Source organism: Peromyscus californicus, unplaced genomic scaffold, assembly GCF_007827085.1.
Source record: "Peromyscus californicus insignis strain IS unplaced genomic scaffold, ASM782708v3 Scaffold_23__1_contigs__length_62951481, whole genome shotgun sequence".
NCBI lineage: Eukaryota > Metazoa > Chordata > Mammalia > Rodentia > Cricetidae > Peromyscus > Peromyscus californicus.
The window spans coordinates 1,314,587-1,386,675 of record NW_026294534.1 but is presented as its reverse complement, the minus strand read 5'-3'; positions in this window follow the sequence as shown (position 1 = coordinate 1,386,675).

Below are 72,089 nucleotides of genomic sequence, written 5' to 3'. Positions count from 1 at the left end.
TTTGTATTTCTGTTTGCCCTGCTCACTCTTCTTCACTATAGACTGCATAAGCATGCTCACTCATAACCACTTAACACTGTCAAAATTAAGATGTCTTGAAATCACTTCAGCAAGAAGAATAATCTAAAACTTTTGAATTTACCCTAAGGAGACTCTTGAGACAAGGACAAAAAGACAACCATATTCTTTGCAAAAACATCACAAGAAGACTCTCTAGTCCAATTGTTAATTTTGTTTCCTTACTGTACCTTCTTGAGTTAGGCATCCATAGTCCACATTGCTCTCAGAATTATTTCTTTCCAAGTTCCCTCTAAAATGGCACATTAATCCCCCCTTTTATCATTCAAATGCTTTCTTAGTCCAAAGTCACAGTCTTTCCCATTCCTCAAAAAAAAAAAAAATTAAAAAAACTGCAACTGCAAATTCAGCCCACTCTCTGCTACTGACTCTAAGTTATTTTCTATGCTGTAAAGACACACAAAAACCAATGAAACTTATAGAAAAAAAAAGACAGGTTTATTGGGACTTAAAGTTTCAGAGAGTGAGTCTACATGACCATCATGGTTATATGGTTGTAGGCATGGCAGCTGGCAGTCAGGCATGGTGTTGGAGCAGTGTCTGGGAGCTTACATCTTATCTACAAGTAAGAGGAAGAGAGAAAGATAACTTGGAATGGCATGATCTTTTGAGACCTCAAAGTCTGATCTCAGTGACACACCTACTCCAACAAAGTCACACCTCCTAATCCTTCCCCCCAAGTTCAACCAACTGGGAAACAAGCATTCAAATATAGACGTCTATAGGAACCGTTTTCACCCAAACAACAAGATCCAATGCCCTCTGCCCTGTATGGAGACCTGAATGTACACAGTATACATAAACTCATACACACACACACACACACACACACACACACACACACACACACACACACAAATAAAAATAAAAGTCTTTTAAAAATACACACTTCAAAACAAATAGTATAGTTTAAGAATACATCCCATCCTCATCTGTTTTTAGGAGGAATGACTATAATGTAAGTCAGGTTTGTTTTCATTGAGAAAAAACAAACTGAGTGTTGTGAACTCCTTTATTTAGAAGAAGCCCATGATTTAACAGTTACTTTTTTAGGCAAGTGTCATGATTTTTTTTTTCCATTGACCATTTTCTGAAGTCAAGTAGGGCACTCATTCTATCAGCATCCAATTTGGACACCCAACAGTAAGAGTTAAACAATGTCATCCAACCAAAAGCCATGCTGGTCAGAATCAAATAACTCTATTTTTTTCAATATGAAAAATATTACACATAACTTGACCCATATAGTGCTAGATCAATAGCCTGCTGAGGTTAAGTATAATTTCAGTTTTTGATTCCACATTTAAAAAAATTAAAATACTTTATAATAAACAAGAAGTGTGTTGCTAATCAACTAATGAAAATAAATATGCTACTTTGACTTTAATTACACAAAAAATAACATGAATTAGATAATCTTTGATTTTGTAGAATGCATGCCATTTTTTCAAAATAAAAATAGAAATGAAGTTATTGTCCCTGGAAGGGTAATATTGATTTTCTCAACTTCGATGACTAACAGTAACCATCAAAGTAAACAGCAATAGTAAATATTTTAACTATAAAGTGTACTATTGTTTTGTTGAATGACATTTACAATTCTAAGTATAGTAAAATATTCTACTAGAATATTTATATCATATAATTTTTCATATTCATTGTGTGAAAAATCTTATAATTTTCATATTCATTATGTCTATTTAGTAGAAAAGATTATTTGAGAAAACATGTTCAGACATGTAAAATGAAAATTGCTCCAAACTACTGATTTATCAGCTAGATTTAGCTTCAACCACACAGTGTATAGTTATTAATGATTTCTGAGGGTTTTCTTTCAAAAGAAATTTAGTGTTTGGAAGTTTGATTGTTTAAGTCATGCCTGTGGTGTTAGAAAGTCCAGTCTCTTCTCCCCAGTTTTGTTCTTATTGAATTAGGGTCTCACTATGTATCACAGGATGTCCTCTAATTCGGGATCTTCCTTCCCACACTTTTATAGCATTGAAATAATAGTAACCACTGCTATGTCCAGATCCAGGCCTTTAACAAAAGTTTTAAAGAGAAGTCCTTCCTAGTGTGTATCTCAAAACAAATTTAATTCATAGAACTGTGATCATTTTCTTCATGATTGCACCTGAAAACTAGTTTTTCTAATGTTTAAAATACAGAACTAAAAGTTTCACTTAGTTGTGTAATCAAATGCTCTTTAAGTCTGTACATAATAAAAATTATTTTCTGAAATCTAAGATTGAACAAGTTATATGTTTACCATATAATTCTAGCCATCTCTACTGGAAAATAAAGCCATTAGAAGGAACATAAAGAAATAAATGCTACAAGAAAGTTCGGAAGATTGTGGAAGTAATTGATAGTAAGGAAAGGCAATGTCTTGATGCAAGCTCCCTCTGGCTATTTTCAAAAATAATTTTGTTTACTCGGTTTTGTGAAAAATGCAACATGAAGTAATGAATATTGACTAAACCTACAGTTAATATAAAATCTGTTTCTCAAACCCGTAACAGATGGCTTGATGCAAATTAAACCCATCACTCTGCCATTTAGAGTTCGTAGAAAAGACATATATTTGAAGGTACATTAGTTCCAAACTACTTATTTCAAAGCTATCATACATTCAGAGAAATAAACTTATTTAGCAGAATATTTGTTATCTATTAGATAAATAAGTACACAGCATTGGTAGTATCCCAAGGTAGTGAAGTACATCCCAAACATATGTGGGATCATTGCTTCAATCTCTAGTACCTTGAGAAAAATAATAAATTCTAGATGGAATCCTCTTCTATACAGAATATTTGCACATGATAGCTTTGTTCAATGTGTGTGAGAATGATATCGAGTACTGAGAAAGAGTCTCACCAAAACATTTCCATAAAATTGGAAGCCAAGTGTGAGGCACAGGTACCTGATTCTTTTAGGACATGAACAGTCAAAATTCAAAACACTTGTTGGCATTCAACTGCTCAGCTGAAAACCCTGAGCCAGCAAACATTGATTTATTAGTTTCTAAATTAGAATGTTAACTTGTGGTGCATATTTATTCAACTTTCTGTAATTATACCATTTGGCCTTAAGTTCAAAGTTTGGCTAACTATGTGGGTAGTTTCTATACTGAAAGGGGGTGATTGGCTGTTACTAGAGCATGGGTAACTTCCAAACTTCTAAAAGGAGCAGATATCCTCTCTGTAAAGGGAATATAACATGTACTCACATGTATGTATATGATTTGTATGTGTATTAGAAAAGCTATAGATCCCATTCATTATGTTGCTGTCATATTCTTGGGAGGACTCATCTTAATAATTGGAGGTCTTTGGGGAAGTATCCACTGTTGGAATGTCTTGGTTGTTTACATAAGACTCCAGCAATTTCTAAGATATTCACTCAACTAGAATTATATTTCTATTTAACTACTACCACAACTACATATTTGCTTGGTTGTCATCTGCTTTATATTGTGGGCTGATGTTTTGATATAAAGATCTAGTTCCTTTTCTCACTTAAACAATGCTGACAGTTATCAGAACTGTAAAAGTACTATAGAAAATATACAAAAAGGTTGAATGCTTGAGAAACTTTATGCTGCTCAGAAGGAAAGTCAATTATATAACTGGAGTTTTGAGAAACCATTTAATATTTTCTACACTTTAGTTATGAGAGAAAAACATCTAAACTACCAAGTGAACATATCTATGCCCTAGACAAGATTTTTCCCTTATCTATCTCAAGATATTTCTCATTGACTTTAGCTGCTAAAGATTTTTCTGTTTTTGAAGTAAGCATGTTTAAGTATTTATATATTAAATACAATGCTCAAGATTGGGTCACAAACTCTCCTTGGCCAAGATCACAAGGTAATTATCTTCAGTTTATATGAAGGGATGCATGCATTCAATATAACTATGTTCTTAGACTTATTATGCTTTAAGATCTAATATAAGATGCATATGATCAGTAGAGTGTACAGAAACCTTATAGTTGCTACATATAATCCTATTCTGCACTTCCAGCTAATGACATTCAGGCCAATACTGCTAGTCCTGATGTAGGCCCTCTAGGTTCCATGTTACTTCCCATCAGATTTCATCTCATCCTTCAGTTTTAGACCCAGGTACTGAAGGCAATTGTATACATTTCTGATTTCAATGAATACCACAACTACCCATTAATTATTCAGTTTATAAAGTTATGAATTATTTCTGTTGCCACTGATCAATATCATAAACAATCCAGAATCAGTATCTTCCATTTTAAGAAATATTCCTTCATTTTTATTTTTTGTGTATGGGTGGTTTGCTTGAATTTTATGTCTGTGCCTCAAGTGTGTGCAGGGCCCTGATAGGCCAGAAGGTGTCAGATCCCTTCAGACTGGACTTATAAATGGTGTAGTCAATGCAGTGATGCCTAATGGCATTCTGCCATGCTCATTGGTTGGTGCCTAGCCCAGTAGTCATCAGAGTGGCTTCATACAGCAACTGATGGAAACAGATGCAGCAATCCACAGTAAGACATTAAACCAAGCTCAAAGAATTCTGCTGAAGAGAGGGAGGAAGTATTGTATGAGGTCAAGGACTTCACAAGAAAACCCACAGAATCAACTAACCTGGGCTCACAGGAGCTCACAGAGACTGAACTGACAACCAGAGAGCCTGCATGGGACTGACCCAGGCCCTCTGCACAAATGTGACAGTTGTGTAGCTTGGTCTTCTTGTGGGATTCCTGTGAGAGCAGGTGATGTCTCTGACACTTCTGCTGGCTTTTGAGACTCTATTTCTCACTTGGTTGCCTTGCCCAGCCTTAATACAAGGAGAGGTGCTTAATGTTACTGAAGCTTAATATGCCATGTTTTGTGAATATCCATAGGAGATCTGCCCTTTTCTGAATAGAAACAGGAAGAGGAATGGATGGTGGGAGGCAGAGGGGAGGCTGTGGGGGAGGGGCAGGTAGGAAAGCAGGGAGAGGAAACTGGGGTTGGAATGTAAAATAAATTAATCAATATTTTAGAAAAGAAAAAAATAATAACACGACAGAAAAAAATGGATACTCTATAAGACCAGCCAGTGCTCTTAAACACTGAGACATCTCCCCAGTCCCACTTTACCATCTTTCCCTAAATTTGAGAATTTCTGTCCATTTCCCAGTGTCCTTCAGAGCACTGTAGAAACTATCTATGATTCCCTTTGTGTATATTTTGTAATTATTTAGCTGTTAGTGGGATTACCTTTAAACACTGGTTCCCCCAACTAGGATTAAACTTCACAGGAACAATCAATAGGAATGTATAATTAATTTTCTGTTTTATCCCCCCAAACATTATATATTCAAAATCTATTTGAAATTAAATTAATGGTGGAAGTTAATCTTCTTTTATTTTGATAAGTGATAGAAGTGATAATTCTATCATAAATATATGCATACGTTTTTTTTCCTCCTTAAATATGTGTCACGAAAGTAGAAGTGTTAGCTTAAACACAATAATGTACCAGAACATTGTGCCCAGAAAGACTTCACATTCACCCACAGTCCCAGGCTACTTCTGTGCCTTCACAAGCATTAATTTATAAATTAGCATACAAAGTAATGTGCTTCACTATGACACCTTTACATCATATGTATTTTGTTCATAATCAATCCAAATTATCCTTTTCCCCTTCTTCCTTTCTCATTGGTTCCTGTCATTCTCCCAAAGAGGACTTTTCTCTCTCTCCTCTCTCTTACACTCATACACACACACACACAAATGCACATGTAAATTTGTATATGTATTTATGTTTTAATCTGGATACTTCATATGAAAGACAACATGCAACACTGTTTTCCTAAGTCAGGTTCATTTTGATGACCATTATGTTCTCATGTTTTCCTCTTTTCCTGCAAATAACATTATTTTGTATTTTCTTTATATATGTACAGAATTCCATTATGTTTATAAACCATGATTTCTTATGCATTAACTAGTCATTTCTCAATTATATAAGATGTTAGTTTTTCCTAACACAGTGATAAGAATTAGTTATATTAGTACAATTATTTGCTAAATATTACTATTTTATAAAAGCAATTATTTGTGTTTCATGTTAGTTGTGATATTTGGATATGACAAATATTTTACATGGTTTCTAATAGCGATAAAATGGGCTTCTTTTTTTCACCTATAAGGAAAGTTGTATCCATTCATAAAACAATTGCATTACTATTTATTTTTGAATGTTAATTTTTCCAGTGATAATTTTAAATCCATAATATTATAATATAAAGTACTGATACAAAAATAATACCCTTGCTTTATAAAATGATTATTATAGATGAAATAGGAGTATCTGAGTCTCACCCCACTGTAAGCCATGAGAAGATAAAACCATGATATTTTGTAGATGTGAGATAATTCCATAAACTGACAAAAGGGTTAAGATCTCTGATACATTGCCTAAAGACAACAAGGCAGAGAATAATTCAAAGGACTGAAGAATTGTTTATATTCTCAAATCCACAGCCTTGATGACTGTGAAAAATGAAGGGGGGGTTTAGCCAACCTGAGCCAATGTCTTACTATGGGTGGAAATGTTAATTCCTCTTGAAGAGCTGTACCTCAGAGTGATGGAAATGGTACCATTCTGAGAGAAACGGACCCGGCCTATATAAACACCTTGAAAGGGGATGTGTCCTTCATATCTCATATTTTATTAGACATTTAATAGAATTCATGTTTCAACTACAGAAAAGCAATCAAAACATATTTTATTCAGAAATAGGTTCATCATGAGGCTTTGAATGTATTTGCACACATAACTGCCACCTTTTCTATCAATTTGGGGTTACTGTATGGAAGACTCACGGGATTAAGAATTAAATTCCAGACTTAGGCTTCTGTGTTTAAATGCTGACACTTAACCAGAATAACCCATATATAAATACTGATTATTTACCTGACTGGATTAAGAAGTGCTTTGGAGGTTACTGAGGCACACCTCTGATGTTTTTGTAAGGATTCTCCAGAGACCGTCAGATCATGGGGTCTTTCACAAAGAATGGGTCTATCCCTGCGTGACTTAGTATTATGGTGGGTGTATTAATATGTCATGAATGTTAGTCAGCTGGAGGAGGCAGGACAGCAGAGATGTGCTTCTTACAACATTATTCTGCTCTGGCTTCATTCTGTCTGACCTTTACTTTGCTTCCCACCTCCATAAAGTGATCAATTCCCATCTGCCACAAGCTCTGTTCTACCCAAGTTCCTAGAGCCAAGTAACTCTGGATTGAATTATTTAAAACCATGAGTAATCATTGAAGTAAATCCTTCCTCCTGTGAATTGTTCTCTCAGGTATTTTGGTCTCAGCAACATAAAAGTTCAACCACCATATGGCAATATTCATTTTTATAATTTAAACATGTTTTGTTCTAGTCTGCCAATTGTTTCCTGCCTCTTTTCACTCATTATATTTTGATATATCCCAATTCACTCTTCAGTGTGAATTAACCAGTAATAACTTGTTGGAGGTAGGTTTGTATCTTGTAATATCATTAACATTTCTTGCTATTTCTTTCTAGTTTTGATTGACATATTTGTGTTCACGTGTTCATGTGTGTGTATACAAGCACCCGAATACCACAGCCCAAGATGGGGTTTCAGAAGACAAACACCAGCATTGATCTTCACTTCGTATCTTGTTTGAAACCGAGTCTCTTCGTTGTTTACTGTTCCATATGCTAGGCCCTCTAGTCAGCAAGAATCATGGGGTTCTGCTGTTGGATGGTCTTTCTGTATGCTGTGAATATGTGTTTATATTAAACCATTTGGTTAATAAAGAAGCTGCTCTGGCCTGTGGCAAGACAGGTTATAGCCAGGTGGTAAATCCAAGCAAAGATATGGGCAGAAGGAAGAGAGAGTCAGGGGAGACGCTGAGCACTTCTGGGGTAGCAAGATGTAATGGAATGCAGGTAAAGCCACGAGACATGTGGTGGTATATAGATTAATTGAAATGGGTTCATTTAAGATATAATAGCTAGCTAGCCTGAGGCAGAGCCCAAACAGATTGTAACTAATATTAATGCTAAGAGTGATTATTTTATAAAAATATCTATTGTTCAGGCAGGACATGGTCAGGACCGAGAAACTTCAGTGAACAGGGTTCTCCTGTCTCTGCCTCCTCTCTCGCCATAAGGCCACTAGAATTACACACATGGGTTCACAATCCCAGTCTCTTTGAGAGTTTTTTTTTTGTTATCTGAGGGGGGGGCGGAGGGGGAGGGGGGGGGCGGGGGGGGTGTCTGGGATTTTTTGCTTTACTCACTGAGCTATCCTCCCAGGCCATATCTTTTATTTTAACCTTAATCATTTCTTGTCTAGATTCTTGAGCTGGAAATTACTTTATTCATTTAATTTTAAGACATCTTATTTATAAAACATTATATTTTTAAAAAAATGTTGGTTTGTGAAATTTATCAAGATTTACTTGCCATTCATTCATGAATTAAAGATATTTATTTGATACCATCCATTTATAAAATATATTAATTTCTTGGTTTTATATGTTGTTACTTTTTACTTAATTAAACTGTTCCAAATAACTATAAATACAATAATACAAATGAGAAAAGTACCAAAATTTTTACTGAGGCCTAAAACATGGTAATTTTCACAATATTTCTCTGTTCTTGTTTATTTTTTAAATTACAGTTAAGTAAATCCATAATAATTTATATATTAATTGTCTGGCAGAGTATATCGAAATTTTAAAATATTTTGTGGCCTCTACTAAAATTCAGTTGGTATTTCTTTCTGTTTGGCTTAAAATTTTGTAATTTATACTTGTAAGAATGCCAGTCATTGGCATTTTCTTTTGAAAACTTTTTTTGTGTGTGTGTTTTCCTTGGATTTTATCATTTCTGATAGTAACACTTCTACATGACATTTTAGAATTACTTTTGTGATCTATTAACATACAGATACTTATTTTAATCACTTTAATTCATAGGTTTCAGCTTAAATTTTAGGTAAGATTCTAATCTGTCTAGATCCTTATTGTAATTATAATTCTGAATGCAATCTTCATATTATCTTTTCACCTTTGATATAATTTAAAAAATAAATGGATATTACATTGGCTTTAAAATTAAACTCGATTTCTTTCTCTTGTAATAGAGTGTACCATTCCTTTTGATTGGGTGGCTTTTCTGTTCCAAACTCTGTCTCTAGTCTCTGATATCCCATAGTCTTCTAATCCAAGGAACACCTCTGCAACAGGAAAAATAGAGAGTGGAGGAAGATCGTCCCTTGGTTTGGATTTGAAGCATGTCAGCTCATATTCATTGGAAATTTTTCACTTTTCCTGTAGCCGATGAAACACCCACTGTAGAGACTAGTGTCTTAAGTGTGATAATGTCTAATAATTGAGGAAATTTTTGAGGAAGTATTAGAACTCTCTTGGGAGAGTAACTTCAAGGACCACTGTCTCCTCTGTGACATAAAGTTTTATTCTAACTGAACTAACTCATAGTTTGCTGTTTTGTCTCATGGATTTCTCTTCCTCAGCTCTTTTGGTAACCACAAGAAGGAGAGCAATGCCTCCTAGTGAGTAGAACTCAAGGCTCCTGCTGATGGGAGCTGTTCCTGGCTTTTTAACAGGATGCTGCCAAGGAGGTTGATGGGAATCTTATGAACCTGGCATTTTTGTAAAATGGAAGAAAATTGCCTTTGTCAGTGCTACAGTTAGACAGATGAATAGAGAGATATAGTTGTATTTAATATTTAACACATTAAATTTACATTCCTTGAACTGAGTAGATATGAATACAGTAAAATAGAACCAGTCTAGATGTGAACTTTAAATATTTCTCCATTGTAAATGTATTCTGGCTTTAAATTATTCCCTTAGTTGTGGAAAGGTGGCAGCAAAAAAGATTTAGAGTTAGTATGTTATGTGTTTAATGTACCTTACATTTTAGGTACTATTTACTAAGTCTGCTATGAAAGATAAGCAATTCATTTCTATGCTTTCTTCAGTATGCTCCCCTACACAATTTATTTATTTTTCAATTTTAACATAATTAAGGGTAATAGGATTTACTAAAGAATCATAATGTAGAAGAGCTATTTTAGGCCTATATGTGTGAAATATTCATCATCAAATAATCAATGTATTTACTGTTTTCTTCTGCTTACTATTTTTTATTCAAATATTTATTTTACATCCTGGCTGCAACCTTATCCCCATCCTCCCCTCCCAGTCTGCCCCCCCCCCTTTCTCCCACCCTCTAATCCCCACCTCTTCTGTCTCCATCCAGGAAAGGACAGGTCTCCCATGAGTATCTATAAAACATGGCATATCAAGTTTCAGTAAGACTAAGTGCCTCCCCAATTCTTCAAGGTGAACGTATATGAGGAGTAGGATCCAAAAATCCAGTAAAACAACTGGAGACAGCCCCTGTTCCCATTGTTAGAAATCCCATCGGGGTCATAGGGGCTCACAGAGACTGAACGGACAACCAGAGAGCCTGCATGGAACTGACCTAGACACTGTACATATATGTTACAGTTCTACTTACTTTTTTGAGATATATGGTTATGAGACTCCAATTCAAATCATTTATCTAGCATCTATAGGCTATTAACACTTTAAATTATTAATATGCTTGTAAATGCTAATCCCTTGCACTGGATTTTATTGTGTTCCTTTTCAGTTGAGATGGCTCAACACATGCTATAGACTCTTTGCCCTTTTTCCTTCATGAGTGCTGGCTTGATGACTCCTCTGGTTTCGGTCTCTAATCCTCTTCCAGGTCTATTCATCTATTATATACATTTTCATGAACCTGGACTTTCAATTTAAATCAGCTGATACAAAATGTGTATTCCAGCTATTTTAATGAGCATCCCTGTTCTCAAGACCATTTGAGTATGAGTATATAGATAGGCAGAAACATTTTTGGAGGTACATTCAGAAGACAAGTTTCTTAGTCTTTCCTAGAGGAGACAGCATACAGAATAAGGTAATATATCTGGAAGGTCTCAATCAGTTTCTAAAGCAGTGTTTCTCTCTTGGGTACCTGGACACAAAGCAAGTGCAACTGCATGGAAAAATAATGGTGAAATGGTTCCTGATTTTGTAGACAAGTATTCAGAAGTTGTTATCAATGAGTTATTCGGAGCCAAAGAGTGAGGAGTTGGAGCCCTAAGTGTAACAGTGGCCTAAATATGGGCTCCTAGTTTGCCTGAAACACTAATCTTATAGGAATGGAAGCTAAAGTAACCCAAGTGCTAGCACATAAAAAATTACAGCATATTTAATATACAAACTTTCTTTGTCTTAATTTACATGATAAGATATCAAATAATATAATCATGTATAATTAATTCATAACTATATGCAACCATATTATATAGTAACATAATATCCTAATATAATAAAGAATTCATCACCACCTAGTAGCCAGTATACATAATCTATAATTGAATATTCCTAGTCTGAGTATTTAGATTCCTCTCGAAAGGAATATTAGTCCTCAGAGGATGAATTTTGAATGGTCGCTGCTCTGAAGGTGACAGGCACTGGCATTAGAGATCAGGACAACACTTGGAGCTTGATTGAGTTCCAAGAGGACAACAGGGGATTTCTGTAATATCTGTTACACTTGGACTTAATAAGTCTGTATTCATGCTTACTGGCTATACATATTTGGGTAAGTCACTATTTTCTAAATATGGTTTTGAATTCCTGCCTTACTGGGATGGTGAAGCTGCCTCAGCAGAGATAAAATAAAGTAGCTAAATTATATAACAATACAATACAAAAGTGAGTTCTACAGCATATGCATTCTCTTATAAGGATCCTAGAAGTAATTTAGCATAATTGGGATAATAAGTGTAGATTGTAAGAAAAGTCTGTATTATTTCATGTAAAGGACATACACAGGAAATTGCAGAATTTCTAACCAAAGATGGTTCCAAAAGCACCTCCTACCATGAATTCCTAGAGGCGACTATATATTTCATTGTATTTTTTTCCTGTTATTTTTTTCTTGTTTTATATCATAGTGCATTATTAGCTTCACTTTTATTTCTATTTACAGAAATCTATATATTTTTATTTCTATTGTGTTACAGAATCAGATTATTGAAACAAGTAAATGAAATCTGCTTGAATTGCATAGTTTTTAGCATAAAGTGATCAATTTTAGAAGGTGTTTCTGTGCAAAAATAAAATTTTTATTATGTATAAAAAGAATGGAAACTAGAGGAACTATTAGAATATATTTTGTTGTTGTTGAATGGAAAGAGTATCTGAAACAGGTTTGAAATAGCATTTTTCTATGGTATATATTTTCTTGGGCAGGCTTCAGTTCCCCCAGGGTAACTCATGATTGTAAAGACATCATGGAGTAGGAAGAAAATTAGAAAGGCCATTTAAAATGGAGCAACATTCCAGGTCAATTTCAAGATGTGTAATGATGTGAGAAATGAAGAAAAGTAGAAAAATCCAGTTCTGTACCCCAACACTATGTCAAATGAGACTGAGTTAGGAGTCAATCAGATACCTCCATGGAGCCTGTGATTTATTTGCACTTTAGCAATTAATTGTCTCATATTTTTACAGTTGATGAATTTCTTATCTCCACTAAATTGCATTGTTCTTGCTACTGTGTATTGTTTATACTTTATCATACTCATTATCATCCTTTTGAAAAAAATATGCTTACTTCCTAGCACATAATAAATTGTGTCCATTAAGTTGAAATCAACAAAAACAAAGTCTACTAGGAAACCGTACTAAGAAACACCACTGCGATGGACTTTATGGGTGGATATTAGTGAAACTTATGGGAGTTGCAAAAGAACAAAACAACTGATTATTGTGGATGTGACAGATCTGTGGACACCAACAGCTTGCATAGGGAGAGTGATTCTCAGAGATCTAGTTTGGGTCATGGTCTGTCTTGGGCAAAATTCATCAGGAACAATGAAAAATTGGACTGGTACCGCTGGGGTCTGGAAACTCTACTGAGAAATGACTAATCACTCTATGTAATAATTCTTTATTTGGCAAGAAAATAAAAGAGAAAGGTAAGGGGAAAAAAAACTATTGTAGAAGAGTCAATATTTCAAAAACTTTCTGTATCTTAACTTATGAATTGAAATTGATGTTAACATTAAAATAATTAGTTATACACTTTTAACAAAAAGTACAAAAATGTTTTAACTATTTAAATATTTAAAATTTTAAATATTTTAAAATATTTAAAGAACACAGATTTCTAATTTTGTACAATATTTCCTTCCTTGTTATATATATATATATATATATATATATATATGTATATGTATATATATATATACATATATATATATTTTGAAGATATCAAGGTGGCATGAAACACATATTATGGTACAATTATTTTCAAAAGTATATCCTACTCCCTCATTAAAACAAGTCTTTAAAAATCTGACAAAATATAGATATGCTTCATTCTTGTTGAACTTTTTATTGATTGTAGTATTTCAGTCACTGTAATGTCATTTTATTGGCCTATGTGATTTTATTTTCTTTTTATTTATTTCTCATGCTGAAACTTAGGTCCTTATATACTATATACAAGTATACACAAGGTCAGGACCTGCCTAACTGCTGCACTATGCTCTGGTGGTTTAGTGATGTTATGAATGGAAATTCTAGGAAGAGTTGTGATTAAAAGTAAGCATATTTAAATCTTCAAATATTTAACAAATTTGTCAACCTAATTAGAAGAATGAGAAATCTGCTTTTATTTAATTTATAATTTTATTTTATTTTTTGAGAGAATTTTGATTCTTAAGTTTGAACATATAACTCAATTTTAAATCCATATAATATTCATATAAAACTTTTGTTCTGTCTCAGTTTTTTTACAAGGTAGAATAGTTATTGGGAAAACTATTCATAACCAAATTCAAGACAAGTTGTATCAAGACTGTAAAAGGGGCTAGGTGGCAGTGGAACACTTCTTTAATCCCAGCACTTGGGAGGCAGAGCCAGGCCAATCTCTGTGAGTTTGAGGCCAGCCTGGTCTATAGAGTGAGATACAGGACAGGCACCAAAACAGCACAGAGAAACCCTGTCTCAAAAAAAACAAAGCAACAAAAAAAAAGTCTAAGCTTTACCCTTGTAAACATGACTGATGTGCCTGCCATATATTTATGAAGGTCATCAGAAAACATCCAATTCCTGATCAGAAAAAGAGTTTGGCTTATTACTCACAACAGTGACAGTAGACAAGGGACATCATTTTCTAGTTTTCTGAGCTCCAGTTCCCAAGCAATACAACTCCATGGATATGGAAGTACTAGAACCCCTAAAGACCCCAGTCTTTCATGACAAGCAGTAAATGTGCAAACAAAGCCTTTGCCAAAGTGGAAAATATCTCCAAACTCCAGACTGCCACTTCACTGTCTCTTGGTCATGACAGATTTGGTCCAGGACAAAACCATGATCCAAAATAGTAAAAATACCACTCCAGAGAGACTGTAGCACAGGATGGCAAGCTCCTTAGGACATACACAAATGAGATAGATCATGAAGGATCATTTTCTCCATTACTTACTAAAATCCTTTGTAGCAGGAATCTTAACAGGTCTTATTAATAAAAACAAACCCAGGGTCAGGTGTTGGGGTGAATGCTGGAAAATCAGAGAAGCAAAACAAGCCACAGCTACCTTACCTTGCCAGTGCCTCAGCTGATCCTGTTTCCTCAGACTGGAAGCCTCTGAGTCCTTTTCCAGAACGGGTCTCAGCTGAACTGCTGCTCAAAAGCCTAAAAGCTTAACCAGCTCTAATTCCTTGTCCTCATAACTTATATACCTTTCTGCTTTCTGGGATTAATGGTGTGAGTCACCATGCCTGGCTGTTTCCAGTGTGGCTTTAAACTCACAGAGATCCGGATGGATCTCTGCCTCCCAAGTGATAGGATTAAAGGTGTGTGTGCCACCATTTTCTGACCTCTATATCTAGTCGCTGTTCTATTCTCTGACCCCAGATAAGTTTATTAGAGTGCACAATATTTTGGGGAACACAATATCACCACAGTCCTTTTCCATACTTTTGATAAATGTTCATGCTAATAAGCTAATGTATGTCTGAGAATGAAAAACTCTCGATATTCTCAGTATCAAGGGGGCATGGACTGGAGATACAACATGGCATGCAGGTCTCTCAGAGACTTTTACTCTACCATGATGATCATGGAACTCTTTGCCACAGCAAAGAACTTCAGGTAAAACAAATATAAAACAGAGTTGTAATTTAAAGAGATTTTTTTTTCACATTTAAGCACAGGGGTTAAGAGAAATAGTCATTCAGGTAAAGAGGAAAATAGAGATGTTTGGTGTGGGCTTTTTAGGAGAGAGATACATTAATAATCTTCAAGATGGCCATTTAGACACTTTTGGTGGCTTCTGAAGTTGCATTTAAAGGATAAGGGAACCTTTCTCAGTAAAGGAGATCATGGACTGATCCCTATGTCAATTTGATGGCACCATAGCTGATAAGATAAAGCCTTGGGCAACAAGGGTTGCACAGAAGTTAAAATGTTTTTACTCTAAACCAAAGCTTATAGTCTTGTTTGCAAGATACTCTGAAAATAACTGGGAAAGGAGCAAGACCATACTCAAAGTTGTAAGCACATCTATTGATATTTTAACATTTCTTTTCCTGAGACAGGGTTTCTCTGTGTAGCCCTGACTATCCTGAAACAAGCTTTTTAGATCAGGCTGTCCTCGAACTCAGAGATCCTCCAATCTCTGCTTCCTGAGTGTTGGGATTAAAGGCATGAGCTACCTTGCTCAACTTATTTTAACATTCTTATTTGAAAATATCTCCACATAACATAAATATTATCTAGTTTCAAAGCAAATTTTGTTGAGATGAAATTACTGATTCTCACCTAAGAAGAGGTCACAAAAAAAACCTGAAATGAGGGTTCCTTTGTCTTCTCACATCCACACATTTCCCTTCTTTGTACCCCCCCCATTTTATTTGACTTATTAGAGGTCTTTTTTCTCTCAAATCACATTTAGCATTGCTTAATGTTTTGTGGGCTGGCTGAGAGTCAAATACGTATTTTTATAAACAGCACACTCTTCAGACCAAGAGATGCTTATAGATCCCCTGAAATGTTTGATAAAAGACTCAGCATAGCGATGGCTACATCATTTTTCATGCCTGTGTTTACCCTTTCCAGCCAATTGGTAAAAGTTAAAGCTAACAGCTTTTTGTACTTTGGGAACCAATGTTCTAATTATTTCCTCCTTTCTTTTCATAAGAACGACTTTTCAATGAACACCATCAACAACAAAAAATAAATAAATGAATAAAAAGAAGAAAAAAAGAAAGAAAAAACTGCTGTGGAATAACCCCTCTGATCACTGTGAAGATTTGTCCCTGTGATTTGGTTTAATAAACAATCTGACTGGCCAGGGGCTGAACAGAATAAGTTAAGCAGGAACGTCAAACTGAGAATGCTGGGAAGGAGAAGGGAAGAGCCGGAGAGTTGCCAGACAGACAGGAGACGAATCAGATGGACACATAAAATGGGACAGAGGTCAAAGCCAAAGCCTCTGAGCAGCACATAGATTAACAGAAATGGGTTAAGTTGTAAGAGCTAGTTAGTAACAAGCCTGAGCTATTGGCAGAGCATTTATAATTAATATTACACCTCTAAGTCATTATTTGAGAGTGGCTGCAGGGTAGGAAAACTCTGGCTACAAAAACCTTTTCTCTCAATTTATGTGCATTTTTCCTGCTGATTTGAATAACTTTAAATTCCTCTGTCTTCCAGTGGCAACTACTACTATAAAGTTTCATTTATGATGCTTTTCATATAAAAATAGGCAAGCACATCAACATACTGATCTCTTTAGCCTTGAAAGTTGATTTGAAAACATTAATTTTAGAAACATACATTGAGCTGACCTCACTGTTTTTGTTTTTCTCCTCTGGTTTTAGGAAATAGATTTGAAAGAGAAAGGTTTGACAAAAACAAAGATTTGACTGCTTTATTCCATATCACTTATCTCTTAAGAATGTGTCATGTGAGTAATATAAATGAAAAACTGAATTTTAATTTTATCCAATCCCAACCAGTGAAATTTTAAATTAAAATACTGATACTCATGTTAGTTACTCAAAAACTGTTAAGTATGCCTGGCCTAGCTAAGTTGCATGAATCTACTTTCCCAATAGTAAATTTAATGAAATCTAAGGCCAAATAACATGTTTCCAATGAAAATTGAGCATCTGAACAATATCTTCAAATAGTGAAATGCAGAGGAGGTTTTGTGGGAAAATATTTTAATATTGCACATGTGTTTCACAGTGCACCCTCAAGAAGAAAAACGTGTGGTTCAGACAGTTGGTCAGTCATTTCCATATTTTCTAATAAGATCTGTGAGTAACTATATTCAGTTACCAGAAATCTGGTCATATGTGCTAAATTACATTATTAAATTAATCATAAATATCCTTCAATTTTATTGAATATCTTTTTATGTGCCTCAGAAATCATTTTATTGCTAAATGTCTCAAAATGTAAGCAATTTAACCTAATTGGATTTGACTAACCTTTGTTTCCACCTGATAAAGATTCTTGCTAAGGCTCACTTGCCTAGACTTTCTTAGTGGTATTTAAATCTCCTTCTACATTAAATTTCACAACTTGTAACATATAAAAATTGGTAACCAGTTCAGGCCCCCTCTGGACTATTGCTAGTAGTCTAAGGTGGGGTCATCCTGACTCCCCATGGGAGACCTTGCCTTGGAGGAGTGGGGGATGGGTAGTAGGTTGGGGAGGAAGGCTGGGGACAGGAGGAGGGAGGAGAGGGGTATTGGTGGTTGGTATGTAAAATGAATAGAAAATTTCTTAATAATAAAAATAATGATAACAATGTTAAACTTTGGGGACAGTGTTATATATAGTCATAATTTTGTTTTCGTAAAGGATTTAACTTAGTCCATTGTCTATTTTTGAAATAATCAGAGGAGTATTTGAGAAAGCTAAATACCTATCCCTGGAGAAGACTCTGTACTTCTTATTCAACTGGAGAGTGCACCAAATTGAGTTTTGAGCCAACACAAATGCAGCTGCTTAGAGCTACATGGAAAATTTTGCTACATAGAAATTGTAAACTATATCTCATAATAACTGAAAGATTAAGACCCTCTAAAAGATAAGCGAGGAACAGAACTGAAGGACTAGAATTCCAGAATTCCTTTCTCCTTCCTGTTTTCCTCCTGGACTTCATTTTCTGTCATTACAATGCCAAGAGAAACCTTGAACTAAGATGTATATCAAGTAAGAAGTATCTTATTACCCTAATCTGTGTGTTTGTGTGTTTTGCAAATGCATGGAGAGGCATTAGGAAAAGTAAAAACAGAACAGCTGAAGGTCATCCACAGTGAAATCTGCTTTTCCATTCTGCATTCTACCTGATAAACTTGAAATTCCACCATTTTCTTGCTGGTAGCACTGTTTATCTCTGGTAGTGTTTACATTTTTTTTTCCCTTCTTTCCTTTTCCAGTCTGGCTACTTCATTTAGCTTTCTGCTTGCCAAACTATGTGACTTATATAGTTGTTTTAAAGTAACAACATGGACCAAATTTGAAATTGGTTTATTTTTAAATGTCTATCATGGTTTTTAAACCCACTGTTCTATGCTGTTTGTATATCAGAATCTGATTATTGCTTAGTTTTGAGGGGAAAAAAATGCAAAACTAGTCTAAATCTTCCGTCTGCTCTAATTACATAGGTTATTATAAAACAGAAGCTAACTTTGGACCTCCCTCTGATTTTCCTCTCTCTCTCTCTCTCTCTCTCTCTCTCTCTCTCTCTCTCTCACATTCTGTTTTGATGATCAAACCCAAGCCCTATATATGCCAAGCAAGTGCTCTAACAAATCAACTATATCCCTCAGCCTCTAGCATATAGGTATTAAATTTTAAATATCTCAGACTTGTAGCTGGAGTTTTCCTGCCTGGCACACGATCAGGACAGATCTCTGTCACCTGCCAGTCCTACAGCTGCTCAGACCCAACCAAGTAAACACACAGAGACTTATATTACTTACAAACTGTATGACCGTGGCAGGCTTCTTGCTAACTGTTCTTTTTCTTAAACCAACCCATTTCTATTAATCTATAAGTTGCCATGTAGCTCATGGCTTACCAGTATCTTAACATCTTCTCAGGGTGGTGGCTGGCAGCTCTCTCTGCCTCAGCCTTCCACTTCCCAGAATTCTCTTCTCTGCTTGTCCCGCCTATACTTCCTGTCTGGCTACTGGCCAATCAGTACTTTATTTATTAACCAATCAGAGCAACACATTTAACATACAGAACATCCCAAAGCACTTCCCCTTTTCTTTTTTTCCAAAAAGGAAGGTTTTAACTTTCATATAGTAAAATTACAGATAACAAAACAATGATCAAGCAAGAATTACAGTTACAATATTAAAGAAGATATCCTATCTATCTTATATTTGTGAGTCTAAGGTTTTATATCTAACTTATCTTTTATCATAACTGAGGAAATTATAACTCTAGTCTTCAACTACATCAAAGACCCCAGAAGGATATACTCCTACCTGAGAAATGGGAGAAGGATGCAAGCAACTTTTGGGAGCCTTGCAGGGTAGACAGAAACAGCTGGCAGCCTGGACAGTCACCTAATGTTCCTTTGTAAAGTTGGGGCATCTGTCTTCAGCCCACAGGCCTAGAGTCTCTCAGTCACTTTTCTCAGTGTCCTGTAGAATGTCTGGCAGTTTCCTCTGCGAAGCAGGAATCTGAAGGGCCATTTTGGCCAAGCAAAGTTCAGTGGTCACTTTCCTATGGGTCCTGCATGTCCAGTCGATCAAGCAATCCAGGCAAGAACAGTTTCTTGCCCTAATGGCTATTTTTGCCAAGAGGATAAACTCCATATAGAGTGTCTTCGATGCCCATCCTCCACTCTGAAGTAAATCAATGCTGCCAGGAGCAGACATGTCTCAAGTCCAGAAAGTATAAATTTTTTAAAACATTTTTAAATGCCATATTCTGTAGGTCTTTGAAGTGTTTGAAGATTACCCATCTAATTGAATTATATCTATGTATACCTAGAAAACATGACTATAAGTTTGACAGTCATAGAAGACTAATTGTTCCATTACAATTTAAATGAGCTGTATAAACATAATACCTTAAATAAGAGTAAAAATAAACATACAGTATAAGAAAATTAACTTTAAATTTGTATCAATAAACTAAAATCTACAGCAATGTAAAATATTTCTAAACAAGTTTCTCTTTAAAAGTAGGTTCAATAATCTATCCTTTTATTCAATCATATCTATACTATATCCCCTTTTTTTCTTTAGAAAGAGATCACATTTATAATCAACCTGATTTAAAAATATTGGTTTTTCTCTGTCCCACACCAGAAGGCTCTTCTGATATGGGACAAAAGAATCTCCTAACCTTTTTTTTTTTTTTTTTTTTTTTTTTTTTTTTTTTTTTTTAGCAATATATTTGGGTTTAGAGAAGGAGTGATCCAATTCCATCTCCAAAGCCAGCATGGTATATTTAGGAATTTGGGTGTAGCGTCTCTTACTACTTCCTGCTGAAGGGGGACACAAAGAAAATTTTAGGATTATGGAGCAGTCCATGTGGGTGTATTGTCTGAGCCAGTTGCCTTGAAACCATTCTGGATGTTGGACCATCTGGGCCATGGTGTCATCGGAGACCTTTCAGGGGGTCTTTGCTGGTCAAACCTGATGTATTTTAATCTGAAACAAATCCATAGCCTCTGGCTTTCTGTGGAAACAAAAGCAGAGCCTCCTTTCCAAAGCAACATATCCTTATATACAAATTTTGAAGTCAAGGTACCTTTAAAATATCCATATTGGCATAACTCAACAGCTTTTACTATCAAATGTTTTTCTGCAGTTAAAAATCCCAAAGACAACACAATCCAGATTCTCTGTGTAATATCCATATTTACATGGCTTATTTTTTATACTACCTTTACTGTCTCTTTAAAGACTTTATTTTTAAAAACTATATATTTCTTTATATCACTGTATATATTCCTTTTTTTTCTCTCTTCCCAGCCTACGTACATTTTTACACACATTGTAAAGCATTTAAAGTCTTGTTCCATCTGAATCTGTCTTATTGTGAATCTATTGCTTTGAACTGCAGCATTCTAAGACTGAAAGGGTGCTGTGGCTGATGGCTCCACCCCGTCAGCCTCCCAACATGGCGGTGGTACAGCTTACCACCAGCTCTGTGTCTGGAGCCATGTATACCATCAACTATCAGAAGCAGTTCTATCAAAGCAGCATGTAGCCCAGAAAACTTTTTTGTTGTTGTTGTTGTTTTTTGTTTTTTGTACTAGCAAAGGCTAAATCCACCACACAGCAGCAGCAGCATAATGTGCCGCTTGTAGACGTCTCATTCCCTCCATACTGCAGGTCAAGCACAAACACCAGGAACCCGCCATAGTTCCTGAAACCCGCAGGCTGCCACTAACTTAAGAGAGATAAATAGGAAGCTGTTTTTAACTCTGCTTTAGAATTTTGTTTCTCACGTTTTAGGTGGAAACTTTTGCCAATCCATTGGGCACCATTTGTAGCTAGAGTTTTTCTGGTCCTGCCTGGCCCATGGTCAAGACAAATCTCTCTCTCTCTCTCTCTCTCTCTCTCTCTCTCTCTCTCTCTCTCTCTCTCTCTCTCTCTCTCTCTCTCTCTCTCTCTCTCTACTTATAAACTGTATGACCAATGCTAACTGTTCTTTTTCTTAATCAACCCATTTCTATTAATCTATAAGTTGCCACGTGGCTCATGGCTTACCAGTATCTTAATATCTTTTCAGGGTGGTGGCTGGCAGCTCTCTCTGCCTCAGCCTTCCACTTTCCAGAATTCTCCTCTCTGCTTGTCCCACCTATACTTCCTGCCTGGCTACTGGCCAGTGTTTTATTTATTAACCAATCAGAGCAACACATTTAACATACAAAATATCCCACAGAACAGGCTTCTGTGAAAAGTATGAGCTTAAAAATCTTCAATGCAGCCGGGCGGTGGTGGCGCACGCCTTTAATCCCAGCACTCGGGAGGCAGAGCCAGGTGGATCTCTGTGAGTTCGAGGCCAGCCTGGGCTACCAAGTGAGTCCCAGGAAAGGCACAAAGCTACACAGAGAAACCCTGTCTCGAAAAACCAAAAAAAAAAAAAAAAAAAAAAAAATCTTCAATGCAGTCTTAATAAACTTTAAGTATTTTGGGGCTTTGGGAATATTATCCTTTCATTTTGTTTAGCATCATAGAATTATTTTTCCTCCTATTGAGTTTTCATAAAATGAAGTATGAAATAAATAATGAGTTGTCTTTCAGGATTCTTTTTATTTTATTATTATTATTATTATTATTATTATTATTATTATTATTTGGTTTTTTGAGACAGGGTTTCTCTGTGAAACAGTCCTAGTTGTTCTAGAACTCACTCTGTACACCAGGTTGTCCTTGAACTCAGAGATATCTGCCTGCATCTGACTCCTGAATACTGGGATTAAAGGCATACACTACCACTGCCTGGCTTCAGAATTATTATCTGAATCATTTAAAAGAATTACCACCAGGCGGTGATGCTACACGCCTTTAATCCCAGCATCTGGGAGGCAGAGCCAGGCAGATCTCTATGAGTTTGAGGCCAGCCTGGTCTACAGAGCGAGATCCAGTACAGGCACCAAAGCTACACAGAGAAACCCTGTCTCAAAAAACCAAAAAAAAAGACCAAATTATTAGTAGTATTTCATTTTATTGGTCTTTTTAATGTAGTAGAAATTGCAATTTGTTTAAAAAATACAATTGAATATTGATTCTGAAAGCAGAATTAAAACTTGAATGCATTCTACTCTAGTCAGATAATGAGCAGATAGACAATGAGGCTACACAGGATGTAACTGAACCTCATGACTGATGCTGTGAATACACTGAGGGGGAAAGAGCATTCATCACATCTGCTCTGTCTCTGAATATGACCTGCCTGTAAATACCACTGTGTTTAATAATATTAGTTATTAGAGCTCCAAGGACTGAACCAAATCTAACTACAACTTCATACACTTCAGGTTGAAAAGGCTTTGTGCATCTTTCACCTAATATTTATAGCAGTTATATGGTCTCTATATTCACATCCTTATGCATACAACTCTTACTTTGAAAATTGTGAAGCAAATTTCTTCCTATAAGATAGTGCAACAAAGAACCATGGAATCTGATTCTCTAAATCATATCGAATAAAGTATAATGTAAAATACAATGCAACAATTATTTCTATTTCTATAGAAAATGCACACATACCCCAATGAACAGCTGAGACAGGGGCATCACCCTTGCTGTAGGAGGGGCCAGTGGGAGAAAAACATGTTATAAAAGTCTAAAATAAACACCAAGAACAAGCCAATCACTGTTTATCTTGGTTTGGAGAAAGGACTGGCTCTGGAGTTGAATGAAGACAGAGGGTATAGAAGGCTGGTAATCCATCTTTTCCACTCTAAGAAGGGAGAGGATTAAGTTCCACAGATGCCAACATAGTAGTTTCTGAAGAAACAGAATGGATAAGCCTATTAGGAGCAAGGTTTGGAGGGGACATTATTAAAATCCTAGAGCCATGTGTTCCATGTTCAACAAAGGCCACTACTGTTTTTATATAACACACAACTTTGGAAAACATTTACCTATGTACTAGAAAGGAGACTCCAGTGAATCTATATCTGTCAGCAGAAACACCATGCAGTTTATAAGAAGGGGAGAAGGGAACATGACAGGGACTGCTGATTTTCTTTCTGATGGATACTCTCTTAACCTGCTTATCATGATTATTTTTTTTTTGCTAAATTTTATAAATAAGACTAAATACAGGCAATATAATTAAAATGGCAACCACAGATGATAGTATGCAAACACAAGGTAGGCAGAGGTAGGAAACAGACCTTACGCTAGTGCCAGATGTTCTAGACTTTCTGTCTTTACCATGCGGCTCTGATAAATTCAAAATTTATAAGGAATAAATACTAAAACAATTCAGTGTTTCTCAAAAAATTATTACATTAAGAATGCAATATTCCAAAATGTATTTGGCATTTAAAACTATAATTCAATTCACAACAACAATATGCTACAGCCTAAACACTTGACATTTCAGGAAATTATTGTCAATTTATCACCAAGCCTTGCAGCAAAATAATCTTCCACTTTCCCTACTATGTCACTGGCCAAGAAAATGGTTCTGTATTGTTACTACAAAATAGCCAATGTGTTTTAGTTAGCAAGAAAACACAAAGTAATGTTAAAAGGAAACAACAAACATAATTTATAATAGTAGACTTTAGAAACCTCTTTTTGTCTCTGTAATTCCTTTTTACTGTAATGGGAGTAAAATGGTGTGGCAAAAAAAATGCATTCAAAAAAATACTCAGTAATCTAAATTGTGCCAGATATGACGAAACTCAATGTTAGTGGCAAAGGCAGACATTTAATTAGTACTCAATATGTAAAAAAGGAGACACTGCCTTAAGAGACTAGGTAGCTGGTAATTTCAGAAGCAGGGATATTAGAATTTAAAATCAGAGTAATATAAATTGTCTAAGAATTTATATTACTAATAGGTTGTTGGCCTATCACATGGATATACTAAATTGTGTTTTCAAAGAACTTTTACCTTTTAGTAAAATCATGTTTAAATGTACTGTATCTCAGGAAAGGCAGGTTCCTGATCATGGAGACTTGTGTAGGAAAGTAAAATATCCCATAATGGTATTGTAGGCAAACAGTATTTCAAGGGTTTTAAAATAGTTACATAGTAATTTTAAGGGAAATTTGTGCAGAAGAACTTAGACCCTGAAAACAGAAGCAAAGACATTAAAGGGAAGTGTGGTATATTTCACACATTCTTGAATCCAGTCAAACTGATAGACACTCAGATGAAGAACTAGGCAGATACCAGTGTTGAGATTGTTTAAGACTGTTGGAGACCTTTAAGTTGGCCTAAATACATTTTGCACAATGATGCTCATGGGGACCAGAGGAAGAATGTTATGGTTTGAGTAAGCAATGTTCCCCCACAGACCTATGTATTTGAGAGCTGGGTCCCCAGGTGGTGGATCTATTGGTGAGGCTGTAACATCTTTAGGAGGTGCAGACTTGGAGGAGAGACATCACAGAGGGCAGGCCTTGAGGGTTCAGAGCTTTACCTCACTTCCCACTCTCTCTAGCTCTCTGCTTCCTGTGAGTGGATAAAAATGTCATCAGACATCTTGTTGCTGTCACGTGCTATGCCTTCCCAACTAAAATGCTCTATCCTCCTGGGATCACAAGCCAAAATAAACTCTCCCTTGTGTCACTTTTGGTCACAGCATTTTATCACAGAAAAAAGCAAAAAGGAAAAGTAGCTAATATATTCAGTCCCGTCTTCTCCTCTTCCCTTTCTTTCTTTACTTCTTTCTCTCTGACATTTTTGTCTTTATTTACTTCCTTCAGGATTTCTTCATATAATTTATGCTAGATTACGTATGATCAACCAACCCTGGTATCTCATGTACTTTGATACAGGCAATGGCTACCATGGACACATTCCATTCCTATCATTGTCTGAAATGCATAAGATCATGTTGACACTAGGGACTCAGGTCATTGTGTTGTTCCCTTTGGGGGAGGGGACAAGTAGGTGCAGAATCAACAACATAGACTCTGGGAGAATGTTGAAACAAAAAACTCAGTTTATTCGGGAAGAGGCGAGCCTTATATACACTCCACATCACCCCAGGGAAGTTCTAATGAATATTCATCTGCTGGTGTGACATGGCTGCCTCTCATTGGTCCAGGTCATTTCAGATCATGTCTCAGCTGCTGTTGCTAGGGCTCTTAGGCAGACCAAGGTTGGCTCTCAGAAAGTATCTTATTACTGGTTTGGGCCAGCTGGCCCTCAAGCCTGTTAGGGCTGAGTCATTCCACAGGTCGTAAGTGTTCTGTCCTACTCAATGGGTTAATTTTATGATGGATTTCTCAGGAGTGCTCATGGGAAGGTTGTAAATGGCAAGAAATAGGCTGTGATCAGAGGAATTAGATCAGTGTGGGTACATCTTAGGAGCTCTCTCCTGACGTGGCTCCTCTCTGTATTCTTTTCTCCTCAACTGTCTGTCATAATGTGAGCAAGTTAGCATCTTTGTTTCAGTGTGATTTTTATAAACATATCAGAATATTAATGTCTTAGAAAATGCATACCAAAGTCAACCTTCTCACATTTTTCTCCTACCTAGAAGGTTCCGTGTAGCAAACACAGTCAAGAAAATAGCCACAGAAACTTGAGCTAAGAATAGCCATTGGAGACACAAGATGGTCATGTACTCTAATTTGTGCTCTACCTCCAAAATAATTTAATTAATCAGTGTTTTCATTCAGAACTAGATGACTAGAAGTTATTTAGGAAAAAATCTCATATATCTGAAATTAAAAGACCTTTTTTCCCACTTAAGTACCATATAACACAAACATGTCATAGGAACCCACACAACTTTAGGGAACATGTGTGGCTAGTAGGAAATAACATAAGTCACAGACCCAAATGTCCACACACGAGACAGGACTAAGCAGAGGGATTGGGCTGTGAACTGCCATGGCTGTGTATTGAGATGAGTCCTGGGCTTACTCAGATGAATAGAAATGCTTTTTCTTTTTCTCTATTAAGGCAATAATAATTGGAAAGAGCTTTGAAATACGTCAAGGCCTTATCAACCTATTAAGATAAGGACTGACTTTGTTTCCTGCATTCACAGACGATTTAAATAAGTAAAGAAATATGTAAATCTGGCAATACGATTTATTTTCTTGGCAAATATAAGAAGCTTATTTGCCCTCCTATTTTTTTAAACTAATAAATTTTGTAATCAGGAATTAATACATCAATTCTGGTTCATTTAATCTTATCTCATTAAAAGATTTTAATAGTACTATTTTTCACTCTAAATTGCTGTTGACATTCTACACTTGGCATTTAAAAATCCAAAAATAATATTTTAACCAGGTGTGAAAACAACTTGAAGTCTACATAGTCTAAGCTATCGGGAAACATGGAATTCACTGGCCCCATGCTACACTTTACCTTATAACTGCAGCATATAATCTTGCCACTCAATGCTAGGCATCTTTTTCATTCTCATATTATGGCTTTTGCAATGTTTCTGTGCAATACATTCTCATATTATAAAATCTAACTGTCTTAAAATATAAATACCAAAATGTTCCTTGTATAAATATTAGTTTTTAAATGATATTTAGTACAGACTATCAATTTGGCAGGATATAGAAACACCCAAGAGGTAAATCTCTGGGCACACCTGTGGGGGTTTAACTTATTAGTTCAGTTTCTGGGCATAGATTGGAAGGATTTTCTTGCTTAGCCTAATTGAAGCAAAGAGATTCATCCTAAATTCCATGGGCTTGGATCTTAGATAATATAAAAAGGACTAGCTGAGCAGAAGCATCCATTGCTTTTTGCTTCTTAACAAATAATACAATGTGACCGGCTATCTCCTCAAGTTCCTGCTATCCTGACGTAATTGCCATGATGAATTGCAACCTTGTGCTTTGAGCCAAAATAAACCCTTTGCCCATTAGGTTGCTTTTGTCAGAGTATTTTATCAAAAAAAAAAAAAACAGGAAAAGTTATTCACATAGTCTCTTTTTTATATCCATCCAACACTTTGGTTATTGGTGGTATATTTAGTGAAATAATTCATTCTGAGATACACAATTGCTCTTTAAGATAGCATGCTTTGGCCACTGTCTGTCACTGTTGTGTACACTAGAATCTAGAGAAAACTGTTCTGTTCTCCACCAAAGTCACAAATTTCAAATATTCTAATCCTCCTAGTGAAATTTGAGAGATATACAACATACACAAGTTGTTCTACACAGTATGTTAAGTCAGGCCTGCCACCATGGATGTATTATCTCAACTGCTTGAAAGGATGAGTCAGGGAGACTTTAAATTCAGGTTCTGGTTGTGTTAAGAGCAAATTCATGGCCATACTAGAAAGCATAGTGTTCTTGCTTGAAAACTCAAGTATGATCGAGATGTAGTTCAGGTAGTATGGAACAATGTATAAACTAAATAATAACAAATCAAAATATCTATGTCATAAAATAAAGTTTTCAGAAAAATTTACTCCCACACTGAATATTCCACTGGGCTGAACCTCATAATTGTGAACAGTTGCAATGTTGCAGGTCCAAGCACAATTATCTTAGGTTTATCTTAACTCCTAAAAAGCAATTAATTGCCCACATCTGTGTGTGACTTCACACCTTTGCATCTCTTAGACAAATCCTTTTGGAATCTACGCACTGGTCTCAGAACACAACAAACTACAAACAGACATAGTATCTGAGGCTTGTAGCAGAGATATCCCTGCTTTGCTGTGACCCACTAACCTGATATTACACACATACACACACATACATACACACACCATACACACACACACACACACACACACATACACACACCACATACACACACACATACACACACACACATACACACACACACACATACACACACACCACACACACATACACACACACCACACACACACACACACACATACACACACCACACACACACACACACACACACACACATATATGAAGTTTTTAAAAATTTATTTTTTTATTTCACACCTCTGTCTCAGTTTCCCCTCCCTCCTAGACCCTCTCCTCTTCCCCCCTCTGTTTCATCCCCTGCAATCCATTTTTCTTTCTTTTTTTTGAAATGTAGACAAATTTATAAACAGTCTTATTAAATAAGAAACACAGAGTTAAAGCCAAAGAGATCAGAGCAAGAGCCACCTAGCTTTAGCTTACCACCAGCAGTAGCTTCTCTGAAAGAGACTTTCTAATGTCTGACTTGTGTTTTTATTGCTTTCCTTTTCTGCTTTCTCATTGGCTCTTAGCCCAGCCACATGATTTCCTCGTCACTGCCTGTCTATACAGACCTCCTGGTCTCTATGATTGGTACTGGGATTAAAGGTTCGAGTCACCATGCTTAGCTGTGTCCTTGACCACACAGAGACTCTGCCTGCCATGTGATCAGATTAAGGGCGTGGGCTGCCACCGCCTGACTGCTGTCCCTGGCTCGCTATGACCTCTGATCTCCAGGCAGACTTGATTTATTAACATACAAATAAAATCACATTTCAGCATGATTAAAATGTCACCACAAAGAAATGGCAGATCTCCTATGAGTATCAACAAAACAGGGCATATCAAGTTGCAGTGAGAATAAACACCTCCCCATGTATTAAGGCTGGGCAAGGCAATCCTGTATGAAGTGTAGGGTCCCAAAAGCAAGTAAAAGAGTCAGTGATAGCCCCTGTTCCCACTGGTAGGAGTCCTACAAGAAGGCCAAGCAACACAACTGTAACATATATGCAAAGTGCCTAGGCCAGTCCCATGCAGGCTCCCTGGTTGGTCATTCAGTCTCTGTGAGCCCCAATGAGCCCAGGTTAGTTGATTCTGTGAATAATCTTGTGGTGTCATTGATTCCTTAGGTCCTATAACCCCTTCTCCCCCTGGGCTGCAAGGTTTACCAAGCAGTGTCTGATGTTTGGCTGTGGGTCTGCATCTGCTTCTATGTGTTGCTGGATGAAGCCTCTAGGATGACAACTGAGCTAGGCACCAATCTACGTGTATAGCAGAATATCATTAGGTATTTGAAGCGTTTGGATTTATGACTTCCTTTGTTAACTACTATAAAAGTTTCATGAAACCACTACCACATTAGAAGATAAAATTTGAGAAAACTTGAATCTGTGTTCCCTGGTTATAGTCACTATATTTGGCTCCAGAATACATTTTATTTTTTTTTAATATGCTTTCAGGAAAGAATTGTATTTTGCCTTTAACATTGCCAATATATATATATATATATATATATATACATATATATATATATATATATATATATATATACTCATTTTTCCTTGAGCATTCTAATAACCATGTCCGATAATATATTTTAAGTAATAAATATCTGATACATAAAAAAATACTGAAGCTAAAAACAGGGTGACTATAAGTTTTATATATGTTTAAAACACACATGTTACAGTGCAGATTGAAAATACAACATTAAATACATTCTGTCAAATTTTAGCAGAAATTTCATATTCCATTCTACACATATCAAAATGAACAATGACCTAATTTTATAAGGGCTGTCTGTCTGTATTATATGGATATTGATAGGCAAGTATTGATGAAGACAGGTAACTAGATGAGAAGTCCACATGTGTATGTATCTAGATGATCTGTGATTTGAGGAGTGAACAAGTTTATTTTATACATTCTCTGAATAATTGTCTACCTGGGTCTCTTTGTCTGATGCTAATTTTTCCACACCCCTCCCAGATTCTTTTCCTTAGGCTTTTCTCTTACACTTCTTCTGAATTCCCATATTCTTTCTTTAGATATGTTAATATATTTAATCCTGTAGAGTCAAATCTTGTTGACCCTGCAGGCATTCAATCTCTCTAAGTTCAATTTTCTTCTTTACATGTTGATTTTACAGTTTAATCTCCCAGGGCAATTTTATTTCCCTTTTTCACTGGTGCTTGGTGGATTCCTTGTGTCTAACTCTTGTGCCAACTGGAGCATGGAGGCATAAGAATGCATTGTGCTTTGAGCAATAGGGAAGAGCCTTCTGAAATTACAAGACAGAGTGACACTGGGAAACAAGGCAGGATTTTAATGAGAAAGCAAGGACTGGTTCAGCCACCTAAGATCATTTCTAGTGAATATTTGGCATGAATAGATTCAGGCCTTGTCACTGCATGGCTTGATTGTACTCATCAGTAAGATCAGTGACCTTTTCTACTGTCAAGTGCCAACTTGCTAACAAATCCAGTTGCTTTGCTCTGACATTTATAAAGAGTCATGCAGAAGTGTGTTGTTTGCTAAGTGTATTATTGAGATTGGCTAAAAGTTGTCACATCATTGTAGAACTTGTTTTATGACTGTGATCATGTATATGCATCTTTCTCTCCAGTCTTTTACTTTTGTTCAGTAGAGATTTTCAACATTTCCCAATGACATTCCCTTGGAGACTCAGCTCTATGAGATTAAAACCCTTTATAGGAATAAAAGGATGTTCCATATGTTGACTTCTAGAATGTATCTCACACTATGACCCAATGGATAGTTCTTAAATCTGTTTTTTACCAATCTATAAAATGAAAAACCAAAGTAGCTCTGAAAAGCTAATGTTTCCTTAAAAATCACTGTTGATTATTTGTGGACCATAATATGGGCATAAGTTTGTTGGTAAAGAAAAGTTATCCTAGATAATTTTTCATGAATAAAAGGATTGATATTAATTTCATTTCTGAACATTTGAATTTAAGTGTGTGTAAAAAGAAAAGGGAACTGCTGAAAGAGTATACAATAGACTGTTGTTGGATAAACTTTTTGTACACTGTACAGATGTGTCTCTGCCTAAAGTGCCTTCTGATTGGATTAATACAAAGCTGAAAGCCAATAGCTAGGCAGGAGAGGATAGGTTGGACTTCCAGGCAGAGAGAGGAACTGAGAGGAGGAATGTAGGTGAGGATTTCAACGGCAGACTCAGAGCAAGTTGGACATGCTGTACTGAGTAAAAGGTAAAGAGCCACATGGCAGAATGTAGATTTAAAAATATGGGTTAATTAAGTTATAAGAGCTAGTTGGAAGTAAGCCTAAGCTAAAAGCCAAGCTTTCATAATTAACAATAAGTCTCCATGTCATTATTTGTGAGCTGGCATTCTGGACAAGAAAGTACTACTACAATAGACAAAGTAAATCCATAGGTATTTCTGGTATGTAAGAAAAACATTATTCAAACTGCTGAGTAAATGCCCTATATTTTTTATTAATATTAACAACCTGCCAAGAAAATGTGAAAAAAATGACAAGTAACTGAAATAACATTACTAAATTTATTTGCAAAATTCTACAAAGGATGGATGTGGAATGCAGACATCTCTGACTTTGAAAAATATAGGGTTTGATGCTGGGACAGGTATATGCTATTAGTATTCAACACGTGCACCACACCAAAATTTGAAGGGAAAACTCAGAGGGACATAAAGAATATCAGTATAAAATGAGAAAAAAGATGCTGTGAGGAACAGAAAGGCACTTCAAGGAAAAGTGACTGTGAGAGACGGTATTTATTCTTTCTCAATGATTTTTACAGGAATCTTTTACATTCATATAGGACAGGGTGCTCCCAATAGCAACTCACATTAGCACTGACTTCTAGGACCTCAAGACTCAAGCTGATTTTCTTGCCTCTCACATGAAGTCTGGTGATAAAGATCATAAGAAATGCCATATTGATGGTTTAGCTCATGATGTGCAAGGAACTATAGTATTCAACTCACTTTCTATAACTCTGTTGACTATTTAATTCCAGCAACAGCAGAAACAAGTTGTCCCTGTGCAGAGCAAACAGACATGGTTTAAAATAACACCAATAGCTGATATATGAGAACAAAAGTACCAATTCCATATAATAACTTTTGCTCATAAAACTGTATTTTCAGTCCATTGACAAATTACATTTCTTGGTAATACAGAGCATCACCTGAGCTCTAGTGAGCAGAATGAAAATACAACTTCTGCCAAAGCTATATAGTTTGAAACTTGATTTCTCTGTGTTTTAAATAACTCAATAGATTAAAATGCAGTGACTCCAAAGTGGGAGAATGAGGAGAAAAAGAAGATATAGTTCTTCATAAGAAATAGCAAAAAATATTTTCTTAATAACATTATAGTGTCATTGTCATTCATTTAATGTTTTAATTACAAATTTTAGAATAAAAATAAGTATATAGTGAGTATTAAGTGTACAAAACATAAAAAAAAATTAACCTTACTACTAAAGTAGATGGAATAGGTTTCACAATCTCAATGAAGAACATTTTGACATAAAAAGGTATGAATTAATAAAATAGTTATTTTTGAAAAGTCATAAAAGTCATTGTACTTTGATTTACTATTTATTTTTAGAAACCCCTAATTTAAATCAACATACTAAATGGCCACACATAAAAGAGGAAACTATATAAATATCCCATAATAGAGTATATATTAAATCATTATTAATCTATATGATTTCTGAATTTTATTTTTCATTCTTTGATAAGTTGAAATTTGGTAATTTCTTTAGAGAACTGGGCATGTTTCTTTTATGAATTTTTATTATATAAGTAATGACCTGTCAGAATGAATTCAGTATTATTTTCTAAGTCATAGTAACTTTAGGTATCAATCATGCTTAGATCTTAGCATAATACACAAGTATCACATTGACACCCCCCTTTTGGACAACCAATAGTTCACTTAATAATTTTCAAGATTTTTTTCTTATATTTTAATGTGATTTTCTAAACTAATGATTGTCATTATCTTCCAACCAGGGTAGATAGGGGCTCAGTGATTAAGCAACAATTAGGGAGCCTGTATGGGTTTGACCTAGGACCTCTGAATATATATTATGAGTGTGTAGGTTGGGGTTCTTGTGGGACTCCTAACAGTGGGACTCTTTTTCCTGCTTTGGGATCTTTATCTTCCTACTGGGTTGCCTCATACAGACTTGATATAAGGGTGTGTGCCTGGTCTTATTGTAACTTAGTATGCCATGCTTGGTTGATATACCTAGGTGGCCTGCTCTTTTCTGAAGGGAGGAGAAATGGATCTGGAGGTAGGGTGGAGGGAGTTGGATGAGAGTGTAAGAAGAATTGCTAAATGATCTTACTAATAAAAAACCTGGAGCCAGATATTGGGGTGAAAACTGAGAGATCAGAGAAGCAGAAAGTAGCCAGCCACATTCTTACCGCTAGGAAATCCTCAGCCAAAGAGAGAGCTACTTCTTGTATATCCATGCCTACATCCTTTCTGTCCCTGCCATCTTACTTCCTCTCTCCACCCAGCTACAACACTTTCCTCTTTCCACCCAGCTCTATCACTTCCTGTCTGTCTGTACAGACCTCCAGACCTCTATGGTTAACATGGACTGGGGTTAAAGGGGTGTGTCACCACGCCTGGCTCTGTTCCCAGTGTGTCCCTGAACTCACAGAGATCCAAATGAGTCTCTGCCTCCAAAATGCTAGGATTAAGAGCATGTGCTACCCCTGCCTAACCTCTATATTTAATATAGTGACTGGCTTTTTCTGCTGATCCCCAGATAAGCTTTATTGGCATGCACAAATAAAATATCACCACATGAGAGGAAGGAGGGGAGCCTATGGTTGGGCTGTAATATATGAAAATTAATAAATAAATAAATAGATAGATAAGTAGATAAATAAATAAATGAAAATTTAAAAATAAATAGATACATATTCTCAGCCATTAAATGTGTGAAATTTGCTATTTCCATTTATAGTTTTATAATGTTTCTGATTACAAAATTTCAAATTTAAAATATTTTGTTCATGATTTTAAGGTATTAATTCAAAGTTCACTGGAATACAACATTTAAGAAGATTCCTTATGGTGCAAAAAATTCTGTAGGTTTTCAATATTTTCTCCTTATCTAGGATATTTTCATATTCAGAATTATATTCCTATTGCTTCTATTTGGAAAATATACATGTATTTCAGCATTTAATGAAAATTTACCCAATAATAAATGAAAAATGTTTTTTTCAGCATTCTTTTATTCTTTTTTGTTTCTAGAATGAATGTCTAGAATCATAGTGATTCATTCTTTATATGTATATGTTTTACTTATATTTTCCTAGAATTACATTTCTTACCTTCAGGAAGAATTTCTGAACCATCTGAACCATACACTGATTTTTTTTTTTTTTTTTTGCTATTTTTACTTACAGTGGTTTTCATTCATTGCTTGATTTTTGAAACATTTTATTGGTGAGGAGTATAAAATCTTTGCATATGTTAAACATGGCTTTTCTGCCAAGTTTTCCTAAACTGTTGTGTTGTGTTTTTTCACATTGCTAATTTTTTTTCATTTTTTCTGTAATATCATGAATTTTCTTCAAAATCAGCTTATTTGCATTCATTTAAAAATATTACCATGCAAATGCTGGGCATGTGGTTCAGTAGGAAGTGATTGACTGGCAGATACAAAGCCCTGGATTTGATCCCCAGTACCCCGTAAAAGTGGGAATGGTGGTGCAAAATTGTAATCTTAGTACTGTGGATTTTAGGCAGACAGATTATGAGTTAAGGCCACCCTTAGTTGAAGAACGATTTTAAGACCAACCTAGCGTTCATGAGACACTATGGCAAACACATGCACACACACACACACACACACACACACACACACACACACACACACACACCTTGATTTCTGTTTCATCACTCAGTCTTTAGCATATACTTAACCTTTGTGTATAGACTCCAAGCTCTGTCTCTGCCCATGATGTTTCCCTCTTAAGGAATTAAACCTAATATAGAATCAGGAAAAGCGATTCAAGAACATAGTCTCTTGAGAGCTGATTGTTGTTTCAATCCAAAGAATATGGATTCATCATCTCATCTGTATTTGTAGGATCAGCTCAGTCTCTCTCTTTATGGGGTCCTGAGTTACCGATAGGTTTGTCAGTTCAAGCAGCTCAATCTAGTCAGTATGAGAACATAGAATCTCTTCACTTTCAGCTGTGTGGTGCTTCTGAAGGTTATGCTCATATTGGTCTTTATTTTTATTCTTTAATATCAAGGGATAATACCCCCAAAAGATGTGTGTTTGGGAGTGACTTTTAGTGACAAGATAGACACTTTCCAAAGGTTCTCTCTCTAAAATATCATCAAATAATTTATAACAAATTTCATAAGGAAGATTTTACTGAGCTTGAATTCTCTTCTTTTAAACTGTCTAGAGCTATCCATAGAGTTCTCCCTTATTATCACAGGAAAAGTTTCCTTCTATTCTCTCTTTTATATATTATTCTCTTATACTTGTTATTATTTACCTTACTAATATCCCCTGAAATGTTTCATTGTATACTTTTCATACATATGCAAGCTTTCTCAGTATACTATTTTAGTCCATGGATAGCTTTCCTAAAATGAAATAATTTCAACAATTTATTGAATAAAATATTTTTTATTCAGGATTATGTTACCTACAAAAGAACAGCATTATATTCAAGGTTGTATTTTCATTTATATGTACTTGTACACATATATAGGTATCCATTTGTGTGTGTGCATGTATGAATTCAGTGATGTCTAGATGTACAGTTTTAACTTCTCAAAATGAGTACCAAGATGACACAATGATATTTACAAAGATATTCAATGAAATTTGAAAAAGTTTTAAGTTATCAGAAATTTGATTTAAGAAAATATATTCAGTAGACTTTATAAAAAGCCTGAAATGAAGTAAAATGGCAAAGATACTAGCAAATACATTTTAGATTAAGATGTGAAAAAACTGAAATAAATACTGATAGGAAATGGGAAAAGTTAGGTAAAGGACAAATATTATTAGAAAATACAGCTAATTTACCTAATTTAAAATTTCAATTTTATAGACTTCCCCCCAGGTTTCAGCAAACCAGCCTGTAAGTAAATGTTTACATTGGTATAGAAAATCCCAAAGTCAGCAATATCTTAAGGTTAAGTCTTAAGAAACGTTTTGTACCTTGAGGACCATTTAACAAAAAAGTTAAATGCACAAACAAAGTATTATTAATAAACTGACCAGTTTAAATTAATATTTCTAGATAATGTAACAAATGGGTAACGATTGTCTGATTGGGGATAGAAGATACATAGATATTTGACTATAGTTTATGCTTAAGTGTTTAGTAGAATATTTAAGAGTGTTTTGTTAATAGTTAATGACTCCCAGAAAATTCATCACCTTTAAACATGTTAAAATTTCTTTAATATATGATAACATCTTTATGCACAGGTAGAAACACTGCTTAATAATCCTTTATTATTTTAACTCACAGGGAACAAAGCTTATTGAGTGTGCTCATTGAGTGAACCAAATGGAATCCATCAAAAGACACACATAGCATCTGCAAACATAGGGGAATACAAAGGATACACGAACAAGTATCTCAAGGGCTCTGCTTGTTTAGGCTTGGCCTCTCTGAGATCTAGCCAGAGCCAGAGCTCTTGTTGCAGAGGCTTAGCTTAATGCAGTGCCTAATGGCTTGGCTCTTCAAACCCGACACACTCCATTACAGCGCATATGTTATACTGCCTGGGTACAGGCTATGAGACAGAACTGCATCAACAGTCATATCCTCAACCCAAACAAGCTGAAAAATTAATGCTGCACAGGGAAGAGCTTTATTCTGGATCCACACAAACTACTTATTATCTGTTCCAAATAAAGGGATATCAAAGGGGCAATAAGAAGCATAGACTATAAAGGATAAGAGCTCTTTGGAGTGGAATATATTAATAGAAGTTGTATGTTTTCTACCCAAAATGTGAATTTTCAGCAAGGTATGGGAAATCACAGTTTTCTGTGTCCTCTATCACTCAGTGACCACTTTTCCTGTTAGTGACCTTTACAAAATTGAATGAAATTCTAGTCAAAGTGAAATTGAAGCAGAGGGTAGGAAATAGTCCTTCGTGTCAGTTAGTGTGGGAGCTCGTAGGGGAATCAAAGCATGTCCCTACTATTAATAATGCAATATGAAACTCATTATGTAGGATTTCCTTGGAATAGAATCAATGTGCTATTTGAGCTTAGAGATGGGAAAACAAGGAACAAATCCAATTGTTCTCTCTGCTAACCTGGTAATGTCACATTGCACTCTTTACAACTTGGCTGTCAGCCCTCTGAGAGCTAAATTTATTCATACACTGAATCTTATAGAGTAAATTGAGATGGTCAGGAGACATGCAACAAAAATGCCTCTAATAATAATTATGTGCTTGTTCCTTCTAAGAGTACACACTTTAGCCAGTAATTCTAATTACATGGTAGTGGTGGGAAAGCGCTGTTAATTGCAGCAGAAGACGTACTGTATTCCTGCCACTCATGAGGTTCTCAGTGAAAAAGTGGCCACCAGAGTAGGAAGTGGTTGATACCAGGAACTATCTGCAGAAGTGGGGCCTTCAGAACTTTCATAGGTTTTCCAGGCCTAATTGTTTAAGCACACTGCATCACCAATGCATAAACCATGCAATGGTAGCAGATCTGTGTGATTATATATAATCCTCCACTGCTTAAGATACAGGAAAAAATATTCTCCTTAGTTTTAAATGAATTATCTTTGTGAGTTTTCTACTGGTACCCATCCTCAGTGGAAAGCTCCATACCTATATGTATGGTGGAAAGTATAAACTAGATTCAGATAAAAAAAAAATAGAGAGATCATAAATCTGTGAGTTTGATGTATTAAGAGAGCCTGGGAGGGTTTGGGGAGAAGTAGGGTGTGTATATGCCCAAGATGCAATGTATATATGTTTGAAATTTTTTAAAAAATAAGTTAAAATATTGCTTAAATATTTAAATAACTAATTTTAAAAGGGACTTCATAAAATGTTTTTTTCAACAACCCAGTTGATACTTAAAACCAGTTCAAGTTTATGCTCTTCAGTTCTTGTTATAGCCTGACAGGTATCATTGTATAGTAAAGATTACTAACTGATATTAAAGGAAGCTTATTGTTCATTATTGTGTTAAATAAATTTCAGGGACTTCTCAACAGTATCTTCTTGTTTCTTTTCAAAATATGAACTTTACCAGAGAGGAAGAGTGGCAATCTTATCATGATGCTTACACAAGTAACTTTATTTTTACATGTGGGAAATTCTGTATTCACATGACAGTCCTCACAATTTATGCTCTCATAGTTATTTTAATTTGAGACGAAAGATGAAGTGGCACAAACAATTAAAGTCAGCTAATACACTTTTACTGAAGTTTAGGAAGCAGAAAACTCAGAGGGCAAAAGGCAGATTCCACTTATTGCATGTAATTAACCCAAGATTAAGAGAATTATTTTTCCTTTTGCACTGTGAAAGCTTAGTGATGCTTTAATTAATTTGGAGGCATTGAGCTTAGAGAAAATTATAGGCTTTCAGGAAAGCTAACTCTGTGAGACAATTTCATTAGGATAGATTTTCAGACACTAAACCTGAGACATAAAAACAAAATTGTATGTTCTATAGTGTGAATCTCTGCAGTCGAGAGCATCTATGCTGAACCTGCGTTCAAACCTCCATACCACCAAAATAAAGACAATGAAAACAATATGATCATAAAACACAGGTAATTTTATTATCACTTTGCTATGAATTGCCACAGGACATAGAGACTGCTCCTTACAGGTTTATCTCATTTAAACAGTTAACAAATGTTTCAGTGTATTTACTCTTCACATTTGAAGGAGCTTTCTATAACCCAACTTTTCAGAAGAATTAACAGAATTTTATGGAAAAAATATAACAGATGATGTTAATGAGGTGTAACTTAACCTAGGACAATGGAATCAATGAACTTATTTTAACATTTATACACAAATCAAAACAACTAATTAAAAAATAAAGGTTAGCCAGGCAGTGGTGGCACACGGCTTTAAACCTAGCGCTCGGGAGGCAGAGGCAGGCAGATCTCTGTGAATGTGAGCCAGCCTGGGCTACAGAGTTAGTTCCAGGAAAGGCACAAAGCTACACAGACAAACCCTGTCTTGAAAAACCAAAAAATAAAATAAAATAAAAATAAAAAGTAACATTTATGGAAGATGACTGATCAGAGAAATGCATAAACACACCAATGCAAAATATACGCAAATAAAATTGGAGGTGATGGAAAAACTTAAAAAATTTGTAATTTCTCAGAAACATTGAAGACAAGAGACAGATACTGACCACCAGGGGAGGATAAAGTGTATAGATTGACACTTGTCACTCTCCAATATCCACAAGTGAAAGATGATCTCATTGAAAAAAAGAAAAGTAAAAAGAATGAGCTATCCTCTGTATGCTTTCTTCCTCAGGAGAGCATCCTTATGGATGAAAGACAGTTCATGAAACCCTGCTTAGTCCTAATGTTGGTGAGCATCATCTGAGTGAAGCTGGGTATCACCATGCTTTCCTCCTCCAGAGTGAGGTAAATCTCTACTCAAGGGGTAGTGTGTATGCAAGCTTTAGTGTAAATATTTTGAATAATTTGGATATTTACACTGCACAGTTCAGTATTAGAATTTGAGTTTTGAGTGCATAAGTTATTTGTATGATGTCACTAACAACTTGCCTTACACTATATCCATGTGTCACCCAAAGAGTTTCCTGAAAATATGGACTTCTCAGTCCTGATTTCTTGATTCAGTAAACAATGGTACTGTTCAGGAAATAACATGTTCAGAGATTAGAAGATCAATCACTAGAACAATAATAGTGAAATGCGCATATCTTAAATCTCATTCTCTAAATATGAAGCCAATACCTGCTAACCTCTGCAAAGAAGCAAGAAGTCCTGCAAAGACTTCTCCTCCAGCAGCTGTTATATCTTTTTGATGTTGTACCCACTAACCAAATTGAAACACAATTCTGAAACATTGGTCTCCCTTTGTGTTTTGATTTTGTTTCTTCCACTCATTGTGATTAATTTGAATGTGACCTAAAGTTTCATCACTACACTGAAGTAGTCTCTACTCAAGATAACTGCTGACAGCTTCCCATACCATTGAAGCTATGTGATGTCACTTTATACAACCTCTGTCAAGACTTTTGATACCTTTGACTCACCCTTCCAGAAGCTCATTTCCTTGCTTATTTTCAGGGAGCTATTTTCTGTTTCCCTTCAATTTCCTCCCCTTAGGTTATTTCTTTCTCATCTTGTTTTCCTGGTCCATTTCATTTTATCTACAAATGCTCCTGTCCTTTAGCTTTCTGTAATTTATGTTGTGACATTTACCTAGCTGAACTACAAGGTAAAGACAAAATCTATTCTATAGTGTGTAGCAGAGAATCCAGAAATTCATTCAGTTGGCATCTTACTAAGTATAGTATTGGAAAGTGTGGATGTGTTAAAACTTCGTGAGTTCTATGATTTCAGTGTGTTCTCTTAAAAACTGGTAAATGGGATGGCTGCACTGGCAAAGGGGCTGAGGGAGGGAGAATGCTGTCCTTTGATCTTCTGCTATTGTGAAGACACATGGAAAGTTTTCTCAGCCCCCAAACCATGAGAAGTCAGTTCTTCTCTATTATAAATTTATTATCCTCTTTCACAAGTTCTGGGGCACAGCACAAATAAGAAAACAGATTCGGAGAGTTGCATAGCTCTGTGATTCTTTATGTAAACACCAATACTGGTGCAGAAGACATTTCTCAGTAGGTAAAGTATATGCTTTTCAAGAATGAAACCGCGGGTTTGATTCTCAGAACCCAAGTAAAGAGAGCATCGTGTGGCAATTTTTGCTTGTACTCTCAGTGCTGTGGGAAAGGAGACAGGCATGTACAGGGGCTCACTTATCTAGCTAGGGTCGCCGCCTTGACAAGCTCCAGGCCAGGGAGAGAGTCTGTCACAAAACACAAGGATGTGTAGGTTAATCAAATGGTGCGCTTTTCCCTGGGGAAGACTGTTTCCCCCACTGTCAGCATTCCTTAGTGGCCAGTAGTTCTTTGTTTAAGGTTGAGCGCACCTGGGCTTCTCCAGGGTCTGCATTAGCATGTCTTTTGCTGTTGTCCTTGTTCAGCTAATGCTTGGGCATTCATGTTGGCTATGAAATTCCTAGGAGACACAATCTCATAGCCAACTCTCTGATCCTCTGACATATATATATACATATACATATACATAGATATATATATTATAATTACTTAATTTCATATATCAGTCACAGATTCCCCCATCCTCCCACCTCCCAGCCCTCCCCCCAGTCCACCCCCCATCTCCACCTCCTCTAAGACAAGGTCTCCTCTGGAGAGTCAGCCCAGCCTGGTAGACTCACTCAGCTGAAGCAGTCAGTCCCCTCCTCCCCAGTCTTCTGCAATAGTCCTTGAGCCTTAAGTGCTAAAGTTGTTTTGCAGATGTATCCCTTAGGACTGGACTTCCTGAAAATATGCATACAAGTAGCATTAAACAGACTTAGCAGGTTGTATTTCTATAATTAGGAATATACATATAAACCATATACATATATACATATACATCATACACAACATATATTTAACAACAATTAATGAAAAAAAGAGACCATGCATTTAAAAGAGAACAAGGAAGGGCATATGGGGGAGTTTGGTGGAAGGAGAGGAAAGGAGAAATTGATATATTACAATCTCAAAAGGGAAATAATTAATAAAAATAAAATAAGGATATAAAAAACAACTTCTGAGGTTACTCGGCCTCCTAATGTGTGTGAATGTATGTATGACCCTCAATATGCATGTATAGATATAAAGAATGAATCAATAGACAAGTCTGAATTCTTTTCATCTTTTAGACACTATGATATAATTGCTTGATGAGATGTTATCTTCCTGAACATTCTAGAGGTCATGAGGGATGAGATCTTCCAAATGAGGAAACTTTTGTAATTGAGAAAACACTATATTTATTCCAAGATACTGGATTTTATTCATAATTTCTCAATAGTTCATGTTCCATATAGAGTATTGTGACCTCTTTGAATTTCACTCTCATTATTTGAAATATGATGAACATTATAATAATTAGTAAAATTTTGCAAAGAATTTAAATATCCAAGGAGTGAAAAAAACCCTACTATAACCAATGAATATAAAGATCTAACAAAAGAAATATTTATTAATGACCATTATCCTCAGGTAGATCACTGTGTCTACCTGAGGATAATAGTTTGTTTCCACAGATCTGAGTAAAGATGGAAATTAACAATGATGAGTTCTTTCCATGATGTTTTGGACATGCTTTACTTTCACAAGGTGTTAATAGTCATGGGTTGGAGTTGCTACAGAAATACTTAGATTTTTGGCTCAATTATTATAACACATTTCTCACTTGTTCTATGGTCTTAGACAAGATAATATATCTCTGTGCCTGAGTTTCTTTCTGTAGCGATCACAGGCAGTAGTCATGATTTGCCAAAGAGTAAAGTATTTAAATGGTGCAAAGTGATTAATGTAGCGTCTGGGATGTGTGCAGCAAATGTGGGTAGTATTATTTCTGCTCTTACAACTGTGTCAAGCCTGCCTGCTGTCTTCCTGTCTTGACTGTCACTTATCCTTAAAGGTTGTTTATGAGAAAATGATATTTTCCTGCTTCAAGATGAGAATAGTGAGAGATGACAGGGATGCCTGTTTTTCTCAGGTATTTGAAGCAAGCAAATGACAGAGCTGGGATTTGTACTTAAGTTGCCATTATTCTATTCATGTGCTTCTAATAGCTCAATGTAATTTGTTACTGTATCAAACTCACTATCCACAGGCTTGCATAGGAACATTTTATTTTATAATCTTTGCAAATGTGTAATATTTTTTTGGCATTTACAAATATGTATAACTACTCCTGAGGTTTGGAAAATACCACTTCAGGAGAGTTGTCATTTGCTCTTCACAAATATACACCATAATTCATGAAGTTAGTGTGGTGATTCTACTTTACAAGGAAGCAGAGCTTAGTCAGAAAGTAGTAGTCAACTGAAAATACAATGTTGATTGATGATAACAGTTTATTGCCATATTGTTGAACATATTATAATTTCCCCTCCATTTCATACATAACAGAGGATGGGACCTGTGATACTGTGTTCTTGCTTACAATAACAGACCATTTATGTGACAGAATCAAAACTGAGAGGCGAGTTTGCCAAATGTCATTGCCCCTCTTTTGCAGTTCTGATGCTGGTTCCTACTAAAGGCAATGAATGAGTTCTCAGCTGAGACCTGAACATTTCTGAAACCTGCCCCATAGATATAAAGTCTTAGGGACAGAAATCAAACAACTTCTGGAGTCATAAAATGACTTCAGTGTGATCTCTGTACAATGTCTGACTTAGACCACTGTTCTGTGTTAATGGACCTTCCAAGAAGAGTCACTTGTCTATGGCCTGCCAAGGCCTTAAATGAATTAACTTGCTGGGTGAAGCAGGAAATGGGGTGGAAAATGGTAATACTTAACCCTTGAACAGTAGCTGTCACAGTGATAGGATGCTCTCTTCCATAGCACTGTTTACAACATTTAGGTCTCTAAGATCAAGAAAAATAGTGTCACTTACTATTCCTTCAAAAGGAAAACAAAGGAGACAAATATGTTTGTGACTGAGGGAGAGAAAAAAAACAGAAAAAAAGAGGAGAAAGAAAAAAAGGAGAAAGAAAAGTATTAAGCATACCAGAATAAATGTTTGTTGAGAAGAGATTGTTCAAATTTAAGAAGGCTGGCATAGAAAATGTGACTGTGATTTCAAGAGATTTACTGAGATCATAAATTTGATATTTCATCTTTTCTAATTGACTTTCTCATTCTTTAAAGTTGATTTGATCTCATAAATTAACCAGCAACAAAAACCCATTGATGAGGTTTTATTAGTTAAATGCTTTTGGTGGCTTAATTTACGGATTTTTTTTTTATATAGACTAAAGTGAATGGGTTGTTCAAACAAACATCAAATGGAAAGTCTAGACCTCTTTTCAGAAAGCTTTTCCCTGACCACTCTTGCCTCTATATCCATTCAATCAAGTTTACTTCTAAAGTCGGTGCTTGCTAAAAGCACTCTGGGCAAGATCAACTTGTAAAATGAATGAAATTACTCATTACTTTCAAGTGTAAGTACAAAGAGTATTGAAAGAATGTTCTAAATAAAGAGTGGAAAGTCAACATACACACAGCTAAGAGCTCATCTTAACCTTACCTACAAAACCTTTATCTTCTTTGGAGAATGGGGCCAGAAGGGGACTCTGTGTTTCTTTTCTATGCATAAAAACTGCACATGCATCCAACTTGACTTTAAAATAAGTCCAAGCCAATCTTGGATAATTTATCTTCAAGTGTTCTGCACAAACATATACACATTATGTTGTGGTAAGTAAACAAACTCAAAGGCCAAAATGTTAAATGACAAAAGTAGAATTCAAAACTCAGGGAAATAGCTTGTATGATATACATTCATTTCACTCTTCTATTTACTCTATAGAGATTGCATGCCAAGACTAATTCTGAGCAATTACTTGGATGGACTAGTAAGGCAGGACATTTGAATTAAGAACTTATAAACATATTGTTGTGATCAAATTCTTTTAAAGAAGGCAAGAAATATCCTCCTTTGTTTTCCCCCTTCTTAAGTTATTATTCCGTAGGTGCCTGGAGGATTCAGTGTCCCAAATGTGTGTTATAGATAGCTGTTGCCATTGTTTTCTGGATTACAAAGGATGTCATTGTTCTAGTATATGGAATTTTTTTCAATTTCATTCTTTTGAATGTGTATGGTGGTAGAATAAAGCATATACATGTGTTGTAAGAACCTGTTTGTTCAAGTGCACATAGTTGGAAGTGCAGAGCCCAGAGTAGGATGTAATGCATTCTACTCTGTCATTCTTCACCTTGCTCAATTGAAAGAAGTCTCTTTTTGATCATGGAGTTATTCTAATGTCCAAGACATCCTGGTATACTCCCATCTCAGTCACTACAGCACCATTGTTACAGGTATGCATGTGGCCATGTTTGACCAAGCTAATTTATAAAATGGCTCTAAGACCATTTTGGTATCCCTTCAAGAAAATATGGAAGAAAATTTATCTTCCACAATGATTACACATTATCTGGGAAGAGCCAAGACCTGTATCTTCCATGCCTTTAGAATTGGAACTTTACAGACTAAGTAGTTATTATGTAGTCATGCTTAATATTCAAACTCAGATTCTTGTGTTTGTACAAGAAGTACTTTTAACCATTAGGCTTTCTTACTAATCCCCTATGTAGGAAAGGCTGTGCGCTAGATGTCAGGGCACACTTGTTATCTCTCTCAGTATATCATCATTTCTATAAAGTTGGTACCTTTATGGAAATAATCTTAAATATATTAAAATTATTTTAAAATACAATTTTTAATTTATTAGTTAACGAACTATTTTTGACACATAAAATGTTTGGCTTACTCTTTTTACTTGGTCACTGTCATTTTGAAGCACAATTCAGGTTACCAATATTATCCAAATCCTTGGCCTACAGATAAGAAGTTCAACTTCACACATTAGTCATGGTTACTCTGTGAATAACAAGGAAATTCTAGTGTCAGGGTATCTAGTGTGGAATACATTCCATTTAAACATAGGAACAAGATTTGGGTTCTCCATAAAATAGGCACACAAATGGAGAAATGTGTTCCTTCTAATCTGTGTCACTCTCCCACATCACAGCCAATACTACCTGGGTTTAATACAAAGTTAACAAGTGTGTACATTCACTTTCCTAAGCTGGGGTAAACTATAGCATCCAGACTCGTGAGTAGGACACACAGTTCCCTCTACACATCACATTCCTTCCTCTCCAGTCTATCCATTATACAGAAAGGGCGTAGAGCTGGTTCTTAAACATCTTCTGACGAGATAGGCAGATTGTGCTACCACAAAGACCACACATGAGAGGCAGAGGTCTAAGGCAGCCAACATTAGACAAAGATTTAAGGCAGCAAAAATATGTATTTTTGTTTACTGGTTGTACTGCTTAGCTTCAACTGTCAACCTGACACACATAGAATCCTCAGTTGAAGAGTCATCTAGATCCGATTGACTTAAGGGAATGTCTATAGAGCATTGCCTTTATTGTTAATTGACTCAGTCTGTCCATTGAATATTGTGGTATTTCATGGGCTGGGCCCTGAACTGTGTGAATGTGAAGAATGGTAGCTGAGAAAGGTAGGCAAACAAGGATGCATTTATTTTCTTTCTGCTTTTGACTGCAGATGAGATATGACTGTTTTAAGTTCCTTTTTTTATGTCCCTTCAATCATGTAACCTGAATAGGGAATCTAAAGCAAGATTCTTCTCCCTAAGTTATTTTTGTCAAGATATTTTATCACAACAGCAGGAATAAAACTAGAACACTGGTGGATATGTTCAATTTCATCATGATTATATACAAAAAAAGAAAAGAAAACTATGGGACTATTATTCTGCTATGTACCAGATGCTCAGTCTACAGTGTTTCATTGTCATTCAGGCACAGAGAGCATAGGGCATGGCTGTTCGCACAGAACATGTGGTCAATTTGGAAGGTCATTTTCCTTCCAGAGCTCCTTCACAGACACACCCAAGATGATGTGTGATACTGCTTTATAGCCTGGGGTCAATCCTATGTCCCATCCCTTCTAAAGGTGATCTCTGCAGTGACAACATTTAATATAATCTTCATATCATGCACGTATGCTGTTATAACAGAATATTAGTGACTAGATCCCTAAACAGCTGATATTTTTCCATAGATGCAAAGGAGTCCTAGGTCAAGGTGCTGGCTAATATGTAGTGCACACCTTCTAGTTGGTAAATAGTCTTCTTATTGTGTACTTGCATGGTGTGGGATAATCATGTCCTAGCTGTGTATTCTTATAAGAAAGACATTCTACACAGGAGGCTCTGTCCTCTGATAAATTGTCTCAAAGGTTTCTATCTGATTGTATTTGATGTACTGAATGCCAGGTAGAATTGTTGATGAACAAAAATACAGAAGAAATATCTAATCTGGATAAATGTCAGATAAACTATGAAGGAAGTACAGGAAAGAAATATATTTTTATGGAGAAAGTAAAACATAATTTTTTTTATATTATTTATATGTCACAATGTTGTTCTTTTTCACCTTTCAGTTAGCTTTGACAAAAGAACACTTCCATGAAGTAAGGGTGATTCCATTTACAACTTTGTATTTAACTATCAATATAGATTTTTATATTATTTAAATGTTATTTCAGAAATTTTGGAATGTATATATTTATTTTTAAATATGTATTTTTGTTATTTTAATTTATGAGTGTGAGTGTCTGTCTGTCTATCTGTCTGTCTGTGTAGGTGATTTGTGCATTTTGGTGTAATAGAGGCTAGAATAGGATATTGGTTTCTCTGGACCTGGAGTTACAGGAGAGTGTGAGCTGCCTTATGTAGGAACAGAACATAGGTCCTTTTTGAGAGAAGTGCATGTTCTTAACTGATGAGCTATTTCTCCAGCCCAGTTTTGATATTTGATGATAATGAGAGCATCTACATGTCATCTTCTAGGATGAGGGTTGGCAAATATATATGTAAAATATGTGTATTTTAAGCTACAAGGTAGCTCTGTTTATATTCACTGAATGATTTATGTAGCTGGACAGTTATCGTTATTTAAACCAAGGGGCTTATTAGGTACAACCCTTGGAGAAAAGAAGATGCTGATTAATAATTTTACTTTATATTTTGTTGAGGCAGGAGAACAGGTGGAGAGTTCTCTAGGAGAGCCTTACACAAAGTCTTCAAATTTAACATCTTAGGGAAACCAGTTGACAGAGAGAAAGGCAGGAAAACATCTCATCATTCCAAGTAAATCCAACAACTAGTAAACTTCAGGATATCTGAAGATGCTTCATAACTCATTGTAATCCTAAAACACACAGCCACAGATAAAGATTGAAAGTGCTAATGAGATAGCGATGCATGATTGTGTGTACAAAACTAACTATATATAGCATATAGAGAAGACTGGATTTGTCATGGTTAATATTGTTTGCCAATTTAAAGGGACCTGGAACCACCAAAGAGATAAGTCACTGGGCACACTGTGTTGAAGTGCCTTGGTGAAGTTAATTGAGATGAGAAGACCTGTCCTAAATGTCGGTAGCACCATTCTCTAGCCTAGGGTTCTGGACTGCATAACTTGAGAGCACTAACTGGAAAACACCATTCTTTGCTGTCTCCTGACTGGTGACTGCTGACCTCACACAGCATGTGCTTACAAACACCTACAGCCTTGACTTCCCTCCCATATTCTACTGAACCCTTGAAATTTGAGTCAAAATAAACCCCTCCTTCCTGAAGTTACCTTCTCTAGGTATTTTGTTAGAGCAAGGAGAAAAGTAATACAGAGTATATGGGGTACAGCATGCTATGTGCAGTCACCAAGAAAACTGTCTTGTGTCGTAAAAGTCCCCATCTTTTGTTCAGCTTAGCCACTTAAGTTACTGAACTTTCTCTTTGCTCTGTTCTTCTTCCTTCCTTCCAAGTCTTTCTTTTACTGATAAACTGCCCCCTTGTTTGCTGTAGTTGTCAGTCTCTGTCAGTTCTGTGCTCTGGAACATGTGAATCAAGAACTCATGTTCTTGAGTTGCTGCTGTATCCTTATCACTAATATCATTGTGTTGTTTCATAAACCTTAACTTCACTACAATGATTCTTATACAACAAGTGGTACTTAAAAAGTTTGTATTGCCATCTACTAACAAGTTATAGTGTTAAACTTTGTCCTAGTACACATTCAAAGATTAACATTTCCAAATAAGATTATATATGTTTTCAAGACATTAAACATTATAAAAATTTCTAGTCAATGATCTCATGTTGTCTCATTACTCAATTCTGATTTTATTTTGAAAGTTTTAGAGGTTAAATCCTAGACTTTGGTAGCCTTAACTGACTACTCTCTTTTACCCTCCATAATATATCAACCAAAGGGATACATGATTTATTCAATGTTGCCATTGAGAGGAAGAAAAATAATGAGGCACACTGATACCCAAGTTCATCTTCATGGATGTTTGCACAGTGTTGATGTTTGGGCTTAAATAGATGCAAGAAGTATAGGAAAGTAAGCAGGCCTGATGAAGGTGTAGTCCCACCCTCTCCAGTCTGTGCTTCGAGGAAGGCTGTCAAATTGTCAACATGGTGTGAGATTTCTTCTCAGAAGCAAGTGCTGTCTCTGCTGGCACCAGAACTGCAGGTTTTCCTTTCCCCAGATGAGATTCCTGGAAGAATTCCAAATCTTTGAATATTGTTTCGGTAGGCTCACACTCAAAGGGACAGGCATAAGTGTCTCCATTCAAAGGTCAAAATTCTTAAATAAAACAGCTTGGCTCAAATACCTTCAGAACAAACACCAGACAACTAGTTAGATAAACCATGTCCACTCTCCAGAAAAACTGAACTCATTCACTTCTGATTAAATAACTAGAACACAGAGATAAATATAGACTGATCCATAAATTATTTTTGTATAAAATACACACACAAGACTTTCCAGGCCTAAGTTCCTGAAAACATTTCAAAAGCCTGATGATAACACGGTTCCTAACTATTTCTTGTATTACATAAAATAGACTCAATCGTCTGTTTTTAGAGATACCTTCTATATTTTTACCCTTCCATGCTTGCACAGAAATTTAAAATATATACACAAACCCAGTGAAATGCTTTCTTATTTTAAAAGGGCTTCAATATTAACTGTTAAAAGTTTATGTCAGAGAGCCTCTGAGATAGAGGGCTCTTCTCAGTACATTTATTGGATTTTTGTCTTGTGCCCAGCAAATAATAGTACTATCTTATGGCACAGCAAAGAGGCAGAATAGTGCTTTACATCTGAAAACATACTCATACAAGTTTAGGAGGTCTGTGTTTTTTTCTATTTAGTAACCTGAGAGTCTAAGACTCCAAGTATTCCCTGAGTATACACTGTTCATTATAGTCCTTCCTCCTCTTTCTGGAAGTGTTGGTAAATATTCAAACACATTTTAAGATATGATTGAGGAGTAACACCTAATGTTTGCCCTAACATTTATTGTTTATATATCCTGAGAAATGCTTACAATAGAGTTTATTACTTATGAAATTTAATATTGAATGCATATTTTATGAAAATTAAATTATCATGAAATGCATATTTTTAGGATTTTTATGGTATCAAATGATTTTGTATTAGAAAATGACTATGAAAAACTATTGAACACAACTCCTAAATTTTACTCTTTTTGAAAATTATATCATTGTTTTATTTTTAGTGTATGAATGTTTTGCCTGATTGCTATGACTTTGTGCCACATATGTGCCTGGTCCCTCTGGAGATCAAAAGTGGTCACCTGTTTCTCTAGAAGAGGAGTTTCTGGCTACTGTGAACCACTCTGTGGGTGCTGGGAGGTGAACCTGGGTCTTCTCTAAGAATTGCCAGCGCTCTGTTGACCCATCTTTTTAGCACCCAGACTCCAAATTTTACTTTTTAGAGTTGATGTGAATTTAATTCTTCAGTCTAGCTAGTGAAAGAGTTTATATAACAGGAAAGAACTTATATAACAGGACAGATATTTAAAAGAAAACTATGGCATGAATGAATGAAGGACCTTCATGTCCCTGACAATAGTACAATAGTTCTCTATATGCACCCACCTCCTCTCTCTCTCTCTCCCTCTCTCTCTCTCTCTCTTTCTCTCTCTCTCTCTCTCTCTCTCTCTCTCTCTCTCTCTCTCTCTCTCTCTCTCTCTGTGTGTGTGTGTATTATATGCATATATAGATTTGAAATGCCTGGTGTTTAGTGTTTCATGTTTCAGTCCATATGAACACCAGAAACCCATTGGTACCTGTAACAGTAGTTTCAGAACAGCCCCTATCAGCAACAGAAACTCAGAATGTTCAAGCCCCTCCTGATGAATCTTGCAATGTCTTCATATAATCATTATACAATTTAATTAATCTCTTGGTTACTTATAATATATATTACAGTATAAACATTTGTTATACTGTGTTTTCTACAATATAGTGATAAGAAATGGTCCTTTTAACACACTTTTCTTTTTCTGAATATTTTACATCTATGGTTGGTTGAATTCATGAATATAAAACAGAGAGATATATTCAGAGCATATTTCCATTGCATACTTCATTCTACTTTTAAAAATAATTTACTGTATTGTTAATTTGTGTGTGTGTTTGTGTTTATAAATCTGAGTGAATGTGTATTCAAAGGCCACAATATGGTGTTAGATTCCATACAGATACATTTATAGTGGTTGTAAGCCACCAGATAAGATACTGGAAATTGAATTCTCCTCTGGAAGAGCAGCAAATTTTCTTAACTGCTCTGTTATCTATCAGGACCCTGAAAAACTTCATTAGCAGAATTAACAAGAAATATCACATTAAAATGTAAATTTTTTTCTGTTTAAGCAACAGTTCTAATTCATTATAATTGCAAGAATTCTTTTAAAATATATTATGTTATTTAATAACAACTTGTTAGAATGCATCAGAAAAGTAAACGCTTGTAGTAGGTATCTTACTTATTGGTGATCAATGTGGAAACATCTATTTAAAGTTATTTCTTAAAATACTTTAGCTTTTAGTTGTGTTAAGTTTATAACTAGGGGTTATTTTTAAATCATGTATGTGTTTTAAATTGTGTACCAGTTATTTGCATATTTGATGATTTTTAACTTTAAGAGTGCATTGAGAAAAGGAAAAATGATGTATTTTGGAAGAATATGAACTTACACAGTAAATTGTTGAATGGTCCATCATTTATCATGTGTCATCACTCATTATTTTAAAGGTATTTTTGACAATGAAAGATCAGAGAAAAGCTGTCAAGCATGACTTTTCTAACACAGTCACTACTGCTATGATTGGTACCCTGATTATAACATCATACTTGAAATCTTTCTAAGCAATGTTTTAATATCATAGCATACTGCTTAACATATAATAATTAATTCAATCATCGCAAATGTTTTTTTTTTCTCAGATAAACACAAGCAAGTTTGAGGTTAAGAGTTGAGAAATATGACAGAAATGAAGGGAGGACTGACAAGAAACACTATGCTAATATCAAAGAAGAATCAACAAGTGCTCAAGGGACCTTGGCATTCACTACTCAGTACTGTCTCAATGCTCTGCATTTCTCAAATTCATCCATGCTTTCCTTAAATATGCTTATGGGTCTCCATGTAACAGGAATGCCATTCAGCAAATTGGAAATCTCAAAGAATGCCTTAGAGAACTATTAATGGGGTACTTCAGAGTTCTTACTAGGACAATGTTCTGTGAAACCATGGGGATAGACAACACCCTGAGACCACAGGCAATCAAGTCACAATAATTTGATTCTAGCCTAGGAGACAATAGGCAATAGACATAGGACCCAGGCACACGACCACGGAAGAATCACCACCTTTGCCAAAAAACGAAAACAAAAACAACAACGACAAAAAACCACCTCAGGTTAAAGCCTCATTAAGCCAAAAAGGTAGTGTAACCATCCTACTGAACTGCCCCATGTCAATCCAGAGTTTCAGAGCTGTGATCTCTACCCCAGCAAGTTCACACAAGCTGCTTTATGCACCTACAGCATGCTTTCCTGGGCAAAATAGACCACATCTCTTAAAACCATAAACCACAATGAACCCTTCTTCCCCTAAGTTCCTTTTTTGTCTGATATTTGAGCACAGAAATAAGAAAGGTAACTAATATCAACCTTGTTTCTCATCCATATGTCATTTTGATTATACTTAGATGAAATTCTGTGCTTTACACTCTTAAATTGATGTTTAATGAGGTAAGAATTTTTGGAGTATAAATACAAAATGAATGAATTCTGCAAGTGAGCAGGATATGATGATTGGGATGAGAAAGATTGGAATGCTATGACATAAATATTTTTACCCCAAATTCATACATTTCTATCCTGACCCACCTAGTGGAATTAATGTCCTTACAGAAGAGACTTCAAATAGTTGCCTTATACCTTCTATATGACATCAGATTTTAATGTCCTCATCTATAACCAAGAAATGGGCCTTTGACATTCTGTTGGCACAAGGATTTTCAACTTTCTAGTTTCTGGATATGTGAGAAAGAAATCATTTTTGCAAGTAAACCTCTCAGTTTATGCCCTGAAAGACTCCAAATGGACTAAGATTCCACACATACATATGTGTGAGCCTTGATATTCTACATAGGTTTTATTGGTAACTAACATTATTTATTTATTTCATCTCATAGACAGTACAGTTGTATAGTCCCAAAATATCAGTACTGGAGTGATAGGGACAGGGGTCAAGATCTAGAGACCAACCTGGGTTATAGAGTAAAGCCCAGTCTCAAATAATGAATCAAATAAACAAACAAAATGAGCAAAAGAACATAATTCTTTTAATGTAAATTCTTTCTCTATGAAAAAAAGATAGCTTATGTTTTATTCAAAGTTCTGTTTGACTATCCAGGTAGTTATCAGCAATATTTATTTATGTGCATATTTGTATAATGAGTAAACAATATAAAAAGAAATCCAATAAATTTGTTTTTTGGCTTTTTAAACAGAAATCAATCCACAAATTGGATTTCTCAAATTTATGTGGTGTCATTTTTTTCAGCTGCCTTGTGAAATCTCTCTGGATATGGAATGTATAGGCTAATTACTTAATTATTTTATAAATATCAATAAAAATATGTAACATTTCTTTGTAATTCTTCATTCCATATTCATTTTTGTTTAAAGAAAATTTCTTTTACTAACTCTTTCTGAAAAAAAAAAGAACAACTTACATATCACCTTTCTAATTTTAAAACTATTGACATGTGCTTTTTAAAGTTTCCCGTAATCTTAATTGTGTAAATACATTCACGGTTTCTCTAATTTACTTCTTCTAACTGCAGCTTTGGTGGAATCCATGTCCTACTTGATGAGGTCACCACATGCAGATAGTAGAATTAAACCTCACTGTTGCTTAAATATGGAGTTCTGAATACTCATTTTAGTTGACATAAGAGTTAGATCTTTGGTTACTTTGTCTTACCTTTCTGATAGCTACCCTTGGAGCACAGAGATCCATAAAGATCATTTCAGCCCAGGATCCAGTTATGTTTCTGTCTTCTTATCATAAGGACACACATATCTGGAAATCATTTCATCTGCATTGCAGCAGCATCTATATTTCTTGGCTTTGAAGAACCACTCAATGTTAATTTGCTTAGTTAAACCTTTACCTAATTGTTGAAGTGGAGAAGGATAATTCGGTTGGTGGCAAATCTAATAGATGCACATAACTTCTAAACCTGCTGAACTTCTGAACATATGAATATACTTCCAACAAAGTTTCATTTATTAATTAAATTTAAAACGATGATTTATTGTTTCCTTAATACCTATGGGATTATTTGTTTTATAAAAATGTATTTTCCAGATATTACATGTACATTTAATAAGGTGAAACTAGATTTTAATATATATATATATATTCTGTACATGTGTGTGAACAAAACCTCGAATATGTTTATCCATCCCCCAGTACAAACTTAATGGGACAAAGTGTTCTAAAAAACAAAGGCAATGTTTCTCTCAAGCATGTTGTTACTTTAAAATCTAACCATGTTTAAAAACACAAAAATCAATATACTTATTTACATAAGAAAAGCAAATATTTCCAAATACTATATGTTAATCATAAGTTTTTACCGGCTATGTAATATAACCAATCAGGTTACTAATCTATTAAGGAAATTAGAAGCAAAGAAAATCTATTATATTTATGTATTTCACAGATGTAAATGCATGTGAAGGAGTTACTTGGAGTTACTTCCTTTACAATGGACTGTAAATATTTCTTTACTATACTTCAAAATAAATATTTCTAGGTAAATCTTTCTGGGGCTGAAGAGATGACACAGTAGTTAAGAATGTATACTGTCAACTGAACTTTGGTAGTGAAAGTCTTTAATCTCAGCACGTAAAGCAGAGGCAGGCCGATCTCTGAGTTTAAGGAAAGACTGGCAGAGCTAGTTCTAGGGCTACACAGAGAAACCTTGTCACAAAAATCAGAAGATAGATGAATAGATAGATGATAGATAGATAGATAGATAGATAGATAGATAGATAGATAGATAGAGATTGATGATAGATATAGATAAATAGGTTATAGATGATAGATAGATAGATAGATAGATAGATAGATAGATAGATAGATAGATAGATAAAAACAGCTACAAGAGGATCCCCTTCTGTCTTCTGTCTTCCATGGTCACCTACACTAATACACACACACACACACACACACACACACACACACACACACACACACACACACACCACTAAAACTGAAATGTAAAGAAACAGGAAACCTTTCTGTGCTTTAAACATTTTAATTTATGCTGAGGTAGAAGTTGTCAATTCATCTAATGAAAAAGTGCTTTGCAGATAATAGTACCCACCATGTTTTCTGTTTTTTGCAACACAAATACCCAGATTGCCTACAAATACTGAGAATGCTTTGCTGCTGCTTTTCTGGCTAAGCAAAATGCAAAACAGTGAGTAGACTGCTCTTCAAAATAACTCTAAGCCTGATGCCAGCTGACATCAAGGAATTTCATTCCATCTATGTACTTGCTATTTCCAGTTTCTGGCCTCCATTGATTTTTATAACTGCCATAGAAGAATAACAATGTCATAATTTTTGGACTCAATATTAGCATTATATTCCCTCAATCCAGTAGAAAGAAGTCAAAAGTAATGATTCCTGCTCAGCTGCAAAGAAATAGAAGCCTTGATATGCAGAGAATGGCCACAGAGTATTAGATCCTTTTGCCAACTCTGGAGAGAAAAATCACATCAGAATCTGGACAGTCTTGCCTGGTATTTTCCCAGGAACCTAATAAATTATGATAGAGAATGGTGTGTACATGACTGAATCAGTTTCACTTAAGCCAGTGCATTAATGCAGCCCTTTCTCCCTAGCTGAATGAGTCTTCCAGCATAATGGCCAAAGCAGAATTCTCACAGGAACCCTGTGTGCATTTTAGATGCCATCTGCAGGGCAGCTGAGAAGTGGCTGAGCTCCTTTGTTCTCACTTTATGATGTTATGCCTTAGTTAATAACTGAGAATTCAGGTTGAAAGGAAGGATGAATCCCTCTGATGTCCTGCTCCTTATTGTGTCTCAGACAGTGAGTTCCACCCCCTACCAGGCTTTCCTGGCCTGACCTGTGTTTACCTTCTGTCTCTGCCACTTCCCACTGGGTTATTGATGCACTTCTCTGCCCAGGAAACCCAACCTCTGTGCAAAGTGTTAAACTGACGCCACCCGCACACATTGGCTTTTGTGGTACTGTACACAGAGAAGAACGTCCATGGAGGGGGCAATGGCTATCCTGGTCAAACTATGTTTCAGAGAAGCTGAAGAAAGAGGCAAACATTACATATTCTCTTCATGCACAGGCTACCTGAAAGCTTTTTCTGTTCCCAGGAAGGACAAAGCTTGTTCTGATCCATAGTCTTATTTGCATAATCTGAGAGGAGGGCCCTGAGGACTAATGTTACAAACTAGCTGCCTAGATTATCCTTTCTGGAGTCCTGAATCTTGGGTGTTTTCTGTTGCACAAAAAAAGATCTTTTATATTTGTTGAGATTTAAATGGTGTTTATCCAGTTTGCATAAACCACTGACCATCTTTTGTTTCTTCTTATAGGGAGAGAAAAAAGTGTAAATATTGTAGAAAAATAGCATTATTATCTGGCTGCATGAAAATGTTTTGCTCTCAAATATAAGCACTTATTTTTGTAATTTTCATTATTTTCCAATCCTACCATAAAAGACTTAGAAATTATGACAGAATATATGTAAAATGAAGTACCCAAGTTATTCTAAAAATTTTATCAAAAATTCATTTTGTACTATTTTAAGATTTGAGGAGATATATTAATGATATGTGTCACAATGTGAAATTAAAATAGAGCATAAAGGATCATAAAATTTGCAATTACACATCATATAGAAGAATTACCAATATTTGTAAATATTTGACTATGAGACTAATTTCTGTGACCACAAACAATTATGTAACCATTAACCTTCCAAAGTTCAAATTCCTGGTCTTTTAAATAATTGCATTTAACTATAATTATTCTAATACTTTCTGGGTTCTAAACTATATAAGTACAAGAACGAGAGTATTTATAATTCAAGAAAGACTGAATTAAAGCTTTTTATTAAATGTTTGGTCAAAGTTAATCTTTTCTTTTGTAAGCGCTTCATTCTTTACATGCCCTGTTCTGGATAAACCATAATCTCCTTACTTGGAGTTGCACAGTACGGGATTTCACATGAAAGAGTTAATGTACACATAGTTTTTGGCCTTTATTGAAAATACTTTGAAATATCTTCAGGAGTGGGCAGATTGAATTCTCAAGCTTGTGTTTGTATGTCAATGTTTACCTAAAGGGCTCCAAATGCTAAGTTGAGACTAGAGTTCCTCCTTTTTTGTGATTCTCCTGCCTCCTTTTCTATATCACATGCTACCAGCGTGAGCCGCTGGATCCTTCTTTGTATAAAATGGTGTAGTCATAGAATTCACAGTTCTACCAGGAACTGTGATTCACCAGTTCCTGCCTGGACTCCTTTATCAGGCATTCTCTAATACATAGCTCATTTCAATGTCTAAATGCTAACAAGCAGGAAAGAATGCTTCTCAATTGAATAGTGTATGGTTCAGTGGAAGATTTTGCTGAATGAAAATTTGGAAAACACTGAGGAAAGATCACATAGTATTGTTTAACTCCTAAAGAGTTGTAACAAGCTTGTTACTGGTAGTAGTTATACACTGAAAATATTCCATAATTTTATAATGTATATACTTAAATGAAAATTAGGAGAATAACCTTGGTAAAAGCAATAACTTTAATGATATAGTTTATATTAAAAATCATACCAATATTATTTTTGGTTTTAAAACAGAAACAATGACTATTGGTACAGTGAAGAATATTTACCCCAAAGTATTTTATTAAATAAGTATAGAATATTTATTAATTATATTGAAACATTAATTGAAAGTGAAGTTACATATTTGGGGGTGGATATTACTGGTGATAGACTATAGATTGAATTTGTGGTCTTTAAAATATGAACTAAAGATTTGCCACTATTAAACTAAAGGTGAATTTTCTTTCCATTTGAACTTTTGGAAAAAGTTTGATATTGTACTGATCATCAGGCTTGATATACAAATCTGTTTGAATGTAAATAGCTCATTCATATGGTTCATTTCTATCTTTATACTTTTAACTGAGAAACTTCACTGTAAAATTGTCTTTATTATCTTGGAGCTTGATGTTAATTATTAAGCTAGTATTCTGAATTTTTGTCTCAGAAAACTTTTACCACTTTGTCAAAAATTTGTTGTGTCTAATGTAGAATTTTCTCAGAAAACTGAAAGTAAGAAATGGGTAATAAATTGAGACTTCAGGTAAAGCGGTTTTTCAAACTAAAGGCACAAACATCAGTTGTCCACATTAGTTGGGAGAAATAAACTCTTTCCTTTAATATATCTAAATCCACTTTCTGGCTTCTCTAATTTTTGTTAATGATAACTCTGGCTAAATGGGAATGGGAGTAATTTTTTTCTTTAGTGAATTTGGGGAGTTATTACATGTATCACCCTAAAACTGTTAAAATCTGCTTTGTCACTGGCAAATTATTGCTAAGATTTAAAATATTAAACGAAAACTATACAGTTGGTAGCACAGTCAAAACAGGCTTATTTTGTACCTAATTGTGATTCATGCTATAATTTATAAATAATATATTCTAACTCAGTGTATTATATCCATTTAGAAAATTTAATTAGATGAATATACATATTAATATATTGTTCCTCCCAAATATTTTCTATTCTAAAAACATATTACCTATTTTCATCATGATCATTTTTCTAAAGAAACAAAAAATTAAACTTATAATGCAATTAAATATCAATAAATTATACAATCTCAAAATTTTATTGAAAAATTTTTTAATCATGGTGCACCTGTAGTATTGAACATTGAAAATATTTATATATACAGATGTCAATACCTCATGACATATCCATATGTCATAGTATGTATGTTAAATTTATTTATAGGACTACTTTACTAGTTATGCTACAGCATGGTATACATTTATGAAACTACAGTAAAACTACAGGAAACTTATTTTTTCCTGAAAAATAATTCAACCTATGGAATAATAAGAAAAATGATTCCTTGAAGACATTTTCTAAAAGAGGAAAAACAAAATCCATGTCTTTCCTTTCCAAAAGGGCATGATCCATTTGTAAATGCAGTGATTCAGATAGCATTTCAGACAGACTTCAAATTCCTATAGCCGTGACCTATTGGTATTCATCTCATTATCTTTCAGCCTATATGAACATTCACCTATGTAGAATCAAAAAGACTCAAATATACCACAACTTACAGAGAAATTTCTGAAGCATGAGCATGATGGATGGTAAGACTAATTCACAGCATTTCCATTTGAAAGAAAATGACTAATAATTGATTGGCCTGGATCCAAAGTCACAGTGGGGTACAGAAAGCTGGGAAGTGCCCTCATAAAAATAGAAGCTGTATCAACCAATTGAATTTAATTATATATGAAGGTGATGATGGAACTAAACTGCCTGTAATTGGACTCCAATTATTCAGCTGGTCTTCCATCAAATTAATTCATCTGAAAGTTTGCCATTGTCCTGTGCTCCATGCCTGATGCTGGCTTAATTACTTAACACTGAGGGAATCTTGAAACAGTAAATTATTTTGTCTTTATTGCCAATTATTGGTTAAGGAAAATAGTATATAAAATATTAACATCTGCTTCGGGGACACTTAGGAAAGGGCAGAATGAAAATATCCTTTTTTTCCCCACTGCACTTAGAGAGACACCTAATGAGAGGAGAAAGATTCTTCCTTTGTGTAATTTATAGAAGCAATGTTGGAACTGATAAGCTGTCGGATGTGCTGCCAGGGCCTATGATTTTCCACAGCCAATGTCTTTACAAAGAGGCAGCTGAGGGATCTTATGATATGTTTGTGTGGGCAAAACACTAAGTTCAACAAAAAAGAAAAATCCATATGTAGGGAACAGTCCTAAAGAAATTCCTGCTCAACATTTAAACGACTCTGAATATCATTTAGGATCATTTTAAAATGATAGTTGCTGACTCTTGAGGCTTGTTAAGTAATCTACGTTGGTTCTCTCAATTATGTGAGCTGCACAATATAGGTCAGTCACTGAGGAATTCAAGCATCTGTAAAAATAAGATCTAATAGCTCAAATATCCAAGCATAATTATCATTTGTTTTAATATAATAAAAGGGAGTATATTACCAGTGCTACTGAAATTGCTGATGCCATTTCAAAACCATCTCCTATCAATGTCATGTAGAGATGGCTCATTTCTATTTAATTGGCTTCATCATATTGCACTTTAATTTAAAAAGAATTGCCACTCACAAATTTTATTCTTTGATTCCATGCTCAGTAAGCACTTCAACATGAAACATCAGTGGAACGATTTAAAAACAAAATGTTAACAGCAAGAAGTTTATTTATTTATGAGAATAATTACCATTATTTGAAGAAAAATAAAATAATTTCTAAGAGTCATAGTGGAGTAAATATTTCAGTAATCTTCAAAATATCACTACATACATACACAAAAATAGCAAAATTAGACTGCATGAATTTTTAATTATAGATTCATATATTGAGAGACTATGTGAGGGGATCTTTAGATATTCAAAACTTGTGTCTTGCAAAGCATATAGAAGTATTAATGCAAGATAAAATTGTTATTAATTATAACATTTTGAGACAATTTTGAGTAACAAGGGAGATGTGAGCAATGTTTCTACAGCTTGTTTCAGTGGATGTGCCCCTCCAGATTTTTAACAATAGCAACAAATAAACCTCTTCCCATAGAGAACAATTAATGTGAAGATTATCATTATATTTTCTATAATTCTTCCAAAAATAGCACTGCAAGAACCAAGTTCCACTTAAAATCTTGTATGCAGTCCAATGTGTCAAGATAAAACCTTACTTCTGCAGGAACACTGAAGTCAAAAACGTTTCAGAGAAATGTTCTCTGGCTCAAAAGAAGCACTACACAAAATGACCTAGAAAATATTGTATCCTACAACATCCCCCCGCCAAACTTTTAAAATACACGTTTTGCTTAACATGGATAATTAGAAGCTAGGTTAGCTAGGTCTTAACAGCTTGATAGATTGTGGTGATTTCTTTGTGTCATTACATTTTCTTCTTATTTAATTCTATGCTACTTCAACTTACATAGTGGTTTGTGACACGACAGCCTCCCTATCTGTAAGAAACTATTAATTTGGTTAACAAATCTGAGCACACTTGCAAATGTTTTGAGATCATGTATCAGAGAATACCATTTTTAAGCAGCTGAACAAATAGGCTCTCCAAAGCAAAGATGACAGAGATTATTTCAATGTAACTACAAAGTGCTCGGTATTATTAAAATATTTGTTTTAAAATATCTCCAGATAAAAGAAGGTTGAAAAGAATCTTAATTTTTTTATTTGTGTTGCTTCAATAATTTCAGGACGATCTTTACACTATGTGGCAGCATCACCAAATTAGAGAAAACAACTTAACAATATCAAAGCTTCCCTGTTGGGCATAGTGGCGGGGCACTGGGGTTTTGGTGGGGAGATGCTGGCTTTTTAGTTAGGGTGATAAGTGATCTCAATTAAACAAAAGAACTTACTCCATGCAAAATGTGTAGATTTTTCCCAGTTTACAAAATTAATATGTTGAATGAGAAATAACCCATTATGAAGAAAATGCGTACATCGAGTAATACTTTGCAGCTCTTCTCAATGCCAGGCTATTTTACTATTCACTTCAAACAAATGTAAAAGATTTTTATTTATTTACTTATCTTATTAAACAATTATCAAAAAAGAAATTACCTCCATGCTTCAAGGGAGGTCCTATTGTCCATGGTTCTAAATCATGATTTACTGTACATCACATGTGGTTAAACTCTAAAAAAAGAATTATATTTCTGTTAGTCACACATATTTCTTTGCCACACACACATTTACTGACATACAAAGGAAAAAGAAAAATCCAGCTTTTGAGAACTCTCATCTTACTGTCTTTATTTTGAGTCTGCTGAGTCCCCTGGACCTACAAAATTAGCATTACCTTGAGACACAGGAACACATGTTCAGTATCTTTAATTCTAGCACTTGGAACATGGAGGCAAATGCATCAGGATCTCAAAGTCATCCTTGGTTGCAGAGAAATTGTGAGATCAGCCTGGGATGGGATTCTCGAGGCTCTGTCTCAAAAAATTAAATCAAATTAAATTAAAAACAAAATGATCAAAGTGATAGCTAGAAAACCTGCCTATGATAAAAGTGGTAGCTATTAATAATAAAGTGGACTCCACTTTTATCAACCACCTGAGCAATCCTTGGGAGCTAAGAATGAAAAGTCAGGAAGCTGAACTGTTTGCTCAAAGGCCTTAACACTCTTGGTACACCACACAGCCCATGTCTCCTGACCTAACATTCAGAGTCAGTTCTTGAAATGTGCTGACTCCTTCCTGTGCCAGCCACTGCTGAGGCCTGTCCAGCTCCTTCAGTGCTATTTGAAATATTGGCTTGTGTAGGTTTAAGGTTCTTGTTGGCCAACTTAGTAACGCTAAAATTCAAGAGCACAGCAGCACACTCTTCACTGTGATAACAGAACATCTGAGCATAATAGCATCAGCTCAGAGATACCTCAACCATTAAGGTGAAAGTGTGAATCCTTCTTATGTTTTAAGTGTTAACTTAAAATATAAGAAGTCCTGCATCTGGACTGCATTTCTGGCTGGTGGTACTCTCTTTAGGCAGTGACTATAAAATGTAACTTTGATCAAGAGAAGAAGGTAACAGAAGGTAACAGCAGTATATTTTCTACCCAATAATATTAGGAATCCAAAAAAAAAAAAAACCCTAGAAAATTCTGAGTGCTTTGATAAAGGACAAAAGAAAGATAGTCGATTCTTTTTGCCATAGTTCTAAGTCATATTGCACAAAATAAAATGGGAGAAATGTAGGCTCTGTTCTGACAGGCCCTCGATACTGAACAGTGGGACTCTTTTTCACATCACATCCAAAGTAGCATAAGACTTGCCCATGCTGGGTACCAAATTGGAAGAATCTTGACTATAGAAAGCACAAGCTGGAAACAGAATCATCGGCATAGCAGTGGCCGGTTTCTGGGCTCTTGAAATAAATTTTCTAGGTCCTGCAGGAATGTCTCAGCAAGTTGTTTTTATTATTGTTGGTGAAGGTTTGCAGCAAAATCATATTCATCCTCCCCTCTTACAGCTCAGAGCATGCTATTTTCTGATACTATTACAGAGATGATTTATTCCTAATGAAAATATACAAACAGAATCTATGAAATGCTCACTTGCAAAGAAAGTTAGTTGCTTAAAGAGAGCCAATTTTTCCCAGTGGTCAGCTTGCCCAGGAACTGGGCAATGATCAAGAAACTGACTTATGAGTGGCATTAATATCTAAAATTATAAGCCTTACCAGCAAATGAAAGTGGCTGGTTTTCCCTAAGTCATTCATTCATTAACACCATGATTTGTTATTTTCTTTGACAGCAGTTTATTGAGCACCCACTGGGTGGCTCATGAGACAGTTAGCAGTTAGTTAGAGAGTATTGTGAAGAAATTATATGTAATGTGCCAGTACCTAGACTCAGAAACACATTCCATAAATACTAATGATCTGTTACATTGATGACATTTTTGTGTCTTGTAATACAATACTCTATAACACAAAACAATCCTTTATAGACTTTGTTTGTCTATAGTTGATAAGTAACTAATTAATCTAATAAATAAATCTATCATATGCTTTATAAAAATGATAATTGTCAAGAAAAAAGAAAATAAAATGAAGCAGTTTGATTCTGGGATGAGTTAGTACAATATAAATAGTTTGGCTAAGGTAAATCTGTTAGAAGGAAAAATATGACCATTTCTTTTCTTTTTATTTTGATATTGTAATTTTAATTATGATGTTTGTGCCTTCCATTTCCTCCCTGTAAACTCTCCCATAAACCTCTCCTTACTCTCTTTCACATTCGTGGCCAGAAGTATCTCTTTCTTACAACCCCTAATAACTACATTAATTGGAAATTAAAAACTACAATTAGTGGGTTAGAATTCACCTTCAAATCTATCAAAGTTAAATGTTACATATGTATAATTTTTTAAGACATAAAATGAAGATTACTAGTAGCTTTTCTGTTGCTATGATTAAGTGATTCACAGTACAGCTGTTCATAAAGAATAACTGTTTATTCTAAGTTCTGGAGGCTGGGCGGTTCACAGTCAAGGGAGCCTGTCTGGCAACAGCTTTCTTTGGTGGGATCAACAGAGTGTGAAGGAGCCAAAGGACATCACACAATGAGAGCGGCTCAAGCAGGAGTGAATCAGAAGCTTACTCATGCTCCATACCCAGTGTCCACATGACCTAGAGTTCATGTATCCATGATGCTATGCATGGATTAACCCATTTACAGGGAAAATATTTCAAGGCTTACATCTCTTTAAGGTCCCACCAAGTCTCACCCCTGATACTTCACAATGATGATAACACTCCAACATGAGCTTTGGTGTAGATGTCCAAAGCCTCAGAATTTTCATTTTCATGTGCTAGACACAGAAAACACTGAGAAGTGATGACAGTGTGAATATTGTTGGCAACCAGTGACTACCACTCTAACACACACACATGCATGCACGCACACACGTACGCGCACAAACACATACGTGCACACACACTCACACTGTAGCTAGAGCCAGAACAAGAACATGAGCAAACTTAAGAGATCAGGAGAGGGAGAGAGAGACAGGAACAGAGACAGAGACAGACAGAGAGACAGAGAGATAGAGACACACAAACACACACACACACAGAGAGAGAGAGAGAGAGAGAGAGAGAGAGAGAGAGAGAGAGAGAGAGAGAGAGAGAGAGAGAGAGAGAGAGGAGTGATATTACTTTAGTATATGAAAGGAGAGGTCAGGAAGGAGACGTTATGGTAAGCACATTTTAGTAACTTTAAAGAACCCGTGATATGTCAATCTGATACCTGCTCCTCCTAGTGACATTCAGTGCTGTAGAAGCTGCACTGATCAGAAAGCATAATGTTAGTACATAAACAAACACTGTGTAATGGTTCCCTAAATTATTTAAGAATGTCGAAGAGGGACATAATGTTCCTGTTTGGATCTGACCCACTCAGAAGCACACACTGAGGCCAGGGTACATTAGTGTACAAGGGTTCTAATAACAGCTGAATTTAGAAAAGGAAAACCAGAAGACCATGTTAGAAACAAAGGAATAAGAAAATATGTAATGATTACTACAGTATATACTGCTAAATATCTGTGACATTGGATAATCATAAAATATAATAGCATAAGAAAAATATTTCAATTGCCTTAGAATTTGAAGATATATAAAGATTGGTAATAATAAAGAATTGAAAATTTGATCAATATGAACTTGTTTTAATGAAGAAGTATGTTAAATTAGTTTTTATAGTCATTGTTTCTCTATTCTGCAAATTTCCAACACTGAATATGAACTACTTTAACTGTTAATAAATATATTCAGAAATATATTGTTTGAAAAGTGCTACAGCACATAATTTGTTAACAAATGTTTTTCTTATTTGATGGTTAACTGTTCACACAATTGACAAATAAAAACTAGTATCTATCCTGAAAGAAGCAGATTTTAACTTATTTTCTATAAACAAGACCCCATGGATGTATTAGTTATAGCAGAAAGATTCTATTCACATAGCATTTAATTCTGCATTTTACTTAAATGGTGAACAACAAATAATATAGTTAAATTAGAAGAAAAGGGAAGAAAAACAGAGAGAATCACTACTTGGCCTCATCATAAACAAGCTATCCACTGACCACAGTAGCTCTTCCACTCTGTACTTGGGCTTCTCCAGAAATATGTCCCCAAAATGTAATTTCTTATTACGGGAGTGCTTACATTCCCCTTTGTAATCTGGCCCTCAGCTATGTGGTTTGAGTCATCAGTCAGCTGAGTGTAACTCTGATGACACTTCTTTACCTTTGCTGACAGCTGTTTTCCAATGGGCAGCCTGTTCCCCTTTCCTCCAGATGCCATAACTGTCCATTGAATATTTTTGATGTGTTTTACAAAATAAAATAATGTAATGCAATGGTACTGCACTGATCAAGGTGAAGTGAATATATCTATTATATAACATTTGACCTGGCACAATTTGATACCAATAGAGAACTGCTGTGTTTTACCCTGTCAATGAAATAGCAAATTCTGAAGAGAGTATTTGGATGTATTACCCACAAGTACTCCATATGACAGACCCATGCTGGCATGTATGAATGATTCCTGTCTCATTGAGTCCCAAGCATTGCTTAATCCCTCCCTCTCAATGTCAGGAGAAACTGAAATTTGTTTCCAAAGGAATCTGATGTTGCTTGTGAGGTGTACCTCCCCAAATCAAATGGAAGTGTTGAAGAGTTGTCCTTATGGAAGTGTTGAAGAGTTGTCCTCCTAAGGAGACCTTGTGTTACGTAAAACAGTTAAGACCATAAAGAAAGACTTTCTTCCTGGCCTCCACATTGCCACCTGTCATAACCCAAATTGTCCATGTGGAGTATCACAAGGCAGGACCCCACACGAGCACCGTCTCTAAGAGCTGAGGGATTCAGCCCATTACTGCATCAAGGAATTGTAGTCTGCTAAAGCAACTACAGTTTGAAAGAAAACCCCACGGGTCTCATAAAAGCAATATCTGCTCAGCACTGGGACCAATGGCTTTTGGGTAGAGCATGCATGTAAGCTGTATGCACACTTATCATCACAAAACAAGTGAGGTCGGAAAAGTACATACCTCCAAGCACCAACAATTTTAGAAAACTCACAGAAATAAGAAATCAGGGGTCTCATCGTTACTGCTTTATTGATTTGTTTTACAATACGAAGAACAACTTCAGCTACTGGGCTCCTGAGCTATGTGTCTGGGTTCTCATGGCAGCCCTACCACAGATGCCCCTTTCCCTCCTGGAAGTCCTCTTCAACTCACTTGCTCTTTTCTATGGATGCTTTGTTTTATATGGCATTTAAGGGTCCAGCCTTCAATTTGTACAAATCCAGGGGCCCAGGAGAGACACTACCAATGACAAGGGAATGAATCCAGTTGCTCGGAGCTCTTTAATTCAATTCGTTTATTCCTCAGTCAATATCAGTCACAAGTTCAGCTCTCTTAAATCTCTCTTTATTTCCTTAGTTCCCTTCTTCTTGTTCCTTCAATTCTTAATTCCCTCTAATCTTCAATTCCTTAATTCCTCAATCCTTCAATCTTCAATTCCTTAATTCCTCAATCCTTCAGTCTTCAATTCCTAGTTCCCTCAATTCTTCAATCCTTCCATTCCTTATTCCTTCAATTCTTCATTCCTCAATTCTCTGTTTCCTCCATTTCTAGTTTTCTCCAATCCTAATTCTCTCCAGTCTTCAATCACTCAATCCTCCATCCTTCAGTCCTTCCTTCCCATCCTTCAGTCCTTCCTTTCCATCCTTCAGTCCTCTGTCTCCCTTCTCCTGGGACTGGACTATATCCTATCCCAAACAGTAACATCTTATGTTTTATATACAGCACACGATTGTAGGGGTCCCTGCTAGAGGCTTTCTGGCAATTTTATTTGCAACCCAAAAGGGGAGGGATGAGAGTGGAGTCAGTTAGCAGTTGGGATAAATCAGAAAAGGAATTTATGTGCTGGAAATATTTCCTTATTATGGTTAGGTGAAGGCATTACAAATCAATTATTGACTTACAGGTGATAGGGTAGGAAAAGTCTGTAGGTCACTAAAAGTTAAAACTGTCACTTTTTTCCCTCTGCTGCCAGTTTCCTAACAGGGAGGGGAAAGAGTACTGATAGCTATTCAATCTGAATCACAGCTTGAAGCACCTGCCAGTGGGGAACTCCTTCTGATCTAAGAGGTTCTCTGGGGTAGTGAGAGAGAGAGGGGAGGCCTTGATTTGCACAAGAAACAAAGCTTGTTCATCTAGTTGGTAGGCATTTGGCCTGTGAAACAGTTGTCTCAGAAAGGACATTTTATCTAAGTTGGGGGGAGGGGGTTTTAGGCATGTAACAGATGGCCTTGTAGCTATCTGTTCCTTGCTTGTCTTTTAAGGCTTTGTTTGGGGTTGACTCTATCTTAGGAAGTAGCTCAAGGAGGGTATTTGCGAATGGCAACTACCCAAAAACAAATGCTAAAGAGGGGCCCTGGAGCTCATAGGCAGAAGGTTCTGTCTACATGACTATCCAGGTGCTTTGAAATGGACACACACACACACACACACACACACACACACACACACACACACACAGTTTAGGAGAATTATGAGCACAAGGAATTCATAGCAAGACAAACTGAATATTAAGCTGCATAGCACCAAAAGACCTTGGCTTTTCACTCAACTGACCCTTGGCCTCGTCAAGGTATAGCTTATAATATGCAGCTGGACTTCTATTTCATATTCCTGTAGCTCGACACAGTTTTGCAGCTGTAGTGTGCACTTTCAGGCTAAGATCAGAGTAGTATTGAACTGACACATCCCTACAATGGATTATAGACACCCAAAGACATTTGGCCATAGTTATACAAAATAGTTTTCTTAACTTCGATTAAGTGCTTTTTCTATTTTTTAAAGCAATGTGAATCCATGCCCAAATAATCAGTTTAAATTATCAATGATCATTCATTAAATCTTAGATCCATCATGACAGAGTTCCATGTTTATTACTATTTTACAGTGCCTCAGATAGAGGCTAACATAAAACAGAGAATTGGTATATTTTATTGGTATATTTTTATTCTGGATAACTGTTGGTTGGAAACTGTTAAAAGCTTCTGCTTTCACAACAAAATAAATTGTGTTAGAATATGAGAGATCTACCTAATGGCCTTTGTTTTGTTGACACTGAACCACTAAGTAACTCTTATTGTGTCCTAGACTCCTTTTGAGAAATGAGTGAAGGAGGACTCAAAGTCAGAGTGTTAGATTACCTCCAAAAAGGCTTACAACACAGCCACATACCTGGGGGTCCATCAAGATCCATCCTCTACATTCCTCCTGCAGGCTATCCTCTCCACAGATGTTTCAGTGACAACCTAGCACCCTCAGAAGACTGACAGAAAAAAAAAAAAAAAAACAACCCAGTGAACTTGAAGATGAGAGTATTTCTCCCAGTGATACAGCATAGATATCACAGAAGTAAAAATGAAGTACATTTCTCAATGGCAAAGCAATCAATAGTTTAGCATCTTACCTTCAGCATACCACCATATTTTTCATACTACAAATTGTCTACATACTTCTTCCTTATATCTGAAAATTCTTTTCTAAAATACTAAGCTTCCTGAAAATGGCTCACCTTTTATATCTATGCATATTTCTGCAGAAATGGAAGCCAAAAAATGTCTAGAGATTCATGCAGTAAGATAAAGCCAGAAATAAAATATAACAGGGAGATGAAGACAGTCCCTGTGTTCTTGGCTCTGTGCCTCCACACCCTGCTAACTCCATAATGTTGAGGGCATAAAATGTATGCTGTCAATGAATGCATAGCATATCCCTATTGAAGCAGGACAGCTACCTCGTTTTATAGCCTTTCACCCTCAGATCACTGCTGAGAATCAGTCTGTCCTAGGCTTTCTGGGAGTAAATGGAGGCTAAATGTGAATCTCTCTGGAGATGAGATGGTCACAATTTTTCTCACATTGTATATGATTGCATATTATTTGTTCTCCTTAAAATTATGTGTAATAGAAAACCTTTTAGTTATACAGACCACTGCAGGGTTTTCAGAGGGAAAATGTAGACGAGCTAGACGATAAAAGCACAAATAATCAAATAGCAAGAACCTGTCTCCTGTCCTTTTTACACAAAGGCACAGTGCTGAGGGATGTGTGAAACTACCAATTTTCACCTTCCAAGCATTCACTTGAAAACTTAGCTTTTGCAATTATTTCAAAATTTAATCCAAGTTGTGATATATCAACCAGTAGAAAGATTAAGCAGTGAACATAGTTCCACGCTTTTTTGAGCATACTAATGTGACTTATGGGATGTGCTAAAATAGCACATGATACTTGCTCCAATGAGTTATTTGAAAATGGAATTGTATTTCAAATGCAATTAAGATAGAGTTACTAAATTACATTAACTGTCCATTTTAAAGTGACTAATTGATTCAAGATTTTTCAACATTGTCACTAGCTGTGAACGTTTGTCCTGTCAGGAATATTGCTTCTTGTGTTCTCCATCTCCACACAATTATGTTTTGCTTCCATTGTGACTGTAAAGAGGGAATGAGTCTCTCATACACACATCTTTTATAATGTGGCAGTCTTCAGATCGACCTACACACCCACTTTCCCTTGAGAGTTAATATAAAACCCATATCCATATTTTTAGGGACAAAGTCGAGAAGTATAATCTCTTTCAGTCCCTTACACACACCCCTGCATAACTATTTGGTTTCTCATGGAATACTTGCTATCTTGAAAGACTGTTCTTTTGGTAAACAGACTTTCTGTTTAATTGTGATGAGATAAGAAGGGGGAAAAGGAGGTAGAGGGAACACTCGATGAGTCTTTCAGTTAGAATGTCAGCACTAAGCTTTCAGTGTTTCACTAATTAATCAGGGGTGTGTGTGTGTGTGTGTGTGTGTGTGTGTGTGTGTATGTGTGTGTGTGTGTGTGTGTGTGTGCATGTGTGTCTGGTCTCAATCCCTAGAAATGAACAGTGACATCCTCTGGTAACTCTAGAAGTTTGGAGGTGGAGACAGTTAGAATCATAAGTTCAAGATTACCATCTGCAACATTGGAAGTTTAAATCCAGACTGGGATATGTGAGATCCTGTTTCAACTCCAAACCAAAGTTGCTTTTCTTCTTAAGTATTGTCTAGACAGTTTTGTGTTTTCCCAGTGCTCACGAAGACTGTTCTTGTGAGTGGACAGATTTTCATTTGGCTAATTTATTTAGGATCATCAGGTAATGTGCAGCAGGATACTGAACTGGCTACCTGGGCTTAGGATTTTCTCTTCTGCAGTTGGTTATTTATATGTACTTTTTACTGTGTTCTCTTGTCATGTCCATGGAAATTAAAT